This window comes from Glycine max, chromosome 19 (genome assembly GCF_000004515.6).
Source record: "Glycine max cultivar Williams 82 chromosome 19, Glycine_max_v4.0, whole genome shotgun sequence".
Lineage (NCBI taxonomy): Eukaryota > Viridiplantae > Streptophyta > Magnoliopsida > Fabales > Fabaceae > Glycine > Glycine max.
Genome location: NC_038255.2, coordinates 38,399,246 through 38,470,950, shown reverse-complemented (window position 1 = coordinate 38,470,950; position 71,705 = coordinate 38,399,246). Strand labels below are relative to the sequence as shown.

At 32.8% G+C, this 71,705-nt stretch overlaps 6 protein-coding genes and 2 pseudogenes across 11 annotated transcripts; 4 read left to right on the top strand and 4 right to left on the bottom strand.

The window, feature by feature from the left end:
* The window catches only part of LOC100802213 (alpha-L-arabinofuranosidase 1-like), a 6,674-nt pseudogene extending 321 nt beyond the window's left edge, over positions 1-6,353 (bottom strand).
* A 319-nt stretch (positions 6,354-6,672) lies between these two features.
* Positions 6,673-8,573, top strand: LOC100527439 (calmodulin). Its single transcript, NM_001249180.2, has 2 exons — positions 6,673-6,931; positions 7,946-8,573. The coding sequence occupies exons 1-2, from the start codon at positions 6,856-6,858 to the stop codon at positions 8,317-8,319; spliced, it is 450 nt and encodes a 149-aa protein (NP_001236109.2). The 5' UTR covers positions 6,673-6,855; the 3' UTR covers positions 8,320-8,573.
* Positions 8,574-11,848: 3,275 nt separating this feature from the next.
* Positions 11,849-14,620, bottom strand: LOC100305508 (uncharacterized). 4 transcript variants are annotated; one of them, XM_003554029.5, is made up of 3 exons: positions 14,440-14,620; positions 12,242-12,349; positions 11,849-12,167 (listed from the first exon to the last, which is right to left on the bottom strand). In XM_003554029.5, the coding sequence occupies exons 2-3, from the start codon at positions 12,333-12,335 to the stop codon at positions 12,022-12,024; spliced, it is 240 nt and encodes a 79-aa protein (XP_003554077.1). In that variant the 5' UTR covers positions 12,336-12,349; positions 14,440-14,620; the 3' UTR covers positions 11,849-12,021. The 4 variants fall into 4 exon arrangements, with proteins under 4 accessions (XP_003554077.1, XP_006604290.1, XP_040868443.1 ...); XM_006604227.4 differs by having other exon boundaries at positions 12,242-12,344; positions 14,440-14,599; XM_041012509.1 differs by lacking the exon at positions 14,440-14,620 and adding an exon at positions 14,251-14,314.
* Positions 14,621-23,398: 8,778 nt separating this feature from the next.
* On the bottom strand, positions 23,399-27,031 carry LOC100801681 (ubiquitin-conjugating enzyme E2 22). 2 transcript variants are annotated; one of them, XM_006604226.3, is made up of 7 exons: positions 26,901-27,031; positions 25,878-25,995; positions 25,568-25,712; positions 25,410-25,487; positions 25,045-25,157; positions 24,847-24,950; positions 23,399-23,952 (listed from the first exon to the last, which is right to left on the bottom strand). In XM_006604226.3, exons 2-7 carry the CDS (start codon positions 25,878-25,880, stop codon positions 23,616-23,618), a joined length of 780 nt encoding a protein of 259 aa, XP_006604289.1. In that variant the 5' UTR covers positions 25,881-25,995; positions 26,901-27,031; the 3' UTR covers positions 23,399-23,615. The 2 variants fall into 2 exon arrangements, with proteins under 2 accessions (XP_006604289.1, XP_040868441.1); XM_041012507.1 differs by lacking the exon at positions 26,901-27,031 and adding an exon at positions 26,711-26,882.
* A 7,695-nt stretch (positions 27,032-34,726) lies between these two features.
* LOC100780431 (dihydrofolate reductase) lies at positions 34,727-36,676 on the top strand. The gene is made up of 6 exons (XM_003554028.5): positions 34,727-34,957; positions 35,380-35,472; positions 35,566-35,664; positions 35,776-35,817; positions 35,894-36,125; positions 36,333-36,676. Exons 1-6 carry the CDS (start codon positions 34,835-34,837, stop codon positions 36,548-36,550), a joined length of 807 nt encoding a protein of 268 aa, XP_003554076.1. The 5' UTR covers positions 34,727-34,834; the 3' UTR covers positions 36,551-36,676.
* A 144-nt stretch (positions 36,677-36,820) lies between these two features.
* On the bottom strand, positions 36,821-42,847 carry LOC100779900 (COP9 signalosome complex subunit 2). 2 transcript variants are annotated; one of them, XM_041012506.1, is made up of 13 exons: positions 42,645-42,847; positions 42,454-42,538; positions 41,647-41,739; positions 40,994-41,072; positions 40,393-40,633; positions 40,231-40,305; positions 39,970-40,104; positions 39,175-39,362; positions 38,832-38,900; positions 37,985-38,075; positions 37,731-37,865; positions 37,189-37,301; positions 36,821-37,084 (listed from the first exon to the last, which is right to left on the bottom strand). In XM_041012506.1, exons 2-13 carry the CDS (start codon positions 42,494-42,496, stop codon positions 36,994-36,996), a joined length of 1,353 nt encoding a protein of 450 aa, XP_040868440.1. In that variant the 5' UTR covers positions 42,497-42,538; positions 42,645-42,847; the 3' UTR covers positions 36,821-36,993. The 2 variants fall into 2 exon arrangements, with proteins under 2 accessions (XP_040868440.1, XP_003554075.1); XM_003554027.5 differs by lacking the exon at positions 42,454-42,538 and having other exon boundaries at positions 42,645-42,845.
* Positions 42,848-47,060: 4,213 nt separating this feature from the next.
* LOC100801137 (uncharacterized) lies at positions 47,061-52,044 on the top strand. Its single transcript, XM_006604225.4, has 2 exons — positions 47,061-47,321; positions 49,389-52,044. Exons 1-2 carry the CDS (start codon positions 47,315-47,317, stop codon positions 51,473-51,475), a joined length of 2,094 nt encoding a protein of 697 aa, XP_006604288.1. The 5' UTR covers positions 47,061-47,314; the 3' UTR covers positions 51,476-52,044.
* Positions 52,045-54,413: 2,369 nt separating this feature from the next.
* LOC100800598 (phosphatidylinositol transfer protein 3-like) lies at positions 54,414-68,931 on the top strand (annotated as a pseudogene).
* The last annotated feature ends 2,774 nt before the right edge of the window (positions 68,932-71,705 follow it).

Here is a 71,705-nt window from a genome sequence, read left to right as displayed (position 1 = left end):
TATCATCTCCAAAGTTTACCACCTGAGATGTTAATAATTCAAAAGTGAGTTTAGCTTAGTACCTATATACCTATCTTTATGTTAAATTTATTTTGAGACAATCAGCTATCTTTATTCTCAGGTAGTTCTTCTTATCTGCAGAGTTTGTGTACTCAATTGCAGATGCAACAAGAGATTTATTAGAAAAACTGATGAGTGTTGAATTAAGCAAAGTTACCCCACTCGAAGGAATAAAAAGATATTGAACCCAATAATGGGGAGTTTCATAGTGCCGATAAGAGTCAAATGCAATTGCATCTGGCGTCCACCTATCATAAAATAAAATAAGGTATATAATAATGATGAAATTAAAATAAGAAAGCAAAAAATGATCAAATTTTTACACTAAACCAAAGTGTATATAGTATAGAAGAATTACTTCCTATTATTCATGTTTACAAAGAGTGGTGCATAGCTGACTATGCGGACGATATCACAGTAAGAAAAACAGATAATTAAAAAGACAAGTAATGACCTTTAACTTAAGGTAACACGAACTAATACATAAAATGGAAGAAAAATTAAGGAAAAAATTATAATGAAAAGTTAATCCAACCTATTCCTTTCTAGTCCAATGAGGAATGCAGCTTCAGCCACTGCAGCTAAAAGTGTTCCATTTCCGGCATCATCCTACCAAACAGCGTACTCACTAACAAACCCCTAAAAAGAAAAAATATAATGTTATGCATTTATTTGAGCACAAGCAATACATATACTGTATAAATATTTTAATGAAAAAATCATTAAGTAATCGAACCTTTGGACCATATCGTGATACATTATCAAACTTAGTAGACTTGGAAAACATGTCCATGGCTTTTGTATAAATCTAGTAAAAAAATATATTAGCAAGGATAACATTCAATTAAACTAAAATAGGAAAATTAACATTTTTGGAATTTGCAAAGAAATATGAAATAAAAATTCAAGACTTATGTATAATAAAAATTCAAGAATTATATCTTGGGACATTACATGAAAATCATAGAGATCAGTCGGGTGATCTAACGATTTTTCGGAACCATCACAATTTGAGATAATCTGAATATCTGAATAAACACGTTCTATGGCACCATAAAACTTAAGATTCCTGGAGAAACAAAATTGAATACCAATAAGAATAAAAGAAATGTGATAACTAACTCAGCATGCTAAAAAATATATGTAAAAAACAAGGAGAAACATACCTTTGTAGTTAAACTTGCCACAATCTTCATTTCCAATTGTAACAATTCTCAAGTCAAATGGCTTAGGATGCCCCATGGAAGCCCTAAGAGCTCCCCCATCTTGATTCGGGCGAACCTCTAGCAAACTAAATTCCGTCCAGAGATATAAAATAATTATTATAATTAAGAAATACAAATTTTAAAAATAATAAAACATAAAATGAAATATAGAAGAAAAAAATTATACTTTCACAAAAGGCGCGATGGCAAATGTATATTGACTTCATCGTGATGGCTAATACCTAAAGAAAATATTTGGTTAATTAGAAATGTAGAATAAAAAAATAGTTATTGTATATATTAAAACAATAAATGGTTTCTAATAAAAAAATTGTTTTCAAAATATTGTTACAGAAAATCCTCTTTAGTTATAAATTCTCGATCAACTAGCTAAATTTTAGTTAAGATAACAAACTATATATACCATTGTTAAACACCCACACTGGCAATGCACCAAGATCCTCAGCTAACTGCTAGAGCAACAAATAGATCAGCTAATCAATTCAATAAGAAAAATTGAATATCCATGCATGAGTTTATAAAATTAAAGGAAAAACCTACTTGAAGGCCCTCAAAGAAACCAAATCCGTCATCGGTCCAATAATTTCATATATCTCCAAAGTGTCCTGGTCTCTCTTCCCAGGGTCCAACAGTGTCTTTCCACCTAAATGCATTTCTTAAATAATCTCCTTCAACATAAGACCCACCTAATGCATGCGAAAGTGTCAACATAATATTAATTAGTATTTCTAATTAAGAGAAACTATATAATTAATATTTACATAACTAAATTCTTATAAAATAGATGGATACACACTTGCTCATTGCAATGGGACTAATAATAGAAGCAAATATATTTACCATTTAGTTACAAGGTTTCATTTTTACCCACAGAATGCTATAAATCAAACATAAGTTTCAAAACATAGAAATTTAATGTCCCGGGAATCTTAAAAATTTTGGTTTCAAATCTGCGACCATTTGGAAAAGATCCTTTCAGAAACCATGACCCTGTGCCAAGAGAAGATTAATTAATTAAGTGGCAAAGTTATTAGAAAAGAATGAAAAAATAAATAAATTGCAAATACTATGATGCATACCTTTTTTTTTTTAGATAAGCGAAAGATTTATTCATCCGAAGTACAAGGTGTACTCGGGAGAAAAACGGGGGGCCTCATTAAAACCTCCAAGAGCCAAAACCCTATGGGAAAAAGACTCAACGAGAAAAAAGAGTACCCCAAAATACATGCTTATGTGTTCAGTTGATACATAAAAACACCTCCTACAAAAGAGCAATACAATTTATTTCTAACCCATCCAACAATAAAACACACTCCTACTAATTCTTCCATGTTCCCACGACTGTCAGTGTTGATTATGCAACACATCTCCAACACACTCCAGCATCAACCTTCCAATGAAATACACTCCAAATTTTTAATTATTTATGCAGCATCATGTCTAAGGGCATTGCAGACACTTGGTCTAACCACACAACTCCACCCTTGCTTGTTGTTATTTGAAGACTTGCATTATGATTTGTAGCATTGGCTTCTACCATATATAGTCTCCATCCTTGTCCAATTTGTAACATTATGTCCATAAGCTCTGCCACGATTGACCAATAATTAATCAATCAATTAGTTTTATAAATACAAATGTGGTCTCTATATATATGTTCTAATTGATTGAAATTAAAACTTACCTAATGTTATTTGAAGCCAACTTTTCACCTTTCTCCGATCCAACAAATGAAACGTCTAGATTAATTGCACCATCTGCTTTAGCATAGAAGACTATTTGGTACTTCTGCCCTTTCTCAATATTCTGTTTACAAAAATTAGAAATGATTAGAAATAATATTTCACTCTTTAAAAGTTTAAAGGATTGTTAGATTAATATTACTTACCATGCCCCAAGAACCAGGATTTGAGATGCCAACACCACCCGATGGGCAAGGAAATGATTCACTACAAAGAACTTTCATACTTAGTGCGACTTTATTTCACTCAAAGCAAGAGGTACGATCAGTTGAGACGAATATGGTTGAATCATCTCCAATAATAGACCATGGATAAATATTTGAGGGAACACTAGAGGCTCCAGCTTCAAAACCTGAGAAAGAAATTTATAATAAACAAAAATAAAAACTCTTAGAAAAATGTTTAAATCTCGTGTGCATTAGTGGCCAAACAACATGAAGGAAAATTTTAAGAACATAAAATTGACCTCTATTCCTCACAAGCTCAGCCCACAATCCCCCAGCGCCACTGCGCCAGCATGATTGATCTCTTGCGAAAGATTGAACAGTTTTTTAAATACACAAAAACAGACTAAAAACTTCATGGACTTCAAAAAGCCATCGTTCAAAATCTACAAAACAACGAGTAATTAGACTACCTCAAAAAATGCTCCAAGGAAAGTGTCTGGAATTTTTCTTGTAGGTCCCTTAGCATCAACAATCAAGGTTGAAGTTTGTTCTGCAAAGCAACACACTATGAAGCAGGTTAAGTAAATAGGAAAAATCTTAAAAGAAAGAGACATGTTTCTTTCTGCTTTCTATTCTGAATAACTCTGAGTGTGTAAGTGTTTCTTTTAATGTGTTTTTATAGAGGAAAAGTGAGAAAAACTAGATAGATAAGACTAAATCTTAACAAATTAAATTAACTTAACTGCTTTACTTCCGATCTGTTAAACAAAATCCAATATCTTCCATCATTTTCTTTTGACATAGTTCAAGTAAAAATAAAAATAAAAAAGTAAAACAATATTACATAAAAAAACACTAAATGAGGAAATGGATATGATGGGTTCCCTGTATTGCCTACCCTTTTGAACAAAGATCGTATATAAACAAATCAATCCATCTTAGGATTTGAAAATGATTTTAGTACTTTATCACACCCCCGGCCCTTATATGCAATTGCAAATGATTAGTGACTTCTAACTTGACAAAAAATACAGAAATGATAACATAAATGTTGACTTTCTTTTACTAAATAAACTTTTAATTAATATATAATTATTTAAATATTCAAAGATTTATTTTTTTTTATAAATTTTAGGTATATAAAAAGAAAAATATATTTAAAGTGAATAGAGTGAATCACAATTGTTTTTACACCACAAAAAATTATTTGTGATCTGTTTGTGAGTTCATTTTAAATGCATTCAACAATGAAATACAAAGGCATATTTCTATCTACTCCAAGAAAATTAACCCTTCCTATGTCACATGTTAACTTTTAAGAAAGTTTTTTTATCCCAATATTCTCTTTCTTCCTTTTTATTTTTTTTTATTTTTACATTTTTCCTTTTTATGTTTTTCCTTTCTTTTTCTTTTTTTATTACGTTTTGTTCTTTTTTTTTTCTTTTTATGCTTTCATTTTTTTTATTTTTTAGTTTTTTTTCCTTTTTTATGTTTTTCTTTCTTTTTTTAAGTTCGTTCTTTCTTTTTATTTTTAATATGAAATCTATAAAATCTTTTTTACATAGAAATTGTATAAAATAAATTTAAACAACTTCTTAAATAAAGGTTTTCTTGACTAACATTTATATTATAAGATGGAAATTTTTATATTAAAACTAATTTAAATCTAATTAGTTAATATATTTGTTAAAAAATAATATTTTAACTATGTTTAAAATTAAATTATAAATATTTTTTATTACAAAATAATTTTGTGTCAAGACCACAAATATAATTCACGGGGAGCTAATCATGCTTGAGACCACTATGACAAAAAAGTTCTTTCTTAGAGTATTTTACACAATACATATTAAAAACTCAATAATATCGTATAATAAAATAGTTTTATTATTTCTATGGCGGAGACCGTAAGTATCATTCACCAGAGATAATCTTACTTAAAATTATTAAGAGCGATAAAACTATTTCTTCAAGTATTTTAACAAAGTGCATACCTAAGATCCAATAATATCATAAATTTATTTATTTTTATGTAGAGACCACAAGTTTCCTTCATAAGAGACAATCATGCTTAAGATCATCATAGACGATAAAAAATTTTCTCTAAATATTTAACACAAATGCATACTAGAGACTTACCAATATTTTTATTTACTTTAAAATCCTATAACGTCATTTTTACTTCAAATTGTATAAAATCATTTTAAAAAATATAATAAATAATTTTTTTGAATAATATTCATATTATGAGATTGAAATTTTTACACTAAAAAATGATTTTAATCTAATTTTAATATATTTATTATAAATAATATTTTGATTATATGTTTGATAACTTCATATACCGAAATTGTGTTGATGAATGTTTATATAATAATTATATTAAAATTAATTTTTTAACTATAAAAATATTTCATTGTTCAAAGCACAGTTTAAGGTTTTTTTTTCCATAAATATATCTTCTCGTGCTTTAAGAGTTAAAAACAAAACAAACATAATTGGAAAGGATTAAGAACAAAAGAAAATATTTTGTAAGAATTAAAAAACTAAATTACAAAGATTAAAAATATATTTAAACCTAAAATATAATGTCTATTTTTTTTTTTTTTGCACTATGTTAGACTTATAAACACTAATTTGGATTTTACTTTTTCACATTTAGTATGTTTCTATACCAACCACTACCAACAATAGTTGGTACAAATGGTAGTAATTTATATTCTTTAATCAAGTTGTACAAGGTTCCGGACAAATATTATTCAATACTTTCAACAATGAATACTTCGTATCAATACCATGATTAATAAATATATAAAAAATATGAGCTTCTACCAATAAGTCATTGGTCCTCACATTTTAGGATTTCATATTCTAGTACCATGGTCAAAATGAACTCCTACTTTCATCATCTCTTCCAAAATTATGTTCCAATATCTTTTTGTCATTTATATTTATCCTTACACTTTTCTTTCATTTCAACATAGAAATTTTGAGTGATACTAAATTTAATTCTCTTAAGATCTTTGAATTTGAGTCTTATAAATAAAAATAATAATTAAAATAGAAGATCTCATGAAAAATGATCCATCATATTACTCAGTGAAAATTGATCATCAATACCACTTGCATGGTGATGCAATACAATATATACCAGCCATTTAGATTAAACGTAACATGTTTTACTTACTTTCTTTTTTGTTGAATTAAAATTGGAATGCTAAACTTGAAACACTATTTTTGTACAGACTTCCATTTAAGTAATCTTACTCCTTGATGCCCAAATCAATTACATAATTAAATCATGTGAGAAGTTACATATTATTCTTCATGATTGATGCCAAACTTGCATAGTTGCATATAAGAGAATATTTTCATTTTTTTAGTGCAATTTCTCGTATAATAAGGGGCTTAATGGTAAATTTAGTATGCTGATGATTTGGGAGGAGTTTTTGAAGGGTCAAAGGAGAAAAAGGAAACAAGTCAATTTTATTTATGGTAAGGAAGTTGGTGGCATCGATATAAGAAGGGGAGGTTTTGTCGGATTAAGATTCAAAACGCTGTTTTTCGCAGTTTCTTCGTTTCTCTCTCTCTCTCTCTCTTCAGAAAAGCAGAAAGAAATAACCCATTCAAAAAAAGAAAGAGCAATCAATTCCAATCACAATGGCAAATCAACTCACCGATGAACAGATCTCTGAGTTCAAGGAAGCCTTCAGTTTGTTCGATAAGGATGGAGATGGTATGCTTCAATTTATTCTTCTTTCCTTATTAGTTGTTAATTTTTTTTTATAGGGGGGATTGGAATCTTTATCAAATTTTTTTTGCACATTTTTTTTAGTTTACCTTTGCATATTTATTTCATTACCATCACCACCTTAATTATAATTAGCTCCTTCCTTCTCTAGATCTTTTTTCCTTTTTATAAAATAAATGTATCGTTGTTATTTTTTGCTAGTTTCTGTCTTGTTAAGCAGTTTTTATGTTTTTCCGGTTCCAGAACAAAACTTGTTACATATGAGTTTATAGTACTTCTGTCTCAAGACAAAAGATTAAAGAAAACAATTTATTTATTTTGTTTATGTTTTTGCTTTCTTTTTTGTTTCTCATCCTAACATTAATACCCCAAATATAACATGATTGCAACCAGAAAGAACTTCAGGTCTTTATCATGCCTATGATCATATTATATTGAAACATAAAAGTCCGCTTATTTAAAAGTATTTTTTTTCAACTTCATGATTTTTTTTTCTGAAAAACATTATTGTTTTCAAAAAATAAAAGACAAACATACCCAAAGCTTAGTTTTGATAAATTTTATAGATTTTACAATATTTAATATTTAATTGTTAAGTCGTTATTTGTGAAAAAAAAGAGTCCTATTTTTTCAATATTTAACAATATTTTAATTATGAGATATTTTAAAGGATGAAATAATCAGAGCATGTAGATAGACTGACAAGGTTGTTTGAGTTCAAGTCTTAAATATGCAGCTAATAAAAATTGTCTTCCATGAAAAATACTAGCAATCTTTACCAAAGAAACAAAATAAGATTTTTCTTTCTTATTCTTTTTTAATACAAGAGAAAGGATCAGAAAATTCATAATCAAAACTAATTTGGAAGATTTTTCTGCAGATTGCAGAAGCCATTGAAACATGTGGCATTTATCCCTATGAATATGATTAATACTTGTAAGCATATGCTAAATTGTGAGGTTCTGTTTGATGTGTACATGATGTGTGACCTTATTTCAGGTTGCATCACAACAAAGGAGCTTGGGACCGTTATGCGTTCGTTGGGTCAGAACCCAACAGAGGCTGAGCTCCAAGACATGATCAACGAAGTAGATGCTGATGGCAATGGCACCATTGACTTCCCCGAGTTCTTGAACCTCATGGCCAGAAAGATGAAGGACACTGATTCTGAGGAGGAGCTGAAGGAGGCGTTCAGAGTGTTTGACAAGGACCAGAATGGGTTCATTTCTGCTGCTGAACTCCGCCATGTGATGACCAACCTCGGGGAGAAGCTCACTGATGAAGAGGTTGATGAGATGATTCGAGAGGCTGATGTTGATGGCGACGGCCAAATAAACTACGAGGAGTTTGTTAAGGTCATGATGGCCAAGTGATGGCACACCATCTCCACTAAATTCTTAATTGATGGGAAAAAAATGACAATGTTGACACTTGGTAAACTACACTTAGTCCTTGCCTAATGTCACTATTGTCTTCTTACTAAATTTTTATTTGATTGCTTTGAATTCAATCTTATAGTGGAAAGCTCTGCTGCTAGTGGTAATTGTGTTGGAATGGTGTTTTCTAGTTTCTGTTGTGACTGTGTCTCAAGTGTTGATGTTTATTCAACTCTGCTTTCTTCTGCTCCTAATTTTTTGTCTCAAGTGACTGTGTCTCTAGCAAATAGAAGAACCCCTCTTGAGGACGCTTGAAATGACAACCATCTATTCCAAACCATGGTTGATATCCTCTCACAAATCCTTTTTTTCATTGCATCCAAACATGCATACCACCTTTTTGAATTCTAGGATCTTATAGATTCTAAGTTCTGATTCTAATTTTACTATGCTTCCTAGATTTATTTTAGAAACAACTCACTGAAGAGGAATAAACATTATAAGATTTTTACCCCTAATTTTCATCAATGACTGTCCTTAACATTTGGCTCCAATCCCTACTTCTCCATCAACTCTACCTTTATTCCAGCATATGATATTTTAGAATCCTATCTAAGTATGCTTTTAAGTTGTTGAGCAATCCAAGCAGAAGTAGCTTCCTTAGTTTTGGTTTGTCTATGTAGTTGTGTACAACATTGTAAGTTTTGATCTTATGTCAGTCCATCTGGGCAAAGAGAAGCATGAATTTACTATAGACAATCTTCAACAGTACATTTAGCTATCACCCTAGACTTCTCATTTTTTTAGTCGGAGAATTTGAAATCCCTCATGTATAAAAGAGCCCTTAAGAACTTCTCTAAAATGATAGACATCAGCAAACAAAATTCCCCTTTCCAATGTGACTTTCCCACTAGTATGTCAAACAAATGGCTTGCCCAAATACCCTTATCTATTATCATCTGAATGACCGAATGTGTACCTTATCATTACCATTACCTCCATGATATTTTCTTCTTGCTCATATTCAAACTTAAAATTATCACCACTCTTATGATTAGATTCACAACTTTCATTTTCTAGTACTCAATTTACATTAGATCCACTTATTTTAACTTCATTCTTCACGCCTCCATGAAACATTTTCACTATTTATATTAACATTATTTTCAACAACAAAAAAATATATTCGTAATTGGTCCAGCTTCCGCTTCAGCATTCTCACCTCCGCTACCCTTTTAATATAGGCAAAGCAATATTAATAAGTAACCATATATAGACCTTAGTGTGAGTTTGGATGGAGCATTTTAGAATTCAAAGGAATTTTAAATTACAAGAATTTCAATAGCTTATATTTAAATTTCTTCATTTCTAAATTTTATTGTTTGGATAAGGAAATTAAATTCCTTCATTTTCAAAATCTTGTGTTTGGATAAAACAATTAAATTTTTAAGATTTTTTATTTTGATAAAATAATGAATCTTTCTAAAATTGTGTAGTTGAATAGAATAATTAATTTCTTTCATTTATAAAATCCTTTACCCAGAATAAGATAATTATTTTTTTCACTTATAAATTTTATTATTTAAATAAAGTTATTACTTTTTTCATAATTATTTTATTATATATATATATTCTTCTCCAATTACATTGTTAAAAATAAAAGCTTAGAAGTGCAACATATAAAAATATAAAACTAAAAAAATCATTAAGGAAATGCTATCATTTTGTAATCATTAGTTTCATTTTAAAAAACATAAAAATAAAAAATGCTCACAAATGTGAATGAAAATCAACTTATTTCCAATATTCATTCTCAATAAACTTCCATATAATTATAAATTCATTAATAATTAAAAACTTATTTGAATCTCAATTATATAACCAAAATAAGATACAAATTTAAAAGCTAACCAAAGTTGATATCATTAGTTTACCCTTAACTGTTGGGTGATTATTCAAAGTTATAACTTATCAAAATAAAAGTCATAATAATTATAGTCAAACAACACTTACAGACTGATACTTTGATGTGGATGTATATGGCTACTTGCAATTGTGAAAGAAGCTTGATTCAAACGTCAGCACTATCTTACGAGTGTGTTTGAGTTAGCGTTTCAAAATCCCAAAGTCTCTAGTTTGTGATAATGAGTTTAATACAATTCAAAACATGCTCTTAATTAAAATTAATTTTAAAGTTAAGTGATTTATAATTCTAAAAGCAAACAATTAATAACACTCAATTAAAAAAATTAATTAAATATTAAAATTATTTAAAATTGTTTTAACTCAATCAATTTTAAATTCAAAATTACTATTTTACCTAAATCTAAAATATTTTTTTACTAGAAACAATTTTATTCAAAATCGAGTAAGACTACAGACCATAAAACTCTCCCTCCCAAGGTTATAATACTTTGACGTTCAAGTCTTTACATTATTATGAATGTGCTATTAGTAAACTTAAACAAACGAATTAACTCGTGTGTTAACTCAGTTCTTGTTAAACACATACAAGTCAATTAAACTCTACATTTGTTAAGTCTCAATTCTAATGGCAATTTTACACATGTCAGGATATTTTGCCCTCGAAACGCACAAAATAAATCAATTTCGTTGAATATTTAAGCCAGTAAACTCACGCAATATATTTGTTTTCAGCTATTTGTTTTGTTCACTTTTTGTCAAACTACAAAATAAAGCAAGAGCTAATTTAAGTGTAAAAATACTTGGGTCAAAATGTTAAGGTACGCTTATGCTTTATTTCTTTAATTAATTTTCTTGTCAATTTGGGATGCTCCACAAATTTACGTGAAGTTTACATATTATAGTTTACTAAATTTTTCACAAATTTACCTGAAGCTTCGAGTTTGAGAACCTTGTACACCCTAAACTACAAATTTACCTGAAGCCCATAATTGCTGAAATGACATTTATCCAAACAGAAAACCCATGACATTACCAAAAATGTCAAATGATGTTCTCTAGTTGCAACCCAAACACTTTAATTTCTTAACTCAGCAAAAAGGTCATAATTTAAACAAAACAGGAATTTTCTTTCCACATAACCTTACATACTAAGAATGAGTTTTCAACGTTTAGTTTTACCACTAAAGAGTAGTTCATGCTGAGCTGAAACTTACTGTCATAGTACCCCCACCCTGATATGATGACAAGTCCACAAATTGTAACATATCCCGTTGATAAGGTTAATGACGTGTTATAAAATTTAAATCCAAAATACATATCTTTGAATTCAGGATTGCTTTAGTAACATTTGATTTACCGGCAAATTGTAACAGTAAATTCAACACCACAGAAGATAATCCAAAAGAGGATTCTCTTACTGAACGACACTGCCTAAAAGCACCCAATATAGTAGCAGATACAACTGACTGCTGGAAACAAAGAATCACAACATAAACCACTAGTAGTAAATTTTTGCACATGTCTGCTAAACATAATTTTAGGCCTTGATTCCCATTCATACCAAGGTAAAGACTAAACATAGAATTTGAATACATGAATATGCATTAGTCAATCTTAAGTAACATTTTATTTAGCAAGTAAACATTCACATGTTTAAACATCCAAACACTGATTAAACTGCAAGAGTTTTACCTCAAACATTATCATCATTTATGGAAAAATATCCCATGACTAAGGTGCACCAATTAACTCAAAATCAATCAACAAAAAATATTACTCAGGGCGAGACTTCACAATGAAATTTTGGCGACTTATGGGATTCATGACCACTGGTGGACCGGCAGTACGAGGCCATGCCTGTAATTTTTTGTCGGTCTCTTCTGCCCACTCATTGTTTGTAATAGTGCCAGGGGTAGTACCTGAAGAAAGAAGTTAGCAGTTACATACTGCTGCAACAGCTACAAAGCAAATTCTTCTGGAAAACACAACTTACCTCCAAATAGCTTTTTTTCTGAAACATAATAATCACAAACCCATGCAACTCCAAATGATCCAAGAATAGCAGAAACGATATACTTGCCTGACATGATTACAGACTACACTACACAAAACACAAGAATAAATAACTAAGTCAAAATTCAAAAGAGAATGGAAAAGACTACATCAATGACAGACATTCCTATCCAAATAAACAAAGGGTATGACACAAGAAAATTGCAAAAATCACGATCAGGGTTGGTTGCACACTCAACTGCACAGGCACTAAAAGCATGGACAAATATAAATAAATCCAAAATGCTTCAGAAGATAATGCATAGATTAACAAAATGGAGTAAATTGTAATAAACCTACATAATGGAAACAGATGCGGCTGGTCCCTTTTGTACTGTCGGAAATCATGTGACAACTACCACCCTTCTCTCTCTCTCTCTCTCTCTCTATCTCACTCTGTCTCTTTTCCTTGACAGTTGTTAAAATCTACCACCCTTCTCTCCTATGGCTTGTGATTATCCTAATTGTTGACCTGTGTTAGAGACTCACTTTGTTAGCTAGGGTGAAATATTTTGTCAATCATTCACCATGATAGATATAACCTCAATATTGGTTCAAGTGCAAGTATTATTGTTGGGCCCAATCCCTCATCAACATTTCAATTTTTTCTCACCTAAACTAAGACTTTTTTCCTATTTCAGAACCACTGGCCACTGTTTTAATTTTAGTGTTTGAGGTACTTTCATCCGTTTACAGAATAAATACCCTGCCTACACAAAAACTGCAACCACAACATTTCTAAGTTTAAGCATATACACTTAAGGTCCATGATGGCCCTTTAACAAGAATAACAGCACCCCTGAAAGTAGCAAAACCATCACCACTTAATATACTTAATAGAACCAGAACCTGCATCCCTATATAATAAACTTCAATCCAACTCTGCTCCTAATAGCAAAACAGATTTTAAATGAATAGACTCCTCCCTGCTTGTTTGGTCTTATCCCTTGAAAACTTCCAGACAAACACTGTATAATTGTGACCAAATTTGCTACATATAACTTCCATCCTACAGATTCTAATAAATAACTAACTAGCAGTTGTTATTTTGTAAACATAACTGCCATCCTTTCAGGAATTTTATTTAATTTATTTAGTGGAAAAAAAGGACTAATAGTTGAATGATTTTAAGTATACCAAGCAAAGATAAAGAAGAAGAAAAAAAGAGAGAAAGAGTTTCCCAATAATAATACTAAAATCAGGGTACAACTGAATTTTTTACTATTGTCTTTACCTACTCACATGCAAGCCAATATTATTTTTTTTGCTATAAATGGTTCAAAATGCAAAAGACAGCAGCTTTTCCAGCCAAAATATGGTAAAAGGCATTAGAAACTCCCCATCTGTAAAGGCATCTAGAGGGGTCACGAATCAAGATAAGGACTAGGGAGTAAACAAAGGCATATTATTGAAATAAACTTTTAATAGTAACATGTTCCAAGGGCACCATATCAGTGATGTTCTACATGTCTACTCAGCCATGACACTGCTAGTTACAAAGTTGACGGGAACAGAATATCCTCATAATCATAAATTGTTGGTCAATGTAAGTGTGGCCAATAATCATGCGAAAAATTGAAACAAAAGAAGAAGTCTTCATGAACTTGGCTAAAACAACAGCCAGAATGTGGTTCAACTAATAACAATTACCCTGGAGTTTTCTATAATCTGATGCACATAGCTACTATTAATCATAATCTGCAACCACTAATCCCATGATAATTGATGAAATAGAAACAACTACAAGAGATAACTGAAGAAATAAGCACGAGACAGATCAAGAACAAAACCACCCTTGACCAACACAAGTTCCACCAAGTATAGCAAAATTAAGATTTTGTAATAAATCACTTAATAGAACATACTAGCAGAGAGAAATTGCAATTTCTTATAATCTAATACACATAAAAGGGCGAAATTATTATAATAATAACTCAAATAAAAATATACATGGATTCAAGTGAAGTAGAGATGGCAATCACAGAGCCTAAGGGCAAGGTGGAGGGTTGATTACTCCTTCTGAATATTATAATGCCTTCACGTTACTGACAGTATTAGAACTCTCCACACAGGGAAAATCAAACCCTAGGAACCCTAATCAGACTAGAGAGAAAGAGAGTTTGAGTGAGAGAAACGAACCAGAGTTAGATCCGAGAGAGCGCGAGAGCACGATAGCGAGAACGAGCACGCGACGAGGGAGAGCGAAAGTGCGCGATCTAGGGAGAGCGAGAGTGAGCCGATCGTTCACGAGGAAAAGGAATTTCCAAAAGGAATTTTGTCTTGGACTCCGAACAAAATTTGTTTGATTAATAATTGGAATTTATTTTACATAAATTTTGTAAGAATTAAACAGATAACATATTTTTATGATTATTTTTATTATTCATCACATTATATCATTTAATAAAAATAAGATAATATTTTTATTATAATAAGAAAAATTAAACTAAAAAAATGATATTTTTATTTTTTTTATATAAGAAAATTTTCGTAAAAACTAATTAAAAAACATTATGAGAAGAAGTCACTTTTTTAAGAATTTTATTTTTTAAGATGTATATCAAAAATATGTAAAATTAAATTTTTTTAACCTATGATTTCCGAGAAGTAAAAAATTTCTCTCCTTGCTAAATTGAGTCTTATTAGAATAAATAATCAAATTCATTCTTAAAAGTATTATATCATAATAAATAAATTTTTGAAATATGAAAATACAAATTTTGTTTTTAAATATATAATAAATACAACAAATTAGTCTTGTCTTAAATTTTTAAGATCATTTTATCATTAAATTTAATAATATTTAAAAAATAATTTAACAATAAATTATAAAATTTAAGAACTAATTGTTATTAGATTTCTACACAATTAATTTGTTTCATTTTTTATATATTTATAAACTAAATTTATATTTTCATTTTTAAGGACCAAATCATCACCACTTACACTTTTATGTATAAATTTGACTATTTACCAATCAGATAGTTTTATAAAAACAAAATTATTTAAACGAAAATATAAATTTTAACTGTTAATTAAAACTAACAATTAAGGTTATTATAAAAAATACATGCACTGAGTTACTTAAATTTTTTAATTTTCTCTCTAAAAGTTATAATTGGTCATTTTTAAGACAAAAGCATAATCGATACTTTTTCATTTTTTTCCCCGAGCTGGACAATGTTTTACACTTGAGGTTTTTTTCTTAACGAATAAAATAAGTTAAATTGAAGTGAAACAGTATCCTGTGAGGCTGTGACAATCTTTTAGGCCTCTCCAAGTTACTTTTGAAGTAGTAACTCCCAAAACAACTCAACATTATTTTGATAGAAATGAGCTGGTAAACAAAACTTAAAATGGATTAATATATATTGGAATTAAAGCATCTCTCTTTTTTGGTTTGGCAAAGAAATAGGGTAGAAGAGAAATAAATGGTTGTAGAACTCTCACAAAAACACACAAAAAAAGAATTATTGACGTAAAACATTAAATTTACTGAGATAATGACGTAAAATATTAGATTTTTTATGTACTTACATAAAAATAAATGATCCAAAAACAACACACTGACGTAGAATATTGAGTAACGTAATGACCTAAAATAAATGCATCATTGTTGCACTAATCTAGAACATCGAATTTCCTTAAGCACTTGGGTTCCAATATTATTGAAGTTATAAGCTTTCTAATAACTTGGAATGAAAAAGCAAGAAGGAAGAAACAAACAAAAAGATGCTGAGGAAAAACTCAGAATCAGTATATTGATAAACTTGCAAAAAAGTCTACAAAGGTTATATCTTCCCTAGTCATCAGCTATACACAAACATATATATATATATATATATATATATATATATATATATATATATATATATATATAGGAGGAACAGTAGAAACAACAAACAAAATAGTTATAATAGAATTAATTGTATAACAAAAAATAGTTAAAATAGAATGACAGCATATGCAGAAGTAGCAGGCCTTGATCCAATATCCCCCCTTCAAGATGGGAGAAAGATGTTATCAATACCCAGCTTGGCAATGATACTGAGAAAGGTATTTTGAGATAAGGCTTTGGTAAAAATATTTGCAAGTTGGTGATACTTTCTTACATGCATGAGCTTCAAAACTCTTTGAGAAACCTTTTCCCTAACAAAATGTAGATCAATCTCTAAATGTTTTGTCCTCTCATGAAAAGTGGGGTTGGAAGCAATATGAATTGCTGCTTGGTTATCACAGTAGACAGCAACAAAGGGAATTTTGATATTGAAATTAGTGAGTAAATTTTGAATCCATGTAATTTCACTAGAGACAAAAAGTCAAGGACTTGTATTCTGCTTCTATTGAGGATCTACTCACTGTCTTTTGTCTTTTGGCTTTCCAGGAAACCAAGGAATTCCCTAAGAAGATACATAAGTCAGTAGTGGATCTTCTACTTTCAGGACATGATCCCCAATCTGCATCCACATATGCATGTAACTTTGTGTCTGAGTTGGCTCTAAAAAGAATACCTTGACCAGCAGTGTGTTTAAGGTACCGAAGTAACATGTTAGCAGCATGCATGTGGTTTGTATAGGGTTTGGAGACAAATTGACTTAAACTTGTGCACACAATAACATATATCTAGCCTAGATATAGTTAAGTACAAAAGCCTTCCAACGAGTCGCCTATAAGATCCTGGATCAGCAAGCTTTGTTCTTGAGTTAACTATCAATTTGTTATGTGCTTCCATAGGAATCGAAGAAGGTTTGCAGGCAAGCATTCCACAATCTTCGAGGATAGACAATGTGTAATGTCTTTGGCACATGAAAATGCCTTCCTTTAATCGAGATAGCTCTAGGCCTAAGAAAATTTTTAGGTCTCCTAGATCTTTGAGTTTGAAGTGCTCTTTCAAAATGGACTTGGTTCTGGATATCATGGCTTGACTTAGGCTAGCCAGGATAATGTCATCAACATAAACCAAAATTGTTGTGAAATTATCTCTTTCTCCTTTAGTGAACAATGAGTAATCATACTTAGATTGTTTGAATCCACTTCTGAGTAAAGCATTGCTGAAAACATTGAACTAAGATCTTGAAGCCTACTTCAGTCCATATATAGATCTATTCAACTTGCAAACTAATGGTGGATTGGGTCCCTTGGTGACACTATGTTGATAGCCTTGTGGAATGTTCATGAATATCTCTTCTGAAAGAGTCCCATTGAGGAAGACATTGTTGATGTCTAGCTGAGCTAGATGCCAACCATTGGATGCTGCTAGAGATATCAGCAACCTTAAGGTAGTTATTTTTGCCACAGGTGAAAAGGTTTCTTGAAAATCTAACCCATATTGTTGTGTAAAACCTTTGGCAACTAACCGAGCTTTATGTCTTGCTATTGTCCCATCCGAATTTAGTTTCAGCTTAAAAATCCATTTGTAACTGATAGGTTTCTTCCCTTGAGGCAATGGGACGATGGTCCAAGTGTTATTGAGCTCCATGGCCATCAACTCAGCAGATATGGCTTCTTGCCATGGTTTATGCTTGATGGCTTGGCTGTAAGTTTGCGGCTCATGGTTTTCTGAGATTTGGAAAATGTAGTGTTTATGTGAATCATAAAGTTTTGAGTAGTCTAAGTGATGATGTATAGGGTAGGTGACTTTGTTTGTGTTGGTTACATTGTAGCAGTGGAAATCTGTAAGATATTTTGGAGTGTTTGAAACTTTGGTAGACCTTCGCAGGTTGAGGAGTGTGTTGTGGTGTGTCAGTTGAGTTAGTGGAGGTTAGGAGATTAGGGGTGACATAGAGGTCAAGAAACTCTCTGCCACTATTGTTGGACTGTTGGTTTTTGAAAGGGAATATATTCTCAAAGAATTTGACATCTCTGGATATGAAGATTTGCTTAGTAGACAGGTTGAGAAGCTTGTAGCCTTTATATCCTTGAGGGTAGCCAAGGAACACAACTGCAACAACTCTAGGTGAGAATTTGTGTTTGCTTGATATTAGAGTAGAGGCATAGCATAATGTTCCAAAGGTCCTAAAATCAGCATAGTTAGGAAGTTTAGCATATAAAATCTCAAAAGGTGACTTGGCTTTCAAAATGGGGCTAGGGGTTCTGTTCATCAAGAAAACTGCAGTTTTAACACATTCACCCCAGAATTTTAATGGTAAATAAGGTTGAAACAACAAGGCTCGAGCAAGATTTAAAATATGGAGGTGTTTCCTTTCTACAACATTGTTTTGTTGTGGGCGTTCCACATAGGAAAATTGGTGTAGGACACCTTTCTTTGAAAAGAAATCTAAAAAGGTAAGCTCTTTTGCATTGTCAGATCTGAACCAATTGATGGTGGTTTGAAATTAGTTTTCCACATATGAGAAAAATTGTGGTACAATGGAGAGACAATCAGATTTATTTCTAAGAAGGTAAATCCAAGTGAACCTACATTTATCATCTACTAAAGTTAAAAAATATTTAATTTGAATCCATCAAAGGTAGCTTCCCTAAAGGGTCCCCAACATGTATTAAATCAAACAATTCATCACTAAAGTTGTTTTGGTTAGTGAAAGCTAATTTGTTTTGTTTGGCAATAGGGCAAACTTCACAGTGAAATTTTGAATCAATAGAGGATAGAGGAACTTTATTGCAAATCAGTTTGTACACAGGTATAGGTATGTGGCCCAATCTGTGGTGCCAAGTTTCATAGGTAACAACATTACAAGATTGTATACTAGTATCATGAAAGGAAGATTTAGGGAAATCAAAAAGAAGTAATCCTTGATGTTGCCTAGTGGTGCCAATCCTCCTCAATGTCTTGAGGTCCTGAAGAACAAAGCTGTTAGGTTGCATAGTAAATTGGAAAGAATTGTCATTTATCAAAGACACAAGGGACAACAAGTTAAATCTAAAGGATGAAATGAAGAACACATTATGCAGGAAGATGTCATCATTCAGTTTTATGCTTCGTATCCCTTCAACCTTTACCTTGGTGGAATTAGGTAATAAAACATGAGAATCATGTAAAGATTTAAATGAATTAAATTGTTCTTTTAAGCAACATATATGTGAGGTTGCTCCTGAGTCAAGAATCCAATAATGGCAAGATTCATTGAAATCAAAGCTAGTGTTCATGCAGATACCTGAAACATTTGTGGCAAGAGTATCAACATTGTTCTCTGTGTTCAATTGTTTTGTCAAGAAGCTAATCAATTGTTGACATTGGGCAGTGGACAAAGTATTTGTGGCACCATGACTCGGGGACTCATCATGATCAGTTACCTGATTTACAGTTTGTTGAGGCTTGTTCTTGAAGTAATTTGGAGGATAGCCAACAAGTTTGTAACACTTGTCCTTTGTATGACCCAGTAGGTTGCAATGAGCACATTGAGGTCTCTCTTTCTTGGCATTCCTACTCTTACCATTAGTAGGGTTCTTGGTTGTAGAGTTGACAGCAAAGGCCATAGTATTAGAGTTTAGAGAAGGTATATGGTTTACAACAATTTCTCTTTGTGCTTCTTCTTGAATAACAAGAGAAAAAACATTACCAATGGGAGGAAGAGGATCATAGAGGAGAATTTGACCTCGGACCTGAGCAAAACTGTCGTTTAGGCCCATTAAAAGGGACATAACATATTCAGATTCAGTGTAATCTTGTAGAGTTTGTAACCCGCCACATTTGCATTGGAAGGTTGGTTTATAGCCTGAGAGTTCTTCCCAGACTGATTTTAATTTGGTATAGTAGGTACTAACATCATCACTTCCTTGTTGTAATAACATTAGATGCCTTCTCAACTGGAAAATTCTTGGACCATTCTTTCGGGAAAATCGTGTTTTCAAATCTTCCCAAATTTCCTTAGCCGTGTTGGCAAACAAGATGCTGCTAATGATATCTTTAGAAACAGAATTGTAAAGCCAAGAAATGACAAGATTGTTACCACAAGTCCATGCAGCATATGTAGGATCGGCTGTAGTTGGCATCGGGAGGGATCCATCGATGAAGGCCACCTTGCTCTTCACCGAAAGAGCTACCATCATTGCGCGGCTCCATGTGGTGTAGTTCTTGTGGTCGAGAGGCTGGGATGTAAGGACGAGTCCTGGGCTATCCGAATGATGTAGAAACAGTGGGTGAGAGGGATCTTGACTGGAATCTTTAATTGGTGCTGCCATGAATCCAAATGGAAAAGCTAATGGGAGAAGAGACAAAGTAGAAGATCACAGGCCCATTGAGGAAGAGGATCATAGAGGTTATTGTTCATCTGATACCATATTGAAGTTATAAGCTTTGTAATAACTTGAAATGAAAAAACAAGAAGGAAGAAAGAAACAAAAAGATGCTAAGGAAAAACTCAGAATCAGAATCAGTATATTGATAAACTTACAAGAAAGTTTACAAAGGCTATATCTCCCCTAGTCATCAGCTATACACAAATATATATAAGAGGAACAGTAGGAAACTACAAACAGAATAGTTATAACAGAATTAACTGTATAACAAAAAGTGATTAAAACAGAATGACAACATATGCAGAATACATATGCAGAAGTAGCATGCCTGGTCCAATAAATATTGAACTAATTTACCCTTCTTCTAAAGTCCAAGAACTTGAGAAGACAAATACCCTCCTCCACCTTGAGTACTTGTTGACTAAATCACCGTGAATGGATGGAGAAGGCATCGTCAACTTTGTAGAACCCCACCTACTCACAACAATTTTGTGAAAATTGGTTGATTAACATGTAGAGATCATCTTTATTTTGATAACCAAGCAAGCGATTTCTTTTTCAATTCATAATCAAGCGTGATACAACCACAAGTAGAGATCCGATTGATGATTGGTTGGTGTTTTGTAAATCGATTAATACTTGTGTTTCAGTTAAATAAAAACAAATACGAATATTTGATTAATATAAAAAAGTTTTAATTTCTGTGATTTTTTCTTTTCTTTTACTTATTAGTATTTCTTTCTTTTACTTCTGTTCATTCGAATGATAAATCTTTCTTTCTTACTTACTTTTTATTCATTTATTAAATAATAAATCTTTGATGTTTTTTATTCTCTCCTGCCTCTACAGCTCGAAAAATTAAAAGTAAAAACACGAAGAAAAAAAAAAGATAGAAAGGAAAACAAACGATGATGAAGAAATGAAGAGAAAGTAGAGAGATAAAAAAAAGACCGGAGAGAACTGTAAAAAAACTTATGCTGGATCATGTCTCAACCACTTATATCACACAAGAGGGACGATTATTGAATAGACCAAATACACCTTTTACAGAGCATTTGTAAAGTTAATTTTAAATGAAATTAATTTTGAAATAAAATTATATACATTTAGATATTTTTATTCCAAAATTTAGTTGATAATAGAATTGATCAAACGATCTATTTGATTATTTATTTTATTTTTTTATTCAGTTTAATTTTTTATGTGTGAAAAAGTTAATTTTAATCCTTAAAATGATTCTTTCGTCAATTTAAGGTTAACACGTTAACAATCCAGATACTGACGGCTTTTAGCTGCCGCAAAACAAATAATAAGGAGAACTAATTTCATCCTTCATAAACCTTAAGTCTCCTTTTCCCCCAAATTTAAGATCACATATTCTATTTTCTTGTAAACACACATGGACAGTTGCAAACCTTATTGTCCATGGTGTACCTCATTTGTGGGTCGTTGTAGAATTTTTCTTTTGGGAGGGTCGAAGTTGAAATTGGACTGTCATTGTTTGGGTTGAAGTTAAAATTCAAGTTTAACTTATTTCTATATTTATTTTTATTTGTTCAATTTTTGGTTTCCAATTTCATGGACATTTGGATCTGTTTTGTAATTTCCCGCAGAGGATATGATTTTTTGAATCTATTTTTCAATTTCTCTGATTTATTTGTTCTTGTTTTCTTATATCTGTTTTATAATTTCTCTAAAGGAGACTCTTCGAGTTGATTGTTGTTGATGTATGAAGAGGATTGGAGATGAGAAGTGGAAAGAGAAGAAGGGAAAAATTTGATAAAGGACCAAACTGAGTTCTGAATCTATAAACATGTCGTTATTTTTGTTAGGGGCACCTTCATCGTTCTTGTAGGAGAAAAAAAAATGAAAGAATGGGAGGAAGTTGAAGAATTTTTTTATTTACATTTTATAGCGGTTTTTAGTTCTCAATATATTTTATTAACCACTAGATAGATGAAAGGACTATTTTGAAACAATTTAAAAAAAACAATGATTAAAATAAATTTTTTAAAAGATAAAGAATCAAATTAAAAAAATAAAGGACCAATTAAGTTATTTGATCAATAAAATTTGGATAAAAAAATTTATACAACCTAAAAGTTATTTAAAATTATTTTAATTCAAAATCCATTACCGAGAATATTTTTTTAATAGAAAATAAACATTTACTTAAAATCACATATGATATTTAAATATGATTTTAAATAATCTAACATGAATCTAAGTACACACTTAACGATATTTTGTATGAAGTCCCACTAATATAAAAATGCTAGTTAAACTTATTCATTTAATAAACCTTTTATAGTTGTTAAAGTAAAATAAAAAGCTGGTTAAATTGTTTGAAGTAAGGAAAAATGACATAATTTCTTTAAATTGCTTAAAATCCTCACATTCAGCTAGATTTTTGTTCATAACTAGAGTTCAGCTTAAATCAATTCACAAGATCACAAAAGAAAATTTTCAATCCCAATCCAACATACATTTTTCATAAATGAGTTGAATCCAAAAATAAACGAAGACTAAGGTGTTACGATACATCACTGTTATTAGTTCTCAGGAGTGGTCCACCATACATCATTATTATTAGTTCTCATTCCACTTTTCTGTACTTTCCCTCCCTTTCCTACATCCCCTGATGGTGTCTTCGTCACTCTCCGTTGGAGGCGCCGTTGATGTCACCATTTTCAAAGTTCTTTCCCAAAAGACTTCCAAAATTGTTTGGCATAGTTCCTGAAATCTTTACATGGAAGAAACCACAAACAATTTGCATTCCAGAATTTATGTAAAAAAACACCTACTGAAAGAGCATTCTTTCCCTAAAAGATCAATATTGCATTCCAGAACAATTTGCATTCCAGAATTGATTAATCTAAGGGCCAGTAATAAGGGTGTATTATGGACAAGTTCAATATTTTAGCAAAGAGCATAGCACAAGTTCAAAGACAACAAGAAGTTCAATTTCATCCATTTACTCCCAAAGAAAATACCTCACTCGTTTTATAAAGCAAATGTTGAACCCAGGAGACCACATCCCCACTCCCTCCCCTCTTTCTCTATCAAAATGTAAAACTAAAACACAAATAAAAAACTTCAATGATTGAAGATTTTTATTACAATCTTTTCAAACTTTTCTTTCTGGCATCTATCTTCTTCTTGTCCGCCTGAGCTTTTGCTTGTCCACCTTCCTTCTTTGGTGGTGCAGAAGCAGCAGATATGACTGTAGCAGCAGAAGAACCATTAACAGCCGCTGCCTGTTCCTGATTATTTCCTCTTGTTGTGGTGGTTGCAAGCACTGGCACTGGCAATGCAGCACTCGCCGGTGTGGTTTTGATGTCACCACTAATCACAGAGGTGTTGGTCTGATCAACATTCAGAGCAGTTGTTGATTCGGATATAGCTCCGCTCTTGAATTTGGGCTTTGGTTTTGCATGGATTCCAGTGTAAAGCCTGCATGCCACAAATGATACACTCCTCAATTCATTCATAAGGGGGGGAATTTATGAATCAAGTAGGTAGAGTAAGGTAAGAATAGCAAGGAGAAACATTTATCAAACTCAAAAAAAAATTATCAAATGTTTATCAAACTCAAAAAAAAATTATCAAATGTTTATCAAACTCAAAAAAATTATCAAATGTTTATCAAACTCAAGAAAATTTATCAAATCCAACAAAAAACACCAGTTTAAAATCAAGAGTAGCCTCCTCCATAAAAACATAAGGAATTATATGTCCTACAGGTTACATCTCAACTCCTGTGAAATTGAGCAGCTAAAGAAACACAGCTCCGATGAGGTACAGGAACTATGTTTGTTTGAGATAAATACTACGGCTGGGAACATATTCAGCATGTGTCGCAATGTGGGAAACAAGGAAGAATGGACTCCTTTCTCTCGAACACCAGGGGTGACCATGATTTCAAACAATCACTCTGGTAGTGAAGCTCAGAAAGGTAACTTAAATGAAGTAATAAAGATCAGACGTAGATACATATAGATGTGCGGCAGATGAAGAAAGCAATCTGTTATTTGAATTAAAAGGGGGGAGGGGGGGTGCCTCAACATAGTTCTTACTTCAAGTTTCATTTGCCATACAAGATTCCAGAACAGGGTTTAAACCAAGGAGAATGCTAATGAAAAGGAACATATATATTAAAAAAAAACTATTTAATACTTGTCTTTTTATGTAATTGAAAGCATCTAACAAAATGCTCCTTAGCAAAGCCATTCAGCCACTCATTAGTAAGATTCTAAAGTTGGTAAATACACGAAGTTTCACATTAAATTTTCAAAATTCTAGTACAAGAAATTAATTGACAGAAATACCATCATTGGCTTAACTTACCTAGCATGTCTAGCATACTCCTCATAATTCTCAAGCAGCATTTTGCCAGCCTGTTCATTTAGAGCTGATTCTGGGAATGGTTCAATCAATAGACACCTAACAACCTGTTCAAAATGGGAATCAATATTAATAAACACAGACCAATCAAGCAAAACTTAATTCAATAAAATGATAAATCAAGAATACTACTGCACTTACAATAAGAACATGCCGTAACCCAAGGCTAGGATTCCAATCCTTTTTAAGTGTGTTGACACAAATCTCTCCATTGGTTGCAATGTTTGGATGGAAAATCTTAGTCAAGAAAAAACCTACAACATTAAAATTCAATGGCTTCATAAGTTTCACAGCTTTGCAACATACAAAAGACTAGAGTGTGATTCTATAAGGAATATAAATGTCATTTGGTTATATAAACAATAAAAATTCCATTCAGTGAAAAAGTTTCAAAAAGAAAAGAATAACCAAGTTAAAATTCAAGAAAAAAACTAACAGTATGATTCTGTCTCAATAATGTAAATAGAAGATTATAAAATGGTCCATATGGGGAGTCTAAAACACACCTTTAGGTGGAGAATGCGGGAAATCATGGGACAGCAACAGCTTCATTCGGAAAACTCCATTCTCATAAGGAGTTCCAGCTGAAAAAATATATTACTCCGGTTGAATTACCAAATGCCGAGTGCTCAATCGTACAACAAAAAACATAAAAGTTACTTACCTGGGCCTTCAATGTCAGCAAATATTGTCGAAAAATCATCATCATTTACCACAACTTTAATGCCCTCGGGAGGAGATTCATCAAGATTTTTCAACTCCTTGGCAAGTTGCTTAATTACATTTGGTGGAAGATTTTCATTAGTGGCCTAAAACAAAAGCACCATATAACAATCTAAGAATGTTAAACACCCCAACAAAATGGAATTAAACAATCGTGACAAATAATAGTATTGAATAATGAACTGGCAGGTTGATGACACATTATCTGTATTAAGATAGCACCAGTCATATGAGCAAAAACAATTGCTTACCATCAGCACAAAGGCACCTGCGATCTGTTTTGCACTAAAGAGGAATGGCCCTTCCCAAACTGAATTCTCAAATTTGCTGATCAGATCAAAGGATGCAACCAAACCAAAGAAAAACTGCCTGCAGAGGTTTTTTTATCACGGATGAGTGGAAATTGTATCAAATTATTATGCACAAACATGGGATTCAAATAAGAAAATACAATAGAATCAGCACTAGAGGGAAGTATTGGTTGTAAAATAGCCGTTCAGTGTTAATTGTAAGGCAAGACATGAATCAAGAATCTCAAATAACCTAAATTAGTCCATTATTTTTTAAAACCACTAATCCATTTCTCAGCTATTCTCTATGAGAAATCAACAAAACACAAATAATCAACAATAAGTTGTGAATCAAACTCATTTTACACAACAAATAATCAACAAAAATTCACACACACACACACACAGACATCTAAGGTTAACACCTTCGCAGACACTTATACATACCAAAGAAGAGAAAGTTAGAAAATTTGTACACCCAATTGCAAGGGGGGAAAACCCAAATAGATTTTTGTTATAAAAAAACACAACAACTCAAATAGAGCTCCCGAACCTGAATTATCTCATTTACCACAAAACCCTAGATATATACAAGATTTAAATAAATAAAAAATCACTTCTCAGCCAACCAATTTCTTTTTTTAAAAAAAAAGACTTAAAAATCGAAAAACCTATTTTTTGAAACAAAAGAGAGAGCCAACCACAGCAGCAAAACCCTATGGGCAAAATGAAACCCCGAGAATCTCAATAATCCTAATCTAACACGAAACAAATCACCCCACAAAAACAATTACTTGTTTGATTGGTAAGGCATCATTCACAGGACACGAAACTCCAAAATAAAATCTGGGGCATCATCAAAACCTCTAATTGAACATAGAATTTAACCCAAAGAGAAAAATTGAATGAAACCCAGTTCCATAAAAAGAAAATGCAAAACCACAAGAGCAAAACGGAAACGAATGAAACCCAGATGAGGATCACCTGCACAGAACAGAAGAAGCTTTAGGGGTGCCAGAGGAGAGAGAAGAAGGAGTGAGAGAGAGAGATCCCTCCTTGGAGTGAATGAATGATTGATTGGTGGAACTTTGAGGCACAGAAATTTAATATTTATTCACAAGGTGGGAGTTAAAATGGTGACGCCATTCATTCATTAATTAATTAATTTTCTTACTGCATTAATTATTAGTATTTAATTTTAAAAAATTGTAGTAGTAATTTGTTAAATTATTAATTAATTTGACTCAATTAATTATTAATTAATTTTTAAAAATTGCAGTAATAATTTAATTAATTTGACTTCATTAAATTTTATTAAACTTTAAAAATTGTAGTAATTCATTAATTAATTACTCTTGGCTGCATTAATTATTAATTAATTTTAAAAAATTATAGTAATGTTATTTCATTTATTTTATGGATTTGGATACAGTAGTAAACTTATTAGTCAAATCATTGATTGCTTGATCACAAATTAGGTCTAAAAATGATTAAAATATATTGAAAAGACGTGTTGCTTAGCCCAAATCTCCTGGGTATGTAGACGTTGGATCTTCGTGTCTACCTAAATCGGATGGGTGTTCTACGCGCTCTCACTGAGCGTGAACCTCACTTTCTGTCCACAACCGTACGATTGACTAACGGTACAATGATTTCAAAATAGGAAAATAATCATTTTAGGCTAAATTATTCTCATGTTCTCTTAATTTTATTGTTATATTGTAATTTAAAGTAATTTATAAAATATTTGAGAAACAATATTTATACATTTTATTTGAAAAATATTTATATATTTAAAGTGTTTTACAAAAGTATTCAAAAACAATATTTAACTTGTGCATGGCATAGGTTACATATTTTAGTTTATTAAAAATTGTAAAATTAACGGTATAATGATTTCCAAAGAGAAAAAAAAAACATTTCAGGCAAAATTACTCAAGTTTTTTTGTTCTGAAAGCAAGGTAACGTTATACCTGATCTTGTTGGTACAAAATTACTCACATGTTTTCTTAATTTTATTTTAGAAGGTAAATTAGTCTTATATATTAAAAATTATAAAATGATCTTTAAAATAATGGCAAATGTTTTTGGAGTACAATTTTGAATTTTTTATTGTTTTAATCCGTCAAACTTGTCCAATAAAATTATGTCATACGAAATCAATTAATGTTGGGAAAAAACATAAACAATTTGAAAATTGTATAAAAAATATTTCATGGCATAAAAACTCAAAAACCTTTAAAAAGTCATGAGACTCATTTTTTATATAATTTTTATCACGTTTCTGTTTTTTTTTTCATAACATTACTTATCATCAAATTGTAACCTAAAATAAACTTAAAGAACTTCATGACTGATTTAATCATCATTATGAAAATCCTCCTTTTTCTTTTTAGGATAAGTATTGAATATATTTTGACTTCTAAAACAAAAAGTATTAAATGTATCTTAAACTTTTAACATATTACTAATATTTTATACTTTAATATTTATTATATTTAACATATTAAATACGCCTTTAATAACATTTAATATTGATATTTTAGGATAAGTATTAAATTTATTTTGACTTAAAAACAAAAATATTAAATAGATTTTAAACTTTTAACATGATATTTTTTTATCTCTTAATATTTAATATATTTTAAATATTAAATAAGCTTTTAATATTTTACATTTAATTTTAATATTGTAGTATAAGTATTAAATTTTTTTAACTTCTTTACAGAATTTATTTTGAATTAAAAAAATTATTAAATTTATTTTAAACTTTTAAATATTAATATTTTATTATTTTAATATTTAATATATTTATCACATTAAATATGCTTTTAATAGTTAAAATTTAATACTAATATTTTAGTATAAGCATTGAATATACTTTAACTCAAAAAAGTATTAAATATATTTTAAAATTTTCACATATTAATATTTTACTTTTAATATTTAATATATTTTTAATATTTTACATATATTTAATGTTAAATATTAATATTAAAATATTAAAATATAAATTTTATCATTCTATTTCAAAATAGGAACAAATAATTTGGAATCCTCCTCTTTCTTTTTAGGATAAGTATTGAATATATTTTATACTTTTAACATATTAAATAAACTTTCTTTTCATTTAATATTTTTTATAAAGTAATAAAAAATTATAGAAGGATCTCTAAGAGGTCAATATTATCTATTTGAAAAATGAAAATATTCATTCCATTTTGGGTTGAACAATATTAATTATCTATTTGAAAAATGAAAATATTCATTCCATTTTGGGTTGAATTAGAGTGAAGAAATATGAGACGTAGAAATATTTTAAAAAAATTGATTGATATGATAAATAATGTGAAAAAAGAAAAATATAAAAAATGAGATAAAAATAAAATATAAAAAACTAAATTACAGTACACCTCATTTAAGATTTGTATTAATTACACATGCATCTCTTTTTTTTTTCACCTTATAAATAACCCCTAATCTTTCGGTCTCAATTATAATTACAGTTGCACCCCTCTTCTCCAAACATCTCTATTTACAACCTCTCTTGGATTCTCAAAAACAGAAAACGGATCATTAGCAGTTTATATTTATTCTTTGATTGGAGTATTATTTGACTTATTTCTATTTCTATGGCTTAAATAGAGTTTCCTTGGTGAATAAGCCCTTATAAATAAGGGTAAATAGAGTTTCCTTGGTGAATAAGCCCTTATAAATAAGGGTGATTGTGCACCTATCCTTAATTCATCAAATTAACCTAACATATGAATTAAATGGACATCCCAAACCCATCAAAAAAAATTGCTGGAGGGATTTAGATGTGTTATTCAAAAAACAATTTGAAAGTTCTATGCATTAGATAAAATAAGAAACTCTATCTCATTATCCTCCATCCAAAACTTCCAGAATCCAATAAAAAAACACTCAAATTTGTTCAAGAACAAAAAGAATACTACAATGTAGGAATTGAATCAAATTATGAAAGAAAACATAATGGGAAACTTGAAATAGAAGTGGTAGATCACAAATCCAGCAACATGGTCACGTACAAATTATTTGGAGAGATCGAGTTGAGGCGATTACTGTGGATGCTGCCTATGTCGTAGTGAGAGGAGGTAACGGCAAGGTACACAAGGTGACAGCAAATGGCAGCGACAGACTCATTGCGAAACCAGATGGCGATGGATGTTTCTTGGACCCCCTCCTTGCCAAAACCCAGAAACGCTTCTCAATACCTAGCTTGAGCCTTGCTATGTTACACACATATGTGAGGAACATTTTTGGGTTTCACCAAAAAGGACTATGATATATGTGTAATTTAACTTAAAATAAAAGCATTGAGTAACATCATTACATGAAGAGTGCCAAAGAAATGTCTACCAAGGAAACGTGTAATTAGTGCAAACCTGAATTGAAGTGTTGTTGTAATTTGTTCTAAAAATATGAATGTATATTTGTAAGGATTGTTGAAAATAAAGAGAAAAATAATATATAACTTGGGACGGAACAAAATATCAAATTTTTATTTAGCAAAAAGTCTACACATTAATCATGTAAAATTTTTTATAATATCATCTTATCATAGGAATTGTTAACGAGAGTTAAATCTGTTCACTTTTATAGCAACTACCCTGATAATAATTTATCATTGGTTAAACATGTAAAAATCTATAAATTAACCATGTATAAAAATTAAACTTTATATTTTATTTATATTTAACATATTTCAAAATAAATTTAATTTCACAGGAATACTAAGATAATTTTCTCCTTTGCATGTTCGGATCCTTCACGTCAACTTCCGACAATTTCTGTGGTGATTCGCCGCAAGATGGGGGTATCAATAAAGGAATCCGAGGCTCAGGTCAGTACTATCCCCTAAATATAGAAAATGAGAGTAATAAAAGAAAATAAATAGTGTGTGTTGCTTCTAAAATCTAATTCTTTATATTCACATTATAATGGCCCATAGAATTTCTTGAGAAGGCACCTGTCAACACGCTAGGGCACATCGATCTCCTCTTTCGCAATTATGGATTTGGTGGTCATTAAGCGATCTAGAATGCTAAATATCTAGGCTTTGTAGTTGTTGATCGTGGTTGATCTAACAGTCAATCAAGGGCTATCATTTAGGGGTCCATCTTCTATAAATACCTCGCCAAACCCTCTCTTTCTATCTCATTAAACCTTATTATCTATGAAGCAACAGGAATATCAGATACAATATAAATACGGAGACAACTGTAATGTCCAAAATATTAGAACATGAACATCTGTCATATGAGCGTCATATCGGTGTTATTATCGGATGCAGGTGTATGTTGGACACCCGGACATGATAAGGGACTAAGGTATCCATACTTCATAGCTTATTGTTGTTGTCCGAAAGTCGAGCACATCCTTTTTTTTTTCTTTTGGATCGAAGTCTGACTTACTTTTAGGTACATATATGCCTTCTTGGTTTCTTTTATTTTCATGTAGTCTGAGTGGTCTAGTAGTGGATCTGGGGAGTCTGAAGAGTCTAAGCGGCAATGTAAGTTATCTCCAGAAGTTCGAGGGGTTAGAGATTCTTCTTCAGAGAAAAAGTGGCAAGTTCTTTTGAGGTGTTCTTTTCTAATAACCATATAGATATTTCTACTAGGCCAGCATAGTATATACGGGTGAAGTTATTACTCCAAGTTTCAGTGCAATAAGGTAATGAACTCCTTCCTTGGTCACGCCACCTTATGTGATAATAAAGAGTGTGACTTGTTCATGGTTCAATGCTGCTCAAAACGAGAACAGATCTTCAAGGGGAGTCGTCAAAAGGAATTTCATTTCTTTTATATGCATGACACATTGTTTCAACACCCACATGTTCGTCTTCCGTTTTACAAATTCGCTGTAGCCGTTCTTCAAATTCGCTGTGGTTAATAGGTCAAATTCTCCTCTTCCCACCCCATATACAACTTATACAATTTACATGTGGTTGCCCCTATGAAATTTCTTGAAGTTGTGACAAGTTGTTGAGCTAAGATTGATACTACATTATCAATTATTTGATAATAAAAACTGAATTCGTGAACAAAGGAAAAATATAGATGCCTCAAATATTAAAAAAAATAGGACTAAAACTGAAATTTTCAAAAAATTTAGGACCAAAAACTTAATTGATCCTATAATACTTCTAGTCTTCATTAAGAAAATTTTATAGATTCATTGTTGGGTAAGAGATGGGGATATTTATGTAAATATAATAATTAAAAATAGAAATAGGAAGTATATTAACAATGGTGGTAAGCATATTTAATAATTACCTTGTAAACTTGTCTAATAGTTGTGATCTTTCTGAGGCCTATAATTTGTTTCATGAAGCACCATCCTTTTTTATTTGGTAGCACTATTTTTTTTTATCAAAAGCACCATCTTATATTTTTTAATTATGATTCTAAAATTATTTCTGTAAATAAATAAGTATTTAGTTATTTGTTTTCAAAATCCTATTCCAAAATATATCAGAGTCTTTTAAAATTTTAATATTTTAATTCCAAAAGTAGTTTGTAATCCATTTTCGAAAATATTTAATTCCAGAGTGATTTACAAATCACCTCTAAAATTAAAATACTAGAAGAGAGTTTAAAACATTCTAAAATTAAATTTCTGTAAGTGATTTGTCACGTCTGGAATTGCTACATTTTTTAAAGAGAAATTAACACTTTCCAAAACCAGATTTGGAGAAATTTTAGAATCAAATTTTCAAAAACAAATCTTCTGGGATCTGGTACAATGAAAAGAAATGAATAAAAGTGAATTAAGATAAGTTTTGAATTAAAAAAGAGTGTAAAAATGTGAGTCCTATCATATTTTACTTCATTTTCCTTCGCTTTCTTTCTCTACAAACAAATAGATCCTTAGAGATAAATTTTCAAGAATTAATTTGTAAATCACTTTCAATATAGTAAGGGCCGGGGATGCTATTGGTCCCAATAAGATTGCTATTGGTCCCTCCATCATGTACCATGAAAATACACTTTCGCTCCACAAGTGAGGGTACAAAAAATATTATACAACGGAATCATGATTATGTTGTACTTTTTTTTCAACACCCCCACATGTGTAACGAAATTACAATTCCATTGCATTACATAAATTGTAGGGTAAATAATTATTTTTGTCCCTGAATATGTAATTCGCTGATAAATGTGTCTCTAAAAGATGAAAATGTAAAATGTAATCCCCAAAAGTGTGAAAAGTGTGACAAATATATCCGGCCGTTAACTTTCGTTAACCTACGTCACATAGATAGACGAATTTGTCACTGAAATGATTATCAACGTGGTCATCTCTAATTGCCAACCTAGGGGCATATTTGTTATATAATATTTTCTTGACTTTTCATCTTCCCACACAAATGCGTCTCTGAAAGATGAAAATACAAAATTTAGTTCTCGAAAGTGTAAAAAGTGCGACAAATATATCTAAACGTTAACTTTCATCCGTCACCATTAATAAAATAGTCAAGATTCGAAGAAGTGAAATTTGAGATATATTTACCTTTTATTTATAGTAAATTGTGACTAATTATTATAATTTGAAAAAGTTTGTAATGATTGATACATTGTTACAATATTTATTTTGGTAAATTGGTACAATGTTTATTTTGAATAATTTCTATTATGACAGACAAATTATGGTTGATAATCAATATTATCGTTACTATTATGTTTGTTTTAAATTATGTTTGCCAATATATTTTTTTAAGTAATTATTATAATGTTATGTTTGTAACAATATAAAATGACAAAAATTTATACTAAAATTGTATTTTACCCTTAAATGAAATGAAATTTTGAGTTTAACAAATTAATCCAATAGAACATATTGATATTTAGGTCTAATAAAAAAATTACTGACATTTTCATCCAATAATGGTAACTTATTGACATTTTGATCCAATGGAACGTATTGATATTTAGATCCAAAACAAATTACTGATATTTTTCTCCAATAAAAAAATATTTACATTTTTTTTCAACAAAAAATTACTGACATTTATGTCTAAAAATGGTATCTTAGTGATATTTTCAACCGATCTAGTCAACATGGTCATGTTGACAATCATTTTAGTGACAAATTCGTCATTCTGTGTCATGTTAGCTATTTTATTAACAGTGACGGACGGAAGTTAACAGTCGGGTATATTTGTTGCACTTTTTACACTTTCGGGGATTAAATTTTGTATTTTCATCTTTTAGGGATGTTTTTGTCAGCACATTAAAAGACAAAAGTGACTATTTACCCTAAATTGTAACACAGCAAAAATCACGATTTTATTGGGTTGCATAGTCATCCATTGTGCTGCAAATTATGCAATCCAACGGAATTGTTGTTGCCATAAATCAGAAAACAAAAAAAAATAGAATCATGACTCCATTGTACAAAATACACAATGAAATCATGATTTTGTTGTGTTGACAGAAGTAGAAAAAAAAATACTTGAGAAGAGAGGAATACATGAGGGAAGAGAGGGAAAGAAGAAAAGAAGGAAGGAAAAGAGTGAAAGAAGGAAGGAAAAAGGAAGAAAGGGATGAGGTGGGTGCCAATATGGAAAGAAATGAGCAGAAGAGTATTTTAGTAAAAGTGTGTTGATGATAGGAGCCGAAAGCAATTTTGGAGGACGAATATCAATTCTCATACAGTAATGGCTTGAGGGCCCAAAAAAGCCTCGGTTTATGTAGTAGCCCACTAGGCACTAGTGCGACGCTTGCACGTGCAATACCAACCAGCATAGTCAAATAAGATGGTCGTTGAAATCCAATAAAAAAAGGGGGTAGGTAGGAACAGTCTTTACATACATTATTACATTCCACTTCCTACAAATAAGTCAATTTCCTTAGCTTGTGAATTGTGAGGCAATAGAGGTCATTAGAGAAACAGCTATGGAAGGAGAAAATGGAAAGAAGCTGAAAATACTGTGCCTCCACGGATTCAGAACAAGTGGGAGTTTTCTTAAAAAGCAAATCAGCAAATGGGATCCTTCTCTATTCATTCAATTTGATATGGTAATATATGCCATTTACTTTGTTAATGTTCAAGTGTTTGCATGAAGCATTTTTAACCTTAAGCCCTTGTTCTTAGACATTTCAAATTCATATTTTATTAGTGTTAGTGCTGATTAGCCCTTGTTCATAATAATTGCTGATGTTGTTTAGCTTAATATAGTATAGTTTATACTGCTACGTATAATGTAGTCTTAATTTTTCCCGAGTACAAAAATATACAGATGAAAGCAATAGAACCAAAAAAGTTAAATGTATTATTGGAGGTTGGAGGGAGGGACTTAAGGGTTGGAGTGATAAAGAAGTCATGGATTTGAATCTCTCCATTAACATAACATACTAATTGCTAACATTTGCTGATAAAAAAATGTATTATTCTGTAAGCATGTAAGACATTGAGCATCTAAATTGTATTAGTGTGACAGGTTTTCCCAGATGGTAAATACCCTGCTGGAGGGAAGTCTGACATAGAAGGCATCTTCCCTCCACCTTACTATGAGTGGTTTCAATTCGAAAAGGTAGAAATACTATATCCTCCTAGCTTTCATTTCAGATTTGGCTGGTTATGTAGTAATTGAAATTTACTGAACATTTACACAAATCTTTCTCAGGACTTCACAGTGTACTTTAACTTGGAAGAATGCATCTCATACTTATGCGATTATATTACAGCCAATGGTCCCTTTGATGGCTTCCTTGGCTTCTCACAGGTAAAACATTCATAATTGTTCCAAGAGTAGATCTCTTTTGGGTTTTACTAGTGTATATTCCTATTATGTATAACTACTATTCGACTTAAATTTCTTCTTTATGTAAATCAGGGTGCAACTCTTTCAGCACTTTTGATAGGTTACCAGGCACAGGCAAGTAATTACTATAATTTGGTTTGTAATTTAAATTCAACTACAAAATTCTGACCGATGTATATGACATTATCAGGGAAAGGTGCTAAAGGAGCATCCACCCATAAAATTTTTCATATCAATATCAGGAAGCAAATTTAGAGATCCCAGCATATGCGATGTTGCCTACAAAGACCCCATCAAAGCTAAATCTGTTCACTTCATTGGGGAAAAAGATTGGCTGAAACTGCCTTCAGAGGATCTAGCGTCTGCATTTGACAAACCCTTCATAATAAGGCATCCCCAAGGTCACACCGTCCCACGATTAGGTATGTTACTGCAGGTGTTGTTTCCTGCACTTCCACTATTGTTTCATGCACTTCCCATTGCATTCCAAAATTTCCAGAATGCAATGGGAAGAATAGGAAATAATGGTGGAATTGCAAAAGTTTTAGCCTGTTATTGCTCTCCTCTCCATGCTTCTTGGTATGTTTTTTACACTAGAAACTGAACTTTCCTCTTACTATCACAAACAGATGAAGTGGCTATCAGTCAATTGAGAAAATGGATTACAGAAGAAGTCCTTTGTCAACCAAAAGTTGAGGTCTCAGTTTGTGAGCGTGAAACAGACCATGAAGAAAAGATGTCAGAGAAGACGACCAAGATAGAACCATGCGGTACCAATCAAGACAAAGGTGTAAACGGTGTAGAAATAAACAAGGGTTCTGAAACAGTAGAGGTGGCTCAAGCCTGAAGATCAGGACTTCTATGAGGAAGCACCTGAATTTAATTTAATATAACTTATGTATTATGTATGACTGGTGATCCATATGGACCTGTTTTATGTTGTCTTGATCTTTAATAAAGTATGCATTATGTATGACTGGTGATACATATTGACCTCTTTTGCGTTGTATTGTTCTTTATTAACTAAAAAGAGTGGTGAGTCCTTAATGTACTACGGAGATATATATTCAGCACTAAAATAAAATTAGACGAACTACCCTTGAATCAATCGTGAATGTTTCAAACAATTATATTTTATAAAATAGAACATGAATCACAAGTTGGGTCTCGCTTTGGTTCACTATTGGTGCAATACACATCCCTAACTCTCCATAATAGATACATTAATTCACATAACAAAACTGCAGCGGGGACAATAAAACAGATAACTCTCCCGTTAGACACCACGGTTTAACCAACTCTGTTGCTGATAGTTTGGTAAAGAGATTTAAGTTGTGTGTTCCATTTGTCTACGGCAGTATACTTTTTCATTCCTTTTGACCTGAACATGCATTTAGAATGTTAGTAAAGATACGAGGTTTTTTACAAACAAAATTATGAATAAAAACTAAATCCAGTAAAAAGGAATTGAACATAAAAACTCACCTATCAGAGCGTTCTAAGAGCCGGTTGACTTGATCAATGTGTCCTTGAATTCTGTTATCCAAAATAAGCGACACCAGTAGCTGCTCAACATCATGCTCAGGCACATTAAGTTCCTGCAAATTAATAGGGGTTTTATTACATAAAAACTATTATTAGACTAACTGCAATTTAAGTGCCTCATAAAATCAACTGAACAAATAAACATAACTACTACTACTAGGAAAAGGCAATAGCAACTTTTTGACTTGACCATTTGCACAAGGCAAGGGAGGGAGGAAAAAGAGAGGCAGGAAGCCCCAGAATAATGTTTGGCTCATTCTCTTCAAAATGAACAAAGGCTTACCCAACTAACACTATACCATCAGAACTAAAACCAGAGACAATTTAGAAGGAATGGTTGTTGTCAAGGTATATTTGGCTATTTTTTATAGAAAAGGTGTATTTGACTATTTATTTTCCTTTTTATTCCATTAATTTATATGATGGGCTTGGAGGGAAGGAGGAAAAGCTCAGAAATGAAGCAGAGTTGTGAGTACATTTACCTTGGATATAAATGGGATCCTGATCCTTGTATATGGTTTGATGAGCTTCAGCAAGACTTGAGTTCTGATGTTCTTTAGCAGATCCTCAATGTAGTTTCTGATAAATGGATCATCCATGATGGTTCTTCTGTTACTCTGGAAAGTAAATTACCCAAAATCAAATTCCGACAAATATTGGATGAAAAATAGGAGAAATACTTTATGGTCAAATTAGTGCAGCAGACATATTCTCTTGCTAGACTCAATAAAAGTACCTTCAAGATTTTCTCAAATTCCAATATTTCATTACGCTGATAGGCTGCTATCAAATTTGTCATTGCCAAAATTTCAGGGTCATTCTTGTATCTACAAGACATAATATACGGAGGTGAAAACAGAAAGAGGGACGAAATTGGATCAAAGAATGGGAGAAACAAACGAGTAAAAACAATTGATAGAGTAAATTACACTCTCCCTTGAGAGTTTCTCAAATTACAACCCTCCCTTGAGAGTTTCTCAAATTACAACCCTCCCCCTCTTATTTAAAATATACATACACTCCCGTCCCATAAGATGAATATAAGTTACACTTCAATTCTTTTCAATATAAGCAAATCTCTCAGTGTAATAGACAACTAATTTTAAATATCTTATTGGCTTTAGTATTTTAGAAGATAATGAAGTTTTAAATACCTTTATTATCAGCTTTGAAATTTCATCCAAAATCTTTATTAATGTTCAAAGGTCTCAGAGTGTGCTTGGTGCTGTGGCACACTGAACTCAACACGATTAATTTTTCCATTCACTTTGAAGTAACTTCTTCCCGCAGCCAACTTTCCATGTTTTTTATGTGGTTTTTCTCTGGCCACCGTGGAACCAAACACACGCAGAATTGATAATAAATATTCAAAAATAGCTAGTAATCATGCTGAGAATCACCAGATAAGAAAAAGAAAACTCTAAAATACTCATTTACATTAAAAAGGATTTAAATAAAACACAAATTGATCTTTAAAGGGAGGGAGGTGTATATTTTAAAATATGTGGGAAGGAGAATGCAATTCAAGCATCTCTTAAGGGAGAGCATAATTTACTCAAATAAATTAAAAACAGAGAACTTACGGCTTAGCCTCCTGCCCATCAAACGGATTTACTTCAGACTCCATCAACATGTTGGCAAGAACAAGGTACCTGACATGTAATAGCAACTATGTTACAAGTTTAATAAAAAAAAGGTTGCTTGAATGGTTTATTTTCAAATAGTCAAGCTTAAATGCTAAATCTCAGGAAATGATGGATTTCATAAGTATATAATACATCTTTATAAAAGTTACTGCCAAAATTAATGATTTATAGTTAACTGTATCTTTTTGTAATTAACAATTATGAAATGCAGACATATATTGTTAGGAAAATTGTTTAAAACTAATAGCTAAATTAAAAATTATAACACTTTGTTGCTTACTTCAAGCATTGGATACGCCTATGATTCCCAGCTTCATCATAATTCTTAAAAGCTTCAAAAAAATCTGTAGCTGCTTCAGCCCACTGGCGCTCTGCCATATGCATTTTCCCTCCACATTCATGGATTATTCCCATTATCCGCGGATGGGGAATTGCTGACTTAATAGTGAGTGCTTTCTGGTAAAGTTGCTGCATTTAACACCGAGAAGACTCGTTGATAAAAACAACTTTCCTCTAGCATAAGACTAATTTAAAGGGATGCACTATATCACACCACCTAGTTTTAGAGCAAGTGATTCTCAGGGTTTTGAAAAAAGAACTTCTTTTCTTATATTTTATTGTGTTTGGATGAACTTGGATAGAAAATAGCTAAAGCACTAAATATTCCTCCATCAACGTTTGATTCCATTCAATGATTTCTACATCAAGAACACTTTCACTGATTTCAACCCAATAACAAATGTCTTTGTAAAATATAGTTAGTGCATGCTGGGTTTTCAGTTGCAAAAGCTGCAAACCATGTCTTGGTTAAAAATTTCATCTCTTGTGATTTTTGCCCAAACCATGCTTTGGAGATTCTCAATGGAAAACAAACACACTTTTGATCCTTAAAGAATAAAACTAACAAAAAATTGTTATTTGAGAAACTGAGCTCATCCCACAAGCAGCAAGAAAAAGTTTGGTAAAAAATTAAAAGCTAAAATTGTAGGAAAAGACAGTAATAAATTGGAAAGGCACATTATTACTCCTATGCAAGTTGCATAATAAGAATTTATTTTCTAAAACAAATGCTGACCTTGAGTTTTTTGTTGTTCTTCATCTCTGTGTACATTTGAATTTCTATTGCATAAACCTCCAAAAGTTGGGTTCCTTTCTTGTGATCATCTGTACCATCTTCCCTTTGACAAGATTTGTGAAGTTCCTTCAATATCTGACAGGGTTCAACAAAATCAATAAATCACTCAATGCTCATGGATACCAATAGATACAGATACAGAAACATTCAAATTAAGCTGGAAAACAACCTACACCATTGCACAAAATACTAATATGTTACCTTACTCATCCGCCCATATTCCCCAATATCAAAGAAGATCTTACAAAGCTTAAGATTTGTCTTAAACCATAATCTCTGTAAAATGAGTGACATAAAAAATAAACATAAGATTGTATTAATGACAAATACCATGAGCCAAAGATAATATCTAAATGTATTAACCTCATTCTTTGCTTCTTCAAGGGCTTGCAGTGTTGTCTGATAGAATTCCTGCAGAAGGCCAAAGTTCTGACTAGCTGAACCAGAGACATAGTCCATAATGCTGTTTATGCATTTTTCACTATAGTTACGAGTAACTGCCGATTTAATGTAAGTCAACATCTCCCGGTAGGCTTCCATCATCTCTTTATACCTTCCAAGTCTATAATAAAGCTTCACAGTTTGTTTTAGAGCTTTAAATCCCCTGGTAAAATGTAAGATAAATATGAAATGCAATACATAATGGTTTATTATCACTGTGAGGAATGATTCTAAGACATAATATTACTATTACTATGCACTACACAAGTGAGTACAAGAAACAAAGGAAGGGAATGCAGGAAACATACACATTAGCTTATTTATTAATGGTAAGTATGTTTGACCCACTAAAAAGGAAAGAGAAACACTCTTGGTTCATTAAAAAAAAAAATAGATCAGGTAATTAATTAATTAATTAGTAATGATACAAAAAAGGATACAACACACACAAAATTATAAAACAATTTAAGTTCTCCAACTACAACATCCATATTACACAGCACACAGAGAATAAAATACTCACCATTCTGCCTTCTCCTGTTCCATGCGTACTACCTCAGCAAAACCAGAAAGTGCACCTTCTGGATCAGTTTCAACCAAACCTATATACAAACAGAATAACATCCTAAGAAGTCGGTACAAAAAATGGATCAACCGCCCTTCAACCATAAATAATGAAAAATCAAATCTTATGAATATGCAAAAGAAATTATTTTCACAAATCCTTTTTTAATTCATTTCCACAATGAAGATACATAGCAAGATTTTTTGTCTTAACCCTCCGATTCATCAAGGGAAAGAGACCTTAACTAATTTGGAGTTCAGCCGAGAGATAAGTAAAGACTGGTCAAGAATTGTTTCTGCCAAGAATCAAACTAGGGTACTACCCGAACAATTCAACCTTAACTTCAACACATTAACTACTTGTACCCAATCACTTGGTTAGATACATAGCAAGATTAAATCAATATCAACACGATAATGAATCAATTTTTACTTTTGGCAGAAATATTCAGCAATAGAACACTGATTTGAACAAAGTATTTTCAACATAATCTAATTTAGCACTAAATTCCCAAAAAAAGATAAAATTTCCCAATTCATAAATGCAAGGAATTATCTTTTTGCTTCTTGCAACTAACAAGAAGCAAAAGTAATAATAGTTGTTGGAAATACCTTTTGAATTGTAATATTGATTCTCAATATCAACATCTTGCTCCTCTTGCTCCTCATCTGAGTACTCAAATCCATAGTCCTCCATATCAGCATCTACAAAATAAAAGAAGCAAACACTTACTTAGTGTCTTGTAAGTCAATTGGTAAAAATGAAACCAACTATTATGAATACATCAAAAAAGAATAGCTAGAAAACTTCTTAGGCAAAGAACACCCATCTAGCTAGCTTCAGGGATTATCCTTCCTTTTATAATTGGAGAGTTTCAAATCATGGAATTTGTGGTATGATATAATGTTTACAAATATCACCTCACAAAAATCAGGGATGAAGGGGGGCAGGAACTAAAAGCAGTCATGTAGAATGAATCCATGTCATAAAGATTAAACATGTTTTAAATCAGCTGGAAACTTTCCAACACCAGACCCTCTGTTATCCGAGCTTGGAACCATCTACAGTCTACACAAAGTTTAGCACAGAGCACAACATATAGGAAAAGCCCAACCAAGTGGGATAAGACTTTGTAGTTGTTAGGCATTTTGCGGAATTAAGCACCAAAATAATCAATTCCATTCTCTCCTAATACAATCCACCAGAACATTAAAACATTGCAAACATCAGAAAACCCTGTTTCACTCAAAGCTTCACAGTTTCTTTTGGGGACTCTTATGAATTGCCCTCAACATTGATTCGTGGTGCCAGCCACACACAAATGGACGCCACCAACACATCGTTGTCGATTACGGACTCATATACACATCATAGGGTTACAAAGTTTATGCTCAATTGCGCTACAACGAAGTAAAAACCTCCGAAACCCCCGAAGTAGCGATCAAGATTTTTCCGCAGCATAAATCACGAACATAATCGAATCAGGATTCAAATTTCAAGTCTCTTCAAATTGACAAAGCGAATAAATAAAGGAAACGATTTAGCAACCGAAAAAATTAACTACAGGAGAAAGAAGTGTTGGGGGAAAATGGAGAAAAAGAACACGTACCCGAAGCCATGTTGTATGAAATCAACTGAGTTTGAGGATCCGAGTTAGGGTTTTGAATCGGAAACGGTAAGACCGAAACTCCGAGTTGGTATATGAGTTGAGAGTGAGAATCCGGTGAGTGAAGCGAAGGAGTAATGGGATAGAGCGTTTGTTTCAGCTTCGATTCATTGCACTACTAAGCATTCATTTCAAAACTCAGCAAAACTATTATTTACACTGTTTGGCTGGTTTGTAAAAAATAAAAAATTTTATAAAAAAAAAGGCCATTTTATAATTTCAATTATTTCAATAAATTATTATATTTACTAGTATTATATTAATTTGTTAATAATGATGACTATTAAATTATTATATTAATTAATATAACATTAATTTTTACTACTCACGAGAATATCAAGAAGTTGAGATCCTCACACAAAGGTCAAGATCCAACAAGCATCAACATTACATTATTATTAATTATCTTGTCTTGCACTAATATAGTGTTGGTTTAATTACACTTAAATGTATTTAAGATAAAAGTTTTAAAATTTAATATGGGTTTTATATCTCCACACTTCACTTTAATTCAAATATTTTATCTTTTTTATCTCTAGTTTCTTTTTCACACATTTTTCATTCCTTTAAATCAAGCGGGTGTCCATGGTTCAATTCTACACAAATAACTAAATCAAATCAAAAAATGATTCGGATGAATATAAATGCTTTTAAAAAAAGTTTAATTTTTCTTGTTTAGTTTGGTTCTTAAATAGTTCAATTCAATTCAATTTTTTTAACACCTTTACTTTGCTTATGGTCAATTCAACACAAAGAATTAAACCCGTAAATGGTTTTGTCTGAAATGATTAGAATTAGAAATGGCTTGCCAAAGTCAAATTGAATAAAATAATTCGGTTTAGTTGAAAAAACTAAATTTTTTATGGTTATGTTTAATTCTTAAGCATTTATATTTGGATTAAAAAATTAACACTCTTCCAAAAGACATGCATGAAAAAATCACCATCAACCATCTTTATACCTTACCCCAAGTGTAGTCATAAAGTTTTCCATTAACTTTTCAAATTATGAACCAAATTTAATTCAATCAAGACTAGTCTTGAATCTTGAAAAACCAAGGTTCTACAAATAAATGCTAAGATAAAGAACAACAATAGGAGCACTGAGGCATGAGAAGTTCATCGAAAATGGGATATACATAGAAATATCAACTTAAAGAAGAAACTTTGCTTTATTTCATGTCATAGTAAGAAGGAAATGTTTTTTGGCAGGTCTACCTAAATTTAGCAATCTTTATTCCTATTTCATCTCGATCAAGCAATTTGTCTTTTTCTCAATTCACTTTCCCTTATTTATTTTTTTGGTATTGAGGAGGGCAAAACGCCCAAACCACACTAAGCCCATAGCATCCTTAGAAAAAAAAAACAAAGAGCCCAAGGGCGAGCTATCTAACATATGCAAACCAAATCATAGTCATGAGCTAAACTTGCTAAACAATCAACTATTGCATTCTCCTTTCTATAAACATGAAAGATTCGAACTTGCTAATTTTTTTGTATCCATCATTGAATAACTTGAACTATAGACCTCAAAGGATGACCATGATGCACTCATTGCAAATCAAAGTTCACAACTAATCTTATGTTACAATCTACACAGATATATTTAATACTCATAAACCAGGCTATCTGAAGAGCATATAGGATACCCCAACGTTCCTCCATTAGCAAACTAGAGGACCCAAGGTTACTAACAAAATCTATGAACCACTTTCTATTCAACATTCTGAAAGCACCAACATATGTTGCCAATTGGTTAGAAATTCTAATTGATGCATATGTATTCACCTTAGTCCAACCAAATTGAGGAGGAACCCAAGCCAAGGGCGTCAATTGTTTACTTCTCGTGGTCCCTGTAACATCAATTGCTAGAGATTTGACAAAATCTTGAAAGCATGTTTTTGCTTGAACGTCATAAGCTATAAAGAGCCCATCAAAATCATTCAAAAAGAACATGCTTATTACAAGCCAACCAAATGAGATAAACTCCCACAAAAAAAAAAAGAGTCTTCCATATAGCTCCCATATTAAAAACAATCTTAGATTTCAGGTTCTACAGAAACCAATCCAACAAATCCATGTCAAAAAAGTTGTTATTGAAATTAGGAAAAAGTTTGAACCAAATGATATGGACCTTTTCACAATCTCACAATGAATGTAAATTGGATTCATCCTCATAGTGGCAGAGAGGGCATAAGGAGTTGTTATCAAAACCCCTTTCTCATTGAAACAACTGTCACAAGATTGAATATCCTGCGATCAAATGTGCTTCCAAATACCATTTACCCATGAACTTCCACACCTTTAAGCAAAAAATAAGTAGACTTTGTAGTAAATCTACCATCCAATGTATTTGCCCAGCTAATACAACCCTCCCCCAAAGCCTCATGAGGAGTAACACAACCAATAATCTCTACTAACAACCAATCAGGGATAAAATGCTAGAAATGAGAAATATACCAAAAACTTCCATCAATGATATAGTCATTTACAAATAATTTTACTTCAATATAAGAAACGTTTTGAATAACAAAGTTAAAAATAATAAGACCAAATGAAAATCATTTATCCTTCCAAAACCTAATCCTTTTCTCATTTTCAACAACCCACCTACATCCCAAAAGGACAAAATTCTAGATTGAGGAAATTCCTCACCAAACATCTAAATTGTTATCCACACATCTAACAAAAGGTTAAGCATGATCATCACAATTATATTTTAAGAACTTAAACCCACAATGCATCATGATCAACCACCAAACCCCAAGCCAATTTCATAACAAGAGCATGATTAAAGAGTTTCAAATAACAAAATCCCAAATCACCAACATCATCCTCATGAAACAATTTATTCCAACCAATCGAGTGACATCTTTAATGATCCGAAGACTCACCCCTCTCAAAACTCCTACTCCTACTCTCCATTTTATTACATATCTAGTATGGGAGAAGAACTGTTTGCACGGTATATGTTGGAAGGGCAACAATAATCGCCTTGGCTAAGGTACATCTCCTTCTAAAAGAAAGTTTATTTACCCTCCAACAACTTTGAATTCATGGAGTTGTGTGGGGGGTGAGAGAGGGAAGAGAAAGAGGAAAAAGAATAAACCATCACTATCGGAAATTACCTCTAGTTGTGATGCTTGATGGTCCGCAGAGGTGTTTGTGATGCATGTAGTTAGGGCTGCAAATGAGCCAAGCTCAATTCAACTCAACTCGGCTCGTTAATATTTAGTTCAGCTCGAAACTCAACTCGAGTTTGACATGAACCTTTTTTCTAGCTCAAACTTGACTTGGTTCAAGTTTGCGAACAACTCGGTTCAACTTGTTAGCTTGAACACATGAACCAAGGGTCAAATTTTTTAAATCCCATACATTTCAAAATTTCAATTTATTGGTAGATTTTGGATAAAATGAATGTTTAAATTTTTTTAAGAAGACAAAACTTAACATATTCTATTAGCTTTATCGGGTCACACGGTTTGATAATAAAAAAACATAATTACAACCAAAGTCTGCATAAATAAAAATTACCTCATCTTGCATATATAAATTAATATATATATATATATATATAGTCATTTCATGAACAATCAAATTATACACAACTCAAGTTTGACTCATTTATTTAACGAACTCAACTTTTAGTTCAAATTCAACTTATTTGGTTCAAGAACAAGTTTAACAAGTTAATTATCAAATTGAATTTTAAACTATTTACAAGTTAGTTCAATTCATTATCATCCCAACATATAATTAAGAGGTTGTTGCTTCAATAAGAAAGATAGAGAAAAATTCAAAAAAGAGAAAATAAAAAATAGAAAAAAGTTAGAAAATAAAAAAATCTTAAATATTAATTCAAAAATTAAAAGTTCTAACGGTAAAAAAATGAGTTTCCCATGGTGGGAGGATGGTAAGCTCTCCCACCCTAAACAGATCCCACAAACAAAACAAATAACAATCCACCGTTATTTCCTCTTTTCTTCCCAATGGCCGGCCACTCCTTATTTTAACCGTAGGGGTCCAATTCTTCCTCTAAGAAAGCAACCCTTGTCATTAACCCTTTCTCCCTTTGCAACCTAAAACCAAAAAATTTCACAACAAAGAACAAAACGTCGCTTTCATTCCCCTCACCTCTCTCTCAATTGCACTAAACTAATCCTTTGGTAATTTCCATTTTACTAAATATAATAATAGCACCCCGGAAAAAGAAAAGAAAAACAGGAGTCACTGACAGTGAGACCCTATGTCCCCATATTAACAAAGACCAAGGGAATGAGAATTATGCATTTATACTTTAATAAACTATTATTAATATTGTACAGTTCACACGCATGAATGAACTGAAAAAGTGATAAAAGCTCAAATATAATAAAATGGACAGAACACTGACAATAGCACCATTTGTTTGTGTTTTTTGCCATGGTTCCCAAAACTGCAGTGAAAACCATCAGAACCTGGTGGATCTGCGTCTTCCTCTGCTAAACCGCGTACTTCATAACCCTCCAAAAAGAGATTTTTTTTATAAAAAAATATAATTTCGAGAAGAAAAAAGAAAGAAAGAAAGAGGGGAAGATCTGAAAGCTTTGTTGTACCCACTTATAACACTGAAAAATGCAAGGTATCATTCAACACCCTTCCTTCTTCTTCTTCCTTCTTTTGTTTTTCTGAACCCTAAATTCTCTCTCCTTTGACTCGAATTCATTTACTCTTTGCTGGGATTGACTCCGGTCACTTCGCATTATTATATGTTGCTTGTTTGTTAATTATGGTTTTCCTTTTCTTGGCTTTTTTTGGTGTGTGTGGATTTGTTGAATTGTGCTTGTGGTTGCATTATACGAGTTTGGTTCTTCGATTAGAAACTTTTGTGGGCGTGGGGAGGTTTTGCTCGGGAAATTGATGATGCAATTCAATAAAGAAAAGGGAAAGTTTAGGAATTTGAGGGTGGGGTTTGGCTGCGATGGTGGTTCTATCTGTGAATTTTGGATAACCTTTGTGAATTAGTATCTATTTATGTTGTGGCCGTGTTGATGAAGCCCCATGCAGTTTTTTTAGTTTCAAAGGACTTTAGGGTGTTTCTGTTATTTTGCTTAAGTTGTGGAATCGGTCACACTGTATTATTCTTCTTAAAGTCTTAAACTTACGTCCTGTTTGGATAAGGTTATCTATATTACCTGTAAGAGAAAAAATTAGAATTAAAAATGAAATAAACTTAGCTATGCATATGTTTAACTCAGCTTTTTGGCTCCAAAATTTAACTTCTCCAAAAGGCTTATTTTAATCCTCAAGAGAGCTAGAGCGATGTGAAAATTATGATGACATTGAGGACCATATATAGTCATGATTAAAAGTAAGTTTGTGATCACATGACCATATAAAAAAGTCAATGTGTATTTTCTTTTAATCATGATCATTCATGTATGGTTATATGGTCCATATTACAAGGTAACAATATCACCCTTGCTTATCCTTTATTATAAATGGTATTTGGGATGTGGTAGTTTTTTGTTCTTAATGGGGTGATAGAATGACATTTTTACTTTTTAAAAGAATTTTTATAGAAAAGGAGATCTTCAACAATTATCCCATTTCTCTGTATCTTTATCTACAGAAATGGCTTAAGCATTAGCAAGCATGGGCTGCAGCTGTACCTAATGTCTGCTCACCATGTTTATATGTGTTCTAACCTTTGAACTGTAAGCAAGGTTGAAGGAGAATTCTTGTGAGCACCCTTTTGATGTTACTATAAAAAGAAAGCATCTGCTCTTTAGGACCAAGAAATTGCAGTCTTGTATCTTGGATAGAGAAGAGGACAACCTAGAATATGTTTGCACTGCTTGTGGGTGCTAGAGTACAGGTGTCTAGATTTTATGAAATGTGATTTCTTTAAGGTAGAAAAAATGACAGTTTCCATAAGACTAGGTCCTGACTTTATTATGTTCTGGCACTCGCACTTGTAGTCCATGTGAAGCAGTGAGAACTCTTGAAAATATAGAAACCAGAAATATGGTCCTCAAATGTGTACACTGTGTAACATATGGAGGATCCACTTTTGATGAGGTAGAAACTGCAGATAATTAAATTTAAATTAGTAAAGCTAGGACCTCGATTTTGAATACCTTAATTCAACTGAACATAAAGGCTATGAATCTTCCTTATTATTGCGGGATGTAGGTAATTGTATTTCAGCTGGAACTGCGGGACCACATCATTTTTTAACTTCTAACTTAAAGGAAATTCACATTAGATAAGCTGATATGTTAAATCTGACCATATAATGAAAGGGGTATTATTTGTCAAGCTTACCTGTCAAAAAAGGAAGTGGTGTTTTAATTTTTTTTTTAAATAAAATTGAGAGGGATTCTCAGCTATTAAAGTGGAATCTTCAAGAAGGAGCCTCTCAAGGATGGATGTGTTATGTATGATTGTTTTGATCTCTCTTCACCAAATGGTAGTGGTTGTGGGCTTCCACATTGAGTTATAAGTGAATATGCCATATTTTTCATTTTTCTATATTGAATTTCTACTGTCAGTTTATGCATTACTTTTTTATCTCTGAAATTTTAGATCATGTTAGAATTATCTCTATCTTTTCAACTCAAACTAATGAATGCCTGATTTTACTATCTTCATATAAACATGAACTATAATTATAGTAATATTAATGAACTTGGATACTTGTTTACAGGTAGATCCCCAGACCAGGAATCAGTAGGGTCTGGCACAAAGAGGTCCAGTGTATCATCTGGGGGTAGGCCTCAGAATCAGAAGGAGTTCTTCTATAAATTTGTTGAAAGTGACAGCTTGACTGCAAAACTTGTAGATTGGTTTGAATCTGTAACAGAAAATAGTGAATTGAAACAGCAGGCATTTGATGTTCCATTTGAGTTGATTGAACTTCAAAAATTTGATTATGCATTGGAAGGAATTTCATTTCAGCAGCTAACACGCATGCCCAATGCTGTTCATGCTTCTACATCTGATGCTGTAGAAGCAACAGCTTATCTTGCTATTGAAGATTTTCTACATGCAAGTATAAAAGGCTTGTGGGAGGCATTTTGGAGTCAAGATGAGCCCATGCCTTTTTCTGTCGCTTGTCTGTATAATGCCAATATGAAGTTTTATCAGGCTGAAAAGGCAATTGCAAATGGAAGGCTTGGAGGTCTTTGTGGCACTGGTATATTGCTGAATAATCCTAGACATCCTCATGGAAAATGGGATCATGTCCTTGAATTGGCACTGCTAAGACCTGATATTGGAGGCCATGCTGTTGGCAGTGACCGCCAGCCTTCTCCATCAGTTCTTGGAGAGGCTCTATTTTGTGCTCTTCGAATGCTATTGGCAAGGAGTTTAAGTAGACTGAGTTTCTTTCCAGATCCAAGCACAGTGTTTGTTCTTCTTGTTGATTCTCAATATGGGGGAGTTGTAAAGGTTGAAGGAGATGTAAATAAGCTCAATTTTGATGTGAATAATGTTTATGAATGTGCTGCAGAATGGGTAAAAGATCATTCTAGAATTTCTGTTTCTCCAATTGATAGGATCTGGAACAAACTTGGAAATGCAAACTGGGGAGATATTGGTGCTCTTCAGGTACTATTTGCAACCTTCCACTGTATTATGCAATATGCTGGAATGCCCAAACACTCTGTTGAGGATTTAGCTGCTGACCATAGTTCACGCCTCCAAACAAGAAGAGTTGAGAGGCAGTTAGGAGATACAGGTGTAAATGGAAATGGCCTATTGCGATACCAGCAATGTAGTGTTTCCCCTGAAATTGTTGAAGTTCAGGATGATTCTGTCAAAGTTGATTCCAAAGAGTCAATGATAACAGAAGGAACCATATTATGGCTGGAGGATTCAGATTGGCAAAAGGGTTATCAGATAAAAGAGGTAATCAACACTAGTGAGTTGACATACTTCATTGCATCCCATGTTGAAGAGCCAGGAAAAAATCTGTTCCTATATGTAGGCTCTCATCCATCCCAGCTGGAACCAGCATGGGAAGATATGAATTTATGGTATCAAGTTCAGAGGCAGACCAAAGTATTGACAATAATGAAGCAAAAAGGTCTATCAAGCAAATATCTGCCTCGATTGAGTGCCTCTGGTAGGATCATACACCCAGGTCATTGTCGCCGGCCCAGCTCTGGTGGAAATTGTGACCACCCTTGGTGTGGGACCCCTATTCTTGTGACCAGCCCAGTTGGTGAAACAGTAGCTGAAATGGTACGCACAGGGCAATTTGGTTCAGATGAAGCTATCAGATGTTGCCATGATTGCTTATCAGCGCTTTCAACTGTTGCTTCTGCTGGAATTCGGCATGGAGACATCAGGCCAGAGAATGTGATCTGTGTAAAGTCTGGTGTGAGGCACCCTTATTTTGTTCTAATTGGATGGGGCCATGCCATTCTTGAAGATAGGGATCGCCCTGCCATGAATCTTCATTTCTCATCTACTTATGCACTTCAGGAAGGAAAGCTATGCTCTGCTTCAGATGCGGAAAGCCTAGTTTATATGCTTTATTATTCATGTGGTGGAGTTTTCCCTGATTTAGATTCAGTAGAGGGAGCACTACAGTGGAGAGAGACATCTTGGTCAAGGAGATTAATTCAGCAGAAGCTTGGTGATATCTCCACTGTGCTGAAAGCTTTTGCTGATTATGTTGACAGTCTCTGTGGGACACCATATCCCATTGACTATGACATATGGCTGAGAAGGTTGAGGCGAAGTATTCATGAAGATGATCATGGAAAGGAAATCGATGTAACAGGCTAGGCTTTCAAACTGGGTCCAATTTCAGAAATGAAAACTCTTCATCTTAACGTGTTTCTCATTGCAATGCTTGGACTTTTGGGTGGTAAATAAAACAAGGAAAGTCAATGGCTTAACCTCTGATGCTCATGCATTTGTATTCCTTGAACGATTGGTTTGGGGAATGGTTAGTGCATTCCATGAAACGAGCATATCATGATTTTTCTTGTTGGTATAGGGTGGGCTGGCTGCTCTATCTTCTATAATTCTTGAGAATTGATTGGTGGCATCTTTGGGTATATGAAGAATAGTCATTCCTTCATTTTGAGGAGCCAAAACATGACTTTTAACAACTTTCTTTTCCATTTCATTTTTCTGGTGATGAGTTTCTAATCGAAGTAATCAAGCTGTATTGATAACATCATTCGTTTGTAAAGATAAAAAAGGTCTTTCTAGAATGCATGGTGTTTGTACAGTTGCTTGGTTCCTGGCCATTCTGAATGGTACAAACTGCACATGGCAGTTGGCATATAATCATATTCTGTAAATGTGTTGTTTTTCTTGTGTTCATTGAGTTTCTTTTTCATTTTTCACATCCACCTTCATTCAGTGTTAGTGTGAAATTCCTTGATGGAAGTTAAAGTTTCATGCATCAGGTCTGGTAGGTGCAAATGCAATGTTGGGACGAGTTTGTTTTTTACTTTGTGAAAATTTAACCCACGAAAGTTAAAAGGGAATCAACGAGTAACACCATACAAACTAACAGTATCGTGCGCTTAAACAAACCAATAAATGTTTATATTTCTTCCAATTCTTAATATTTTATCTGGTGTCATTTATTCATTAATAAGCACAAAAGTTAGGGGTAAAATTTGTCAGAAACAAAAAAAGTTGTGAGTAAAATTTATCAAAAAATGAAAAAATTGAATGCAAAATTTGTCAAAAAAATAAAATAAAGTTAGAGTAAAAAGTATAATAGTAAAATGATGGAGAATAAAATTTACAAATTTCTTAAAAATTAAGGATAAAATAAGTCAAATTAAATTATTAGGAGTAAAATTCTTCAAAAATTAAAAAGTTTGAAGTATAAAGTATAATTAAGCCTTTTTATTTTTTATTACTCGACTTTTATTTTTTTGAATTAATGCTTAATTTAACAGTTTGAATTGGTTGCTAGACACCCCTAATCGAATTTCTAAATTCCCATTCTTCTTCATCTTATTCGATCCATTACTACTGTTCATTTTATTTTTTTGCTGAAGATGTTCATGTTCCTTAACATATATTAAGCTTTTATTATTTATTGCCATAATGTTCACTCCTTTCTTTGTTTGTGTTGGTATGCTTGAATAAGTATTTTAATTTGTTGTACTATAGTGTTGGTATGTCAAGTGGATGAGATGGTTCTTCCGTGTGGTGCAATTTTGGGATAAGAAAAGAACTCGTGGATTGGCTGCATTGGTGCAGACAATGATGTGTGTTGCTTGTTTGATGATAGTTGAGTAAATTCTAGTTAATTGAAGACTAAAGGTATGTATAGTCCCTCAAAATACTTGAAAATTTGAGTTTGGTCTCTATAAAAATTTAATATATGTTTTTTTTTAAAGTAACTTGGTTTTAATCCCTTAAGTTTGTCCTTACATTAATCACATCTGTGATGTGGTTTTAGTGCCCTAGGGACTAAAAAAATGTAGGAACTAAAATTAAAATATTTCGAAATATTTTGAGAGACTTTACTCTTAAATAAATTGTAGACAAATATTTTCCTTGGCATGTGGTTAGATAGCTTGTTCTTGGGCAATGGTAGAACTTTCCCAGTTCATTGAGATTGAGATGGTTGTGGTTGTGGGGGGGGGGGGGTGTTCAGAGTTCATGTTTTGTGGATAGGGTGTGTTTGTGCTCATTTGATTTATGTTTATTTATAGTGAAAAGGATGCTTTGTGGTGAATATGAACTAATAGAGTAAGCAATGGTAAATTGAATGTGCTAGATTGTGAACTAGTGTTTGAAACAAAAATGCTACTACTTAGTCCTGGTAATATGTTGAGGAAACTTTGTAGACTAAATGCATAGCCATCCGTTTTCTACTTTTCTTTAATTCTTCTTTACTTTTCATTTTTCATGATCCAAATGAGACCTATAATTGCCCCAGCAATGCAATATTAATCATCAGCCATGGATAGACATGTATTTTGTTATTCTATGGCTATAATCACATAGATCTTCTGTTATGACCTTTTTTTTTATTTGTGTAATATTTTCCAGATCATTTTTAGGCATCACAAAAGACAAAAAGAACATCCTGGAAGCTTAGAGATCTTGTACCAAAAGATAATATCAAAGCACTGGTATTTTTCTTTCTTCATTAGGTTCAAAAGGTGAACTTTGTTATTTTTGTATATTCTTTTCTTCTTTCAAATTTTGTGGCAAAAGAGGGATTATGGAGCATTATTGCTACCATTAATTCTTTCCAGTTCCTATTTTCTTTTCAGGGAATTGGGTATGAGGAGGCAAAATCTTATTCTTCTTTTTTCACTTGTATTTGCATTAGTTATCACAGGATTTTTTTATCTACCTTTAAGAAAGGTTTAGCAAATGAGTGCTATTCTGATTTGCTTACCTTTTAAACCATGCTAACATGATACAGTGATAAGGAGACAATCATTAAATCAGTGGGACATAATCAACATAAGTTTAATGACTTGAAAATACTTCATCAATTTCATTAGTACATATGCAATTGCAATATGGCGATTTTGGGAATTTTTACTCCCAAATTTAGAACCAATGTGCCTTTTAAGTTGAAGCTGTCTATTTAACAGCAATTAACTAGAGTATAATGGGACTTTGGTAGCAGTTCTTCAATTCATGCACTCTTGCCAAACACCTGGAAGTAAGGCTTATTTTGTTAGTTTTTCATATTTCAGGATGTTTTAGCTTGATTGGGATTTGAAAAGAAAAGATGTCGTTTAAGAAATCAAAATCAGGAGCTGAAAAAACTTTATCTCCTGAAGAGCAGCAGACCAAGGTACTAGACATTAATCTAGCCCTATTTTATGAATGTGAAATGATAAATTTGATGTATTGTTATTGTACATCAATGTAGTCTCTATGATATTCTTCTATCTTCATCCAAAATTTGCATGTACTCATATTATTTGTTAGACAATCAATTTATTTTTCTTAAAATCCCCTACCTAACAAGAGACAGTGGTGCCAAGTAAGGATAATTGATTCTCTTCCTAGTTTCTATTTCAATTTGGGTGAGCAGGAAAACTAGTCTACAATTAAGGGGTTGTTTGTGGGTCATTTTATGGAGCAATAATTTTGAAGTGGAAAAATGTTTGATTTCCCTTTTTTTTTTTAGATTGGAGAAGTCAGAAAGCTAATTGGTCCAATTGCTGACAAGTTCTCTACTCTGTGTTCGGATGCATCAGTTCTAAGATACCTTAGACCGTGACACTACAATACTAAGAAGGCTGCAAAGATGTTGAAAGGATCCATAAAATGGAGGCTGGAGTTCAAGCCTGAGAAAATCCAATGGGTGTGCATCAAATATATATAATTTTTTATCTATCTTTTCAATAAAATAAAATGGAATATATTAGAATTCAGTTTGGAATAGAATGAAGCATGAAAGTTGGTTAAATATCCTAGTTTTCTAAATGCTTTGTAGTACATTTACTGTGTAAAAACATGTGAACTTAGATATACATAGCTCAAACCCAACGAAAATCAACTATCTAGTTTTATAGGTGTACTAACTGTAACTAGGATAGACTAATCTCTCTGTCTATGAAAACAAGTAATTTCGGTGGCTTTATCAGTGAAACTCTCTCTGTCTAAGGTTTTTTTTTTTTAGCCAATGACATAATAGAATTTCATGGCATGACAAGGTTTTAACTAGTGATGAGTTGCATACTTTTAACTAGATAAGTGAAACTGAAAGACAATTGTCCTTTTCTTTTACATTTTATGCAACTAGGATGATGTTGCTCAAGAAGCTGAGAGAGGAAGGCTATAGAAAGCTGATTACTTGGACAAGCAAGGAAGGATTGTTTTTGTTATTAGGCCTGGTATTCAGGAAGTCTATATAAATTGATGAGAATAAAGTACAAATTTCATTTTTGTTATGGTTTATCAATATATGTCAATGTATAACTGTGAAAACAATTTTGTATTTTGTTTGTAAGGGCTGTTAGTTTTTGTTAACAGCACCCATTTCGTGGTAGTTAGCAATTCAGGGAGTACAAGGACTTTTCTAACTGCTCCTCAATAGGATCAGTTAGTTAGCTTTCTGTTAGAGTTAGTTATAGTTAGTTCTGTTGTATAGATGTTTATAAATGTTGGAATTACACATATTGGGTGACAATGTGCCAATCATCCCTACTTTCTCAGGTATATATGTTCGATACCTATATGAACATGACGACGGAACCTAGAACTTGGAAAAGTGTATGGTGCGGAATGAAAACAACGCATCAGTATAATCTAGAGCATATTCCATATGTGTATGGGGAGTTGTTCCACACATTGTATGGGTAATTGTTCCAACAAAGAATAGTTATTAATGTACCTAGATAGTCACATATTCATGTATCTAGGAATTCACATGCATGTACATAGGTACTAGAACTTCATTAATATTCTTGTAAATTTCACATTGTATTTATTCCCTAAGTCTATATAAATATAGATCAACTGAGTGGGTTAAGAACTCAAGCATTTCACAACCTCTAGTCTCTTCAATATGGTATCTAGAGCCACCTTGTTTGTTCTTTAAAGGTTTCTGCATCTGGTCAGCAAAACCTAAAGTCCCATCTTTGTCCCTTTGTCCAAACAACAACCTCAATATCCAAAAGTTCCTTCCACTGACCTACCCACTATCCAAGGCCGCCTTGGTCACCCTCACCAAAAATCGCCGGCCTCTCCTCTTCCTTCCTAGGTGATCAGTTCTTCGATTAGAAAACTCTTTGACAAGTGCTGAAATGGCTTCAGACTCTTAGAAAACTAATGGTCCTGCCTTCTCTATCTCTGGAACACCAACAATCACTTCAGAAAAATTGAATGGAAAAAATTATTTACCATGGTCAGCCTCTGTTGAACTTTGGTTTCTTGGCCAAGGTTATCATGAACATCTAGAGTAATCCTCAGAAAAGATTTCAGAAGACAAACGTGAGCAGTGGAAGAAACTTGATTATCAGCTTTGTGCTCTCTTGTGGCAATCTGTTATGATGTAGCTCCATGTGGAGCTTGTAGGCCTTGGATCTTCTTCATCAATGGAGTCCTTTACTTTTTAAAGTTTAATGGCAGTAGAATGGAGAAGGAGAAAGATGATTGGAGACACCACTTCAAGGAGAAGATGAGTCTAGAAGAAGCTCACCACCATAGGAAGCCATGAATAAAAGCTTGAAGGTAAGAGAAGATGAATAGAGGGAGAGAAGGAGCACGAAATTTAGTGCCTCTAAAGAAGTCTGAACTTTGAAGTTTAATTCTCAAAATGGTCAAAGTTGAAAAAATGCATACACATGACCTCTATTTAGCCTAAGTGTCACACAAAATTGGAGGGAAATTTGAATTTCTATTCAAATTTCACTTGAATTTGAAATTGAATTTGTGGAGCCAAATTTTTACTAATTATGATTAGTGAATTTTAGCTATGGTTCAGCCCATTAATCCAAGATCAAATTCAAGATTCTCCACTAAGTGTGCTTAGGTATCATGAAGCATGTAAAGCATGAAGGACATGCACAAAATGTGACTATTATATGATGTGACAATGGGGTGTAGCAAGCAAATGCTCACCTCTCCCTCTAAAATTTAATTGGATTGGGCTTCTCCCAATTCAATTAAATTTATTTCCAACCACACACATCAAATATTCACTTAATGCATGTAAAATTACAAAACTACCCCTAATACAAAAACTAGTCTAGGTGCCCTAAAATACAAGGGCTGAAAAATCCTACATTTATAGGGTACCTTACCTATTTTATGGAGCTCTAAATACAAGGCCCAAAAATAATGAAACCTTAATCTAATATGTACAAAGATAAGCGGGCTCAAACTTAGCCCATGGGTCCGAAATCTACCCTAAGGCTCATGAGAACCCTAGGGCCTTCTCTTGCATTTCTGGCTCAATCTACTTAGAGTCTTCTATCCAATGCTCTTGTGGGGTAGGATTGCATCATGTTGAGCCAACTATATTGAAAAATTTTAGAGCCTTCAAAACTTGTTATTCTTTCTGGAAAAAGGCACAAAGTGTTTTTGCTAATGACATTCAACAATTGTATGATGCTGCTCAGAAATTGGCCACTCTTAAACAAACTGATCATGACATGGTTGCCTATGTTTCGAAAGCCCAATCTGCAGTGGAGGAGTTAAAATTATCATTGGAAGCCGATAAACTTGAAGACATAAAGACGAAACTTGATAATCTATATATGGTGTTGGTACTACGTGGGATGCATCCAGATTTTGATCATATTCGTGATCAAGTCTTAATTGGCAAAGAAGTTCCTTTTCTAGAGAATTTAATTACCCGACTTCTTCGAGTCCCCTCACAAAAAATAGGAGGAAATTCAGTTAATAGTATTGAAACTTCTGCCATGGTATCTAATCGAGTGGGACGAGGTGGTATGGAAACCGAGGAGGACAAGCTGAAAGAGGAGGTCGCCCTCAATGTTCTTACTGTAAGAGAGTGGGTCACACACATGACACTTGTTATTCTATTCATGGATTCCCCGAAAAATTGGTAAATATTTCAAAGTCTGAAACATCTGAGATAAAGTTTTTGAAAGCTGACTATCAAGAGTATCTCCAGCTAAAAGCTGCCAAGGAATCTCAAACATCATCTTCTATAAGTGGTCATAACTCCATTGCTTGCATTGCCCAATCTAGTAATAATCAAAGTCCATGGATGATTGATTCAGGTACTTATGATCACATTGCTGGTAATAGTTCTTTATTTTCATCCCTCTCTCCTCCTAAAATTCCTCACTTCATTACTTTAGCTGATGGTTCTAGAGTTGCAGCAACAGGAATCAGCCATGTATCACCCACTTCTTCTTTGTCTTTAAACTCTGTTTTGCTCATACCTGGTTGTCCTTTCAATATAATATCTCTTAGTCAACTTACTCGTTCTCGTAATTGTTCAGTAACATTTGATGCTAACTCCTTTGTCATACAAGAACGTGGTACGGGTCGGACGATTGGCGTAGGACATGAATCTTATGGTCTTTACTACCTCAAGCCTAATCTTTCTTGGGTTTGTAGTGCTGCCACATCACCAAAGCTTCTTCATGAACGTTTGGGACACCCATATTTATCTAAATTAAAAATAATGGTTTTGAGTCTTGAAAAAATAAAGGACCTATTTTGTGAGTCATGTCAACTAGGAAAGCATGTCCGTTCTTTTTTTAGGCATGTTGAAAGTCGTGTTGATTCCCCTTTTTCGGTTATTCACTCTGATATATGGGGTCCTAGTCGTGTTTCGTCTATGGGTTATAGATATTTCGTTACTTTCATTGATGAATTTTCTCGATGCACTTGGGTTTTCTTAATGAAAGAACAATATGAAATTTTGTCAATTCTCACTTCTTTTGTTAATGAAATTAAAACTCAGTTTGGTAAGACAATTAAGATCCTTAGGAGTGATAATGCGAAAGAATACTTTTCTTCTTCTATTTCTTCTTTTTTGTCAGCGCAGGGCATTCTCCATCAGTCCTCTTGCCCTCATACTCCTCAATAGAATGGCATTTCCGAAAGGAAGAATATGCATCTTGTTGAGACTGCTTGGACATTATTACTTCATGCCAATGTACCTGTCTGGCATTGGGGTGATGCAATTTTGACAGCCTATTTTTTGATAAATCGGATGCCTTCTACCTCTATTAAAAATAAAATACCACATTCTATTTTGTTTCCTAAAGAACCATTGTTTCATGTTGATCCTCGTATTTTTGATGCACCTGTTTTGTTCATAACTTGTCTCCAGGTCTTGATAAGCTTGCTGCTCGAGCCATCAAATGTGTTTTCCTTGGATATTCCAGATTACAGAAAGGTTTCTGATGTTACTCTCCGGTTCACAATCTTATTATATCTCTGCATATGTAACTTTTTTTTGAAGAAAAACCATACTTTGCTCCCTCTATGGTTGAGTCCAATACTCTTCAAGAAGTTTTTCCTATACCCTACCTTGGTCCATCACCTTCTTTGCAAGAATCAGAGTCAACTGTAGATTCTACCATAGATATTCCTGACAATCCTCCACATGAGCAGACTCAAAGATCACCCATTGTATATTGACGTCGTCCTCGAATTCCTGACGCAGAACTAGAAGGTAATGAAAGACCAGCTGAATCATGTCTTACTCCAGCAGACAACCCGACCATGGACCTATCCGAAGAGAATCTTGACTTACCCATTGCTTTTAGGAAATGTACTCAGTCTACACATAATCCTTATCCTATCTATAACTTCTTAAGTTATCATTGTCTCTCTTCTTCGTACCATTCTTTTGTTTCCTCTTTATCTTCTGTTTCTCTTCCTAAAAATCTTTGTGAAACACTTGATCATCCAGGATGGTGATAAGCCATGATTGATGAAATGCAGCTTTGGAGCATAATGGTACTTGGGAGCTGGTTCCTCTTCCCCTAGGCAAGAAACCTATTGGTTGTTGATGGGTATATGCTATAAAAGTTGGTGCCAATGGGTAGATTGATCACCTCAAAGCTCGATTGGTAGCCAAAGGTTATACCCAGATTTATGGCCTAAATTATGGAGATACTTTCTCCCCTGTGGCTAAAATTAATTTTGTTTGACTCTTTCTTGCCATAGCTGTCATCCGTCATTGGTCATTGTATCAGTTGAATATTAAAAATGCATTCCTACATGGGAAATTAACAGAGGAGATTTGTATGGAGCAACCACCGGGATTTGTTGCTCAGGGGGAGTCTAGCTTGGTTTGCAAACTTCGGAGGTTTCTTTATGGACTCAAACAATCCCCATGAGCTTGGTTTGAAAATTTTAGCTCAATTGTTCAGGCTTTTGGGATGAAACAAAGTGAAGCAGACCATTCAGATTTTTATTGTCATACCTCATTGAGTAGATGTGTTTACTTGGTGGTTTATGTAGATGATATAGTCATCACATGAAATGACCAAGAAAAAATTGCTTAACTGAAGGAACATTTATTTAGTCATTTTCAGACTAAGGATTTGGGAAAACTTAAATATTTTCTTAGAATTGAAGTTGCTCAATCAAAAGATAGGATTATCATCTCATAAAGGAAGTATGCGTTAGACATACTTAAAGAAATTGGTATGTCAAATTGTAGACCAATTGACAGTCCCATGGATCCAAATCAAAAATTGCTACCCAATCAGGGGGAGCCTTATTCTGATCCTGAAAGATATCGGAGATTGGTTGGGAAGCTTATTTACCTCACTATTACAAGGCCAGATATTTCCTTTGTAGTTGGAGTGGTGAGTCAATTCATGCAATCTCCTCATAATGATCATTGGGATGCAGTAATTCGAATTTTGAGATACATTAAAAGGACCCCAAGACAAGGACTACTCTATGAAGACAAAGGAAGCACTTAAATAGTTGGATTTTGTGATGCAGATTGGGCAGGATCACCCATTGATAAGTGTTCCACTTCAAGATATTATGTGTCTATTGGAGGAAATCTTGTCTCATGGAAGAGTAAGAAGCAAAATGTTGTTGCAAGCTCTAGTGCAGAGGCTGAATATAGAGCTATGGCTGTAGCCACATGTGAGCTTATTTGGATTAAACAACTTCTTCAAGAATTGAAATTTGGAAATACTCAACAAATGAAGCTATGTTGTGATAATTAGGCAGCCCTACATGTAGCTTCTAATCCAGTATTCCATGAGAGAACTAAACATATTGAGATTGATTGTCATTTTGTCCAGGAGAAAGTCCTTTCTAAGGAAGTTATTACTGAATTCGTTAGTTCTAATGATCAACTAGCAGACATCTTTACAAAATCTCTAAAGGGACCAAGAATTCAAAATATTTGTTCCAAGCTTGGAGCATTTGACTTATATGCTCTAGCTTAAGGGGGAGTTTAGGAATTACACACATTGTATGGGGAGTTGTTCCACACATTGTATGGGTAGTTGTTCCAACAAAGAATAGTTATTAATGTACCTAGATAGTCACATATTCATGTATCTAGGAATTCACATGCATGTACATAAGTACTAGAACTTCATTAATATTCTTTTAAATTTCACATTGTATTTATTCCCTAAGTCTATATAAATATAGATCAGTTGAGTGGGTTAAGCACTCAAGCATTTCACAATCTCTAGTTTCTTCAATAATAAATACCTGGATTGTAACTATCTCTAACTAGTTTTTCAGATCAATAAAATCAGCTTTGTTCTTCTCCTTTTTCTCTGTTATCTCTCTACTTTCCTCTCAATTTATAAAAAAATGGTATCTAGAGCCATTTTTTCATAATTCTATGTTTCTTCAAGGTCCTGTTATGTGCTTTTATGCCTTTCGCTCTGTCAAATCTCATTTCTCAGTCGTTCCCTAACTCTAGTGCATAGAAGCTTGATGATTCAAATTATCTCCATTGGCGAAAACATGTCGAACCAGTGATCAAATCGCACAAGTTGCAGTGATTTGTCGTTAATCCAGTCGTTATGCCTCATTATCTCACCGAGGATGATCGTATTGCTGATCGCGTCAATCCAAAGTATGAAATTTGGGAAGTTCAAGACCAAACGCTTCTTGTTTGGCTGCAGTCTACGCTTTCGAAGTCTATGTTGTCAAGAGTTCTATGTTCCAACCATTCCTATCAGGTTTGGGACAAAATCCATGAATATTTCAATCTCCACACCAAATCCCGTGCTTGTCAACTCCGCACTGCGATGTGTGCAGTCACTCTTGATGGAAAATCGATTGATGAATATTTGCACAAGATCAAAGGATATGTAGATGAACTGGCTGGTGTAGGTGTTCTTGTTCGGCATGAGGAGTATGTTTATGCGCTCCTTGAAGGATTACCGTCTAATTATGCACCGGTAATTTCTGTCATTGAGAGTAAGAAGCGCGCTCCATCAATTGCAGAAATCGAAGCTCTTCTTTATGGTCATGAAACTAGGCTCACACGATACAATCGAGATGCTTAATTGGTTAGTTCTACGTCGTTGAACTACACCCAAGGTTATGCACAGCCAAAAACTTATAAAAATAGTGATTTTGGTGGATTTTGAGGCTTGTATGGCTGTGGTGGTGGTCGCGGCACCTTTTCTGATCGAAATCCTGGACGTGGTAGCGGTGGTTCCAACAGAGGCCATGGAGGTGGTCGGCTTACCAATTTTCAATGCCAAATATGTCTAAAGGATGGGCACACTGCCAATTTCTGTCATTTCAAAACTGATATTAGTTTTCAGCCACATGAGTCCCTAACCTTTTTTTATCCCACCATGCTGCAACCTATCCCCTATTTTACTGGTTCAACCATATCCTCCAATACTTGGGTTAATCCCAATGCTAATTCCACTATTCCTGGTCCCAGTCAGCCTAGTGCCATGCTCACAAACTCCTCCTCTCATGATAATGGTGCATCTAGCTCTACTTGGATACCAGATGCTGGAGTCAGTTTTCATGTTACTGGTGATTCTCAAAATATTAAATAATTTACTCATTTTGATGGACTTGAGAAGATTTTCATAGGCAACGGTGAAGGTTTAAGTATCTCCAACACTGGTTCCTCAGTTTTTGTTTCTCCTATTGATATTGCTATAACCTTTAAGCTTCATAAGTTGTTACATGTTCCTTCAATTTCGAAAAATATGTTAAGTGTGAGTTAATTTGCTAAAGACAATTGTTTTCTTTGAGTTTCACCCTTATTTGTGTCTTGTGAAATCTTAGGAGACCTATAAAATTCTCCAACAAGGAGTGGTTGGTGTTGATGGCCTATATTCTTTTCACAACCTCAGCTTCAAGGCAATCCTTCTCTGCTGATGTCCACTTCTACATCTGTTCCAAATGCTGAGTTTCCTACTTCAACTGCTACTGTCAATAATACTTCTAATATTGTTTTAAATTTTGAAGTTACCTCTTCCAGTAGTGCTAATCTTTGGCATGCTAGGTTAGGATATCCTAATGAGCATGTAATGAAAATTGTTCTCAAACAGTGTAATATTTCTTAACTAAATAAAAACATCAAAGCGTTTTGTTCCTCTTATTGTATGGGTAAAGCTCATAGGTTACCCTCTCACAGCTCAATTTCTGTTTATTCACCTTTAGAACTCATTTTCACTGACCTGTGGGGAGCCTCCCATGTTACCTCTTATGCTGGCTATACATATTATGTTTCCTTCATTGATGCTTTCTCTAGGTATACATGGATATTTCCTACAAAGTCCAAGGCTGAAACCATTTCTATTTTTCTAAACTTTAAGTCCATGGTTGAGTTACAACTTAACACCAAAATCAAGAGTATTCAATCAGATTGGGAAGGTGAATACAGACCTTTCTCCAGACTTCTAGCCTCTTTTGGTATTTCTCATAGACTTACTTGTCCTCATACTCATCACCAAAATGGTGTGGTTGAGAGAAAATATAGACACATAGTTGATTTGGGTTTAACCTTGCTGCATCATGCTTCTTTACCCTTACAATTTTGGGATTGTGCCTTTATTACAGTTATTTATCTTATTAACAGGCTTGCCACTGCTTCTCTCAAGTTTGTTGTTCCTTTTGTTACTTTGTTTAATAAAGAACCTGATTATCATTTTCTTCAAACTTTTGGGTGTGCATGTTTTCCTTTACTGAGGTCATATCATACACACAAACTCAATTTTCGGTCTCATGAGTGTTTGCTTCTGGGTTATTCCTTGTCTCACAAGGGTTACAAGTGCTTGTCATCCTCTGGTAGAATTTACATATCTAAGGATGTTTTTTTTTAATGAGTTGAGATTTCCCTATACTGATCTTTTTCCTTCTTCCTCTAATTCCACAAAAAAATTTGATTCGTACTTTATCCTAAGTCCTAACCTTTCTCCATCTTTTGTTGCCTCTATTCCTCAAACATCTCAAGCATCACCTGTTAATTCAAGCTCTATTCCTCTTGCTCCTCCAGGTTTTTCACCCTTACCTGCTGATTCTCCCATCACAACTATTTATGTACCTTGTCCCTCCACTTATTCTGCACCCATCCCCATTCAGCCACAAAATTCTGAGTCTACTAACCTTACTTCATCTTCTTCAGAGTTTGTGTCTATACTCAACTCTATCCTAGTCAATACCCACCCTATGCAAACAAGGTCTAAATCTGGTATTCACAACCCTAGACTTCACCCTTCACTTTTTCTCACTCATTCTGAGCCTAAAACTGTGAAACAAGCTCTGGAAAACAAAGATTGGCTCATTGCTATGCAACAAGAGTATGATGCCTTGTTGAAAAATCATACATGGGACTTAGTATCTTTACCTCCTAACAGATAGGCTAGTGGTTGTAAATGGGTTTACAAGGTGAAGGAAAATGTTGATGGATCAATTAATAGGTTCAAAGTTAAATTGGTAGCTAAGGGGTTTCATCAAGTTTGTGGTTTTGATTTCCATGAAACTTTCTCTCCTGTGATCAAGCATGTCACTATTCGAATTATTCTTACTTTTGCCTTGTCCTATGGGTGGAAATTGTTCCAACTTGATATGAATAATGCCTTTTTAAATGATACTCTTGAAGAAACTGTTTTTCTGATACAACCTCCTGGTTTTGAAGTTGCAGACAAGTCACTGGTTTGCAGGCTAAATAAAGCTATTTATGGGTTAAAATAGGCTCCAAGGCAATGGTTTGATAGACTCAAGTCCACTCTGTTACAGTTTGGGTTTGTTGGCAGCAAAAGTGATTCTTCCTTATTTATCTATCAGTATGAAGTGGATGTTGTTTATCTGCTGGTATATGTGGATGATATAATTCTCACAGGTAGCTCAACCACTCTGATTCATCAGCTCACAAACAGATTGAATACTGTTTTTTCTCTCAAACAGCTTGGTCATCTGGATTATTTCTTGGGTCTGAAAATCAAATATTTGTCCAACAGTGCTATCTTAATGACCCAGAGTAAATACATTTGTGATTTTTTTCACAAAACTCACATGGCTGAAGCTCATTCAATCTCTTCTCCCATGGTTTCTAACTTCAAGTTGTCTAAACATGGTGCTGATGTTTTTCATGAGCATTCTCTCTATAGGTTTGTAGTTGGTGCATTACAATATGCTACTTTCACCAGACCTGAAATTAGTTTTGTTGTCAATAAGGTTTGCCAATTTATGGCTGCTCTTTTGGATTCTCACTGGACAGTGGTGAAAAGGATTCTAAGATATCTTAAAGGTACTATGTTTCATGGTCTGCTTCTACTAAAAATCCCTTGGCCATTCGAGCATTCTGTATTGCTGATTAGGCATTTGATGTGGATGACAGGCGCTCCACCTTAGGGACTGCCATTTTTCTTGGTCCAAACTTAGTCTCTTGGTGGTCTCGCAAACAAAAGGTTACTGCCAGGTCTAGTACTAAAGCTGAATATCACAACATTGCTCAAACTTCCACTCAATTGACTTGGAGTTATACCCTACTGACAGAGTTACAAGTTTCTTTCACTACTCCAGTAATATTTTGTGATAATCAGAGTGTTGTTTCTATTGCTCACAATCCAGTTTTTCACAGTCGAACAAAACACATGGAGATTGATGTGTTTTTTGTCAGAGAGAAGATTTTGGCCAAGCAGCTCTCAATTGTTCATATTTTAGTTCTGGATCAATGGGCTGATATTCTAACTAAACCCCTGTCTGCATCAAGATTTGAGGCTATGAGAGGCAAACTCAATGTGAAGAGTGTTTCCAATGAAAACTCTCCCTCTTGAGTTTAAGGGGGGGGGGGGTATCAGTATATGTCAATGTATAACTGTGAAAACAGTTTTGTATTTTGTCTGTAAGGGTTGTTAGCTTTTGTTAATAGCACCCATTTCATGGTAGTTAGTAATTCAGGGAGTACAAGGGCTTTTCTAACTGCACCTCAATAGGATCAGTTAGTTAGCTTTTTGTTAGAGTTAGTTGGCTTTCTGTTAGAGTTAGTTATAGTTAGTTATGTTGTATAGAGGTTTATAAATACCTGGATTGTAACTATCTCTAACTAGTTTTTTGGATCAATAAAATCAGCTTTGTTCTTCTCCTTTTTCTCTGTTATCTCTCTACTTTCCTCTTAGTTTATCAAAAATGGTTGTACATTTATACTTGAGCAGTTGAGCCTTCTTGTTTGGATGTCATTGTCAACATTATTGAAGTTTGAGTAAATGGCTAATTTAGTCTTTGAAAGTGTGATTTACTGTTACTTTAGTCCCTTGAATTAATTCAAAAAAGTTCCCAAAACTGTAATTTGCCACTCATTCAAGTCCAAAGTTACATTCAACATGTGACTTAAGAGATTAAATTTAGGGACATAGATGAAATGAATTACAGTTTTAGAGTTTTTTTTGTCAATTCTATGGAATAAAGTGACAACAAATCACAATTTTAAAGACTAAAATGATCATTTACTCATGAAATTTCAATGCTTTGACTAAGACTTCATTTATCCAATTTAGAGTACAAGCACATTATCTGCGCAAATCAAGTACCTTATCTACTGTTTGGAGAAGGCCATAAGGAATAAAAGTTCTAATCAAGAAGAGCAAATGGTTTGGCTTATTGATTTCCAAGGGTGGAGCACAACATGCTTATCATTGAAGACTGCCCGGGATACAACTCAAATCCTGCAGGCTCATTACCCTGAGATGTTGGGCCTTGCAATCTTTTACAATCCACCAAAAAGTGTTTGAGTCATTTTGGACGGTACGACATCACAATATCTCTTGTCTTCTTCATCGTCTCGGTTTCATTGGGAAGAAAGGGGGAGGATTTTGTGAGATGAGAGACTTGTATATGTAATGATATTGGCTTACTAAAGTTGTGTGATATTGATTATGAAATGGATAGGGAAAAGTTTGTCTCAATTGATTGGTTATTTGTGAAGTATTTGTTGTTTCTATTGTATAAATTAGAAGGAAAAAAATGTTATTTTAGTCCTTATACTTTCGGTTAAAGGTGGTCAAAGTCCCTATACTTTCACATTGATGAATTTGGTTCTCAAATTTTAAAAAACATGTTGATTTAGCCTGTCATCTCTAAGAATTCATCCTGTTTTTAAAAGTTTGGAGGGACTAAATCCACATGTTTTTAGAAGAGACTAAATCCACTTGTTTTTAAAGTTTGAGAACCAAATTCATCAATATGAAAGTATAAGGACCTTGGTTACATTTGATAGAAAATATAGGGACAAAAAGCACATTTTTACCAAATTAAAAAATCTACTAGAAACAAAAAAGTTTGAAGATACTTTTGGTTTATTTTTGTTCCACCGTGCTGAATCATTAAATCTGAGAGAATGTTATTCCAATTAGAGTGAAGTAATACTATTTTCAAGTGCGTTGTGATAGGTCAAATCAGATCAGTCTTGTGATTTATAAGTATAAAGACAAGCCAGAATTTCTTATGCTTTCCTTTTCTGTTGAAATTTGTTATGGATATCTCTTAATTCAGTGTTGTTATATTTTCTTTGTGTGTTTTATAATCATGTTTTTCATGGTACCAGATGGTGAAACCATTTCTAGAACCCAAGACTTACAAAAAGGTGATATTTGTTTACCCTGACAACCCAAGGAGTCACATGGTGATGGAGGAACACCTTGACATGGACAAACTGGAATCCTATTTTGGTGGGAAAAATACAGTTGGATTCAACTACCAAGCTTATGCTCAGAAAATGAAAGAAGGTGACAGAAGCATGTCTGATGTTTTTGATTCATGTCGTTCATCATTGCCCGGTTTTTTAAGCTCCGAATTTCATGAATCAGTGCAGTCAGAAACCAATGATTCTGAGGATGAAGCATCTAGTGATGGAGTAGTTTTTTCAAACTTAGAGGAAGATGATGATAGCACACATGGGAAGATGCCTTGCTCCCAATATGAATCCAGTGGGGTTGATGAATTAATCGAAAAAGACATGAAGAGCTGAATCAGAAGAGAACTAGGCACTTGGCAGGGTTAACTACATTATATTACTCATTCAAATTTTACGCAAACACTGAACTTCAACCAGCATGTACTATTGGTTTGAATTTTGAAAGTGACATCAGAACCATTACTCTGAACCAATGCCCCATGGCCATACGCAGGCATCAATACATGGATCCATGCATGCACCTTTTCCACTGAAAAGAGAGAAGTTTGAGTTGGCTCATATGGAATGAGAATTTCAACCAGCATTCAGGAAATAGAAAGTTCAGATTTCTTTCATGTTAACTTTTTCCCTCTCTCTATGCTGGAGTGGGGTCATGATGGGGAGTGTTTCAGTATTTGTGATTGCTATTTTTTCAATGTCAAAAGCTATGATGAGAAATACCACCTACCACCCTTTCATGTACTATGGTCCAAGTCCTAAATGTGTTCATTGCCTGAAATAATAACACAAAAAAATGCATTTTTCCTTTAAACATAAAAATTTAGTAGAGACAAAGCATTTTCCATTTTGATGTATTTGCTAGTTGATGATGTGGTGTCAAGGTGCTGGAGAAATTACATCATCAAATGAGCATTTTAGACATGGCTAGTGGTTGTGCCTTTACAGAAAGGAAAGCACATGACTCTTGTTGCGAATCATCTAACTTAAGAATTAATCGATCGTTCCAACTAATTAGTACGATGAGATTCTAATATAAATTACTCTAAAAAAAATTTCATAAGTGGAAAAGAAAGAGAGAGAGAAAAAAAGGTTGCTAATCTTTTGATCCTTTTATCACTGGCTAAGCATAATTTACAGACAAAAAGTGAGTTCTTTAGTTCTGTAAGGTCCTGTGTTATTAGACAGCAGGTAGGTTAGCTTTTATAACAACTTGATCTGATACTATTCTCTAAGGAAAACAAGGACATTCAAGTTAAGTGTTATAATAGTATATAAAAAAAAACACCGAGTGTGGGGCAATTCATAGGTAAATAACAAAAATGCTTTTCTATTTTCTATTTCGCGTGCAGTTTACTCTCTAGACATTTTATTACTCTGATTCATTCGGACAACTATCTGAATTTGTCATTTACCACTTCCTCAATTAGTACCTTTTAGATGATAAGTATCTTTTTATGATCAGGTAGATGATAAGTATATGAAATTAACACTAAAAGGTTAATGGTGGTATATTGTAATTTTTTATTATCAATTGAAAATTCGGGGTAAATTAAGTTCACTGATTAAAATATTGAAAGAATAATAAATTTTATAAGTTAAATTTTTAGAATGTAAAATTCAAAAGAACGAAGTTTAAAAGATATATATATATATATATATATATATATATATATATATATATATATATATATATATATATATATATATATATTAAGAAAAAAATGGCATGGAGTGACGTGAATCGTCAATTTTTTGCTCATTGGCAATTTAATGTATTGTACTCCAAAACCCTAGGTATGTTCTATAAGGTGTAAATAAATTAAATTATTAGTTTAGGTTTTCAACCCCAAAACTTTAGTGTTCAAAACAAAAGAAACTCCGAAAATTTAGGTTAAAAAGACTTACAAGTTTTTTTTTATAAATTAAAATATAAAACTTGGATAATAAGTTTCTCATCTTCTTACTCACTCACTGTTAGACATTCTCAATGTAATTTAATGCGAATTTATAAATGAAGATTAAGAAATACATAATGCATATTACCTATATATACATCAAGGTTAACTTATCTGTTATAAAAAGAAAGACGTTCAACTTATCTCAAATATTATAAGGCCAAGAAAGCGATGAAATTCTTTAAAAAAAATATACTAAAATATCAAAATCTTAATAAAAAAATTTCAATTAGAACGCAAAAATATAACTGAATTGGTTCTAATTATTCTTAGAAACAAGATAGAATATGAGAAGAGATTCTCACTACTAAATATTACTCAAAATAATGTACTACTACTAAATATCAAGAATTTTATCTAGATTGTCACTACGTAATAATAACTGAATCTTAAATACTTAATTACTCGTTCAATTCATATATATCCGATTGCAACTTTAATATTTCCTTTTTTTAAAATCACTCCCATTTTCCTTTTGTTAACTACGAGTCTATAATAAATTAACATAAAGACTTCACTTGCCGGCCAAAATCAGCAATCGAATTAAAAAGATCTATAGAATATGTGTATTTGGCCATCACCACTAATCTGAAAAAGCAACACGCAGACAAACAGCACGTTTTATAGAATAAATAATTATAAACTTATGCCATTGAGGATGCAATGATCGTGACCAACATTCATCCTTGATTCTCTATATTCTTTTAACTTTATTTGTTACATATATGAAGTCATGCAGAAGAGAAAATTGTTATAATTATTTAATTTTAATTCATTGTATATATATATAAAATAAATTTATTAACTTTTAAAATAATTTAAATAATAATTTATAACATAATATAAAATTATTTGTATTATACATATATATTAAACTCTATCATCAAAAGACGGTGAATATAATTTATATTAAGCACCTCAGTTCGGGGAAATACCTGTACAACACGTTACTCATATGAAGAAATATATCTATTGATGCCAAAAAAGAAAGAAACAAAATTGCTTGAGCAGTTGAGCTCAACAAATTTCACCAATTTTTATTTTTTTTTACTTAGTTCAAAATTTTCTTCTTCTCTTTATTTTATTTTAATACAGTAAAAACTAACTCAATTTGATATTTCTTTCCTACACAACAAAAAATCTCTATTTATATTAGACTCGAGTTTTTAAGTTTAATAAATTTAATTGTAATCATTTCCATAACTTACAATATTCTCGTGGATGACTACAATATAATTTAGATAAAAACTACCATTATTTACAAGGTACACACTTAATGTCACTTAAATTAAAACTCTTTTTTTTTCACTGCACTTAAATTAATATAACTCAATCTAATATGTTTAAAGATGTATGTTGTTATGTGAAAGTGAAACACAAATTTAGAGTTATTTTCATGTTAAGTTGTATCCTCACAATTTCACAATTTACACACGATTTCACAAATTTTGTATTTTGTAAATTTTGTTTACTTATTTACATTAATCACTTGACTTTTCAAGGTATAAATAAAGTAGAAAGATAGATATATACT

Bases quoted from the DNA above. Each gene is read 5' to 3' on its own strand.
- LOC100305508 (XM_003554029.5), bottom strand. From the start codon at position 12,335: ATGTCAGGCAAGTATATCGTTTCTGCTATTCTTGGATCATTTGGAGTT. The intron at 12,168-12,241 runs GTAAGTTGTGTT...TTCTTTCTTCAG, and splicing joins AGAAAAAAAGCTATTTGGAG to GTACTACCCCTGGCACTATT.
- LOC100801681 (XM_041012507.1), bottom strand. From the start codon at position 26,733: ATGATGCCTTACCAATCAAACAA. The intron at 25,488-25,567 runs GTAAGTAACTTT...ATATTTTTTCAG, and splicing joins TGCTGACATTGAAGGCCCAG to CTGGAACTCCTTATGAGAAT. The intron at 25,158-25,409 runs GTGTGTTTTAGA...TTAATGTTGTAG, and splicing joins CCCGCATTCTCCACCTAAAG to GTTTTTTCTTGACTAAGATT.
- LOC100780431 (XM_003554028.5), top strand. From the start codon at position 34,835: ATGGAAGGAGAAAATGGAAAGAAGCTGAAAATACTGTGCCTCCACGGA. The intron at 34,958-35,379 runs GTAATATATGCC...TTAGTGTGACAG, and splicing joins TATTCATTCAATTTGATATG to GTTTTCCCAGATGGTAAATA. The intron at 35,818-35,893 runs GCAAGTAATTAC...TGACATTATCAG, and splicing joins TGATAGGTTACCAGGCACAG to GGAAAGGTGCTAAAGGAGCA.
- LOC100527439 (NM_001249180.2), top strand. From the start codon at position 6,856: ATGGCAAATCAACTCACCGATGAACAGATCTCTGAGTTCAAGGAAGCC. The intron at 6,932-7,945 runs GTATGCTTCAAT...ACCTTATTTCAG, and splicing joins GTTCGATAAGGATGGAGATG to GTTGCATCACAACAAAGGAG.
- LOC100779900 (XM_041012506.1), bottom strand. From the start codon at position 42,496: ATGCTGCGGAAAAATCTTGATCGCTACTTCGGGGGTTTCGGAG. The intron at 41,740-42,453 runs GTTTTTACTTCG...TTTATTTTGTAG, and splicing joins CTACTTCGGGGGTTTCGGAG to ATGCTGATATGGAGGACTAT. The intron at 37,085-37,188 runs GTGAGTTTTTAT...ATGCATGTTCAG, and splicing joins CTCTTAGAACGCTCTGATAG to GTCAAAAGGAATGAAAAAGT.